Genomic DNA, 64,665 nt, shown 5'->3' on the forward strand with positions numbered 1-64,665 from the left:
CTGTTATACCTCCTACATTAAGGTCCACACTGGAAACATTCACCATACTTCATGGTGATTGACAAAATAATCTGAACATTAAAAAAAAAAAAACTTTTTGTATTCACATGGCTGATTCATACAATATGTGATGTTCAAGGCCTGTTTCAGTGCAGCCTTGGTGAATTTTGGCTGAACCCAGACTTATAGTCAGAGCGAAGCATTTCTGGCGGTGACAGATGGAGAGGGATGGCAGCCACGGCTGCCTCTCAAGGTGAAGCGGAGGGCAGATCTGGGAGAATCAGCGACTCGCTCTCAAAACCAACAGACACGTCATGTTACCGCAGTTAATGCTCCCGGCTCCTCGCACGACCTTAATGCCGCGGACGTGGGACACTACGGTCTGTTCTTCTTCTTCTTCTTCTTCTTTTTTTTTTTTTCTTGCTCTTTCTCCCCTACAAAGAAGACAAGACAGTCCTTTGATGGTGACAATGAAAGATGGGCAATGCTAAAACAAACACTTGGCTATGATTGATCATTTAAAGCACGGCCTTAACAAAAGTGAAAATGGATGATGAATGTACTGGCAAAGCACGCAAGGGTAGGAGGTCTTCAAACCGAAAAAAAAAAAAAAAAACCCCAAAGCTAATGGAGCTTGCAAGTCAATCCTATTTCTTACCTGAATAGCATTTCTCAAACTGCTGCTGAAATTGCACAGGAGAGAGTCCTCCACCAGCATGGAATGAAGCATCCTCAGCAGTCAGTCATGTTCACACAGGCATGGTCTGTCCATGCCCAGACAACACACAAGTATCATTGATATAACGTGTGGCTTCTGATATTCAATGACATTTCTGTAAGGGTAGTGGTAAAAGTATTCACGTTTGTTCAGGATTGCTCAGTGAGCACTCTCACACAGGCAAGAGTCTTTAAATGCGAGTATTTTTGAAAGAGCGTTTCAAATAGGTCTGTTGTTTTTTTTTGGGGGGGGGTTGGTTTTTTTATTAAAGTTTTGCCTGAGGTAAAATGCATCAACAACAGTTATTTTAACAACATGTCATCTTTAAGATTTTTACCATTTAAGATATATAAGATAAGATAAGATATTCTACACATTTACATGTTGAGATACGAGAATTGCCAGACAGTTCCAGCATTTTCTTTATGAGGACGGTTAGCCTCTTCCCCGTCTCCCCCATCACTCCTCGTCCTAACAAATCAGGGCCCGTAAAGTAAAACGTATCAAAGCGCGTTTACGGCGGGGCTGTCTTTAACGGCGCTACCTTTACAGTCCCTGAAGGGGCTGAGGATCTGAGGATGCCGTTCCACGCGGCGGCCGCGTCCTCATTACGACCTGGCCGTGTATCAGACAGCACTTGCACTGGCGTAAAATGCAAAGCAGCATGGCGTTACCTCGAGGGGGGGGGGGGGAGCGCAGCAGATCAAAGGATATTACGGACGATTCCCTAAAAATGAAAATTCTGTTTCAGCGGACCAGATTATATGATTATTGCGTAACGTATCACTACCTGAGAGTAGGAATTTGACATTCTGGATCTCTGTACCATGTTTTAGTAACCTGTGTGACAAGTCTAAAGTGATAAGGTGCTGGGAGGCAGGGCAGGCTGACTAGACTTGATGGCAGTAACAGCGGACTTAGAACTGCAGTATCTTTCTGTCACCTTTCCAGCTCCATTGTCCTGTCAGCCACCCCCCCACCCTCCCCTCCTATTCTAGCCTTCCATCCCTCCCATTATGAAGGCCCTGAGGACAATTAACATCTCCAGGGCCGACAGGAAACAAGGGCTGTGGTGCACAATGCAACCATCTAGACACTTTGACTCCAACTTAATGACGGCACTTAGCAGGTACCACTTCAGACAGCTCTGTACCAGGTCCCGTGCCATCAAACGACACTCCGTCTTACAGGAACTCTCTTCTATTTACCTATCCTCTTCCTTCTCTCCCATGTCACCCTTTTTGATACATTACAGAATTGATGAACACAGCAACATTGGTTTCACTGCCAATTAAAGAGCAAAAAGTTTCAAAGCAATGAGGTTTCCACTTAGTGCACTTTATTTATCTGATTTTCTGAGCATCTATATTCTTAGAGCATCGATATCGGTTGCTATCCAATGGGAATCGTTTAATTTGATTTCTGAAACGGGGATGAGTCACTTTTAAGTCACGTTTCAGCTCTTGGACGTGTTGGTACACAAGGAAACATGGTTTAAATGTTTAATTAAGATCTGGTTGACCAGCCGTCCAGTCAGAATGGCGCGAGCTGAGCCTGGTGTGATAAATTTGGTATGAATCAAGGTGCTGCTTGAGAGAATGAAACATTGCGTTTTAATAGGCCATAAATAAGAATTAGCATCACAGGGGTTATGTTCAGGTCAGGGGGGGGTCTAAGCAGGGCTTTGGAGTTCACTGGGAGACACCCTGGTCAGACAGCCTGACTGGTTTCCCAGCTGTGAGGAGCCCCCGTCATCTGTCCTTGTCTGTCTCAGTATGGCGTCAGCTCCACCTGGTTTACTGTGTTTCATCCTCCTGGTGCCTTGGTACACCTATGTCCACTCACTGTGACTCAGACATTGTCTTCAAGGCAACTTTTAATTAATCTTTTTTTGGAACAGTTCATTCATATAAGCAACACTTGCGGATGAAATTTATTAACAAAATCTGTGTGAGAACGTTTGTACATACAAATTATACGTATTTAATTTCTGTCTTAATCAGTCAATACTCTGGCTGTTCTTGGAAATTCCAAAGTAGTTCTCACTCAGGACAACATATGACAACATAGGATTGGTTATCTTTATTATAGTGTTCCCAGGAATTCACTTCCAGCAAGAGCCCTAAAGCTTATCTCGTTTTGAGGTGCATGAACGAGACTTGGCGTCTCATTCACAAGGGTTCATTTAAAAGTCTACTTTATGTTTACCTATAGCCTATATTCTTAGAATCTAAAAGAAGTGTCATGCAGTTGAGGTAGATAAGGTGTGACACTAAGAGTCTGAACAATTAAGGTCCATGTAATCAAAGCCAAGATTTAACAGTGAAACAGGCTGGACAATGCTGTTCTTGACAGATGAGACAAATACAAGTGAGATAAGGTAAGACATTTTCACAACTGTTAAAAGAAAAAAAAGAAGAAAATTACCTGCATGACTTTCAAAGACAAAAGTCATTGCTCAAGATGAGTCATATTCAATACTGTCCATGGCTACAGGTAATTGCCTAGACTGTGCGGTTGGACAAAAACAGGGACTAATTTTTTTTTTTTTTTTTTCAACTGAACCTGTAACCTCAGGAATGCCTATCTGTTCAGAAGATGGCTAAAGTGTATGCTTAAGCTCTGGCTTTCCAGCGCAGGCCAACCGTGTTTTCTATTAGCAGTGATGGACACACAAAATAAATGAACCTGTGCATTCGGCCTGACATGGGAATGAACCCGAGGAGTATGAGAGGGGAAGATAATGGCTGCTTGAATGAGGGTGAAATGTTGCAAAGCGTGCCTCTCCTCGTTGAGGTAATGGGAGATTTGTGGTGGGACAGAAAGAGGTAACTCTTTCAGCATATGTGTGAGAGAGTAAGAGTGACTGAGAGAGAGAGAGAGAGAGTGTGTGTGTGTGTGTGTGTGTGTGTGTGCGCGTGTACAAGTGTCACGCAGGCATGCTACTCTATATCGCTTCTGCCCTTCCAGTGAACTGGGGCAGTCTTCCTCTCTGACTGCCTCTTTCCAAATCCCACCATGGCAGCTGCTTCAAACTGAAGGTCATGCTATATGGAGAGGCAAATTAAACTTTTTTTTTTCTTCTAACATTCTTTTTTTGGGAAGCTAATCCATTACCCATCCCCACATACCACAACAACTTAACATACCTCTGTCTATGATATTACACAGTTGATGGATTGGGGGAAAACACCACACATCAAATCCAACAGTGAATCTCTGTTTCTTTTATAAGCTCTTTCGGTTATCAAGGAAAATGAATGAGTTGAAAAAAAAAACACTTAGAGGGATGTTATCTACAGCAGCCAGACAAAATCAGGCTTTTCTGAGAAGACACGCAAATAATACACAACCAGATCCACGGTGAACTCTGCAATATTCTCTCTTGTTTACTTAAGTTCAGAGGTTTACGTTGTTCTTCATGCATAAGGAGATAACCTCATAATAAACACTAGGTTAAATGATCTATTTCCAGAAAATGTTGATAAGTCAGGATTCATTGAGAGCAGATGGGTGAGGTGGTGATTTTTGGAGGAAGGAAGAAAGGTGTGGACATGAAACACATTCCATGACTACACATGACTAATTATGTAGTGAGACACACTCATGACCAGGTAACTTGGCATCAAAATTACATTATAAAATGAAGGGAATTTCAGAATTGAGAAATGTACGAATCATTAAACTCTAGTTTGGAAACTACCATGTAAAAAAAAAGCCCTGGTACCATTTCCAGTGGTGTTGGTAGCAGTTCTGATTTTTTTTGACACAATGACTGAGAATCTAGAAATGAAACTCCAAATATTCAGTTCTTTCCAGCCCTGATTTGTTTTCTAAAATTTTGGCCTTATGTATATATGTATGTATGTATGTATGTATTTATGTGTGTGTGTGTGTGTGTGTGTGTGTGTGTGTGTGTGTGTGTGTGTGTGTGTGTGTATGTATGTATGTATTTATGTGTGTGTGTGTGTGTGTGTGTGTGTGTGTGTGCATGTATGTATGTATGTATTTATGTGTGTGTGTGTGTGTGTGTGTGTGTGTGTGTGTGTGTGTGTGTGTATGTATGTATGTATGTATGTATGTACTGAGATAATCACTTGCCCCAGGTTTCTCTCCTTTTTTTTTATTTTTTCTTTATTTTTTTTTGTTATCTTCACCTTTGGATTAAATATCTGGACTATACTGGGCAGCTGCCTGCACTCTTAGCTGTGGGAGAGCTAAGAGGAGAAAGTCCACTGGAGTTCATGTACAGGCCAAATGACACTAACAAGCAGGAGGGACAGGGGGACAGACCAATCAAACCCTAGGACAGGGAACATCAGCATCAGGTTGTCCATTCATTTCTGAATCAATGAAGCCAAGTGTTTCAAATCAATGCTCATCAGGGCAGAATGATGACTTGATAATACAACAGAACAGTTAACATGGCAGGAACATTCTGAATGAGGGGACAAAACATTCTAGAGAGAAAAAGAATGCAAAAAAAAATTAAAAAAAAAACAACAACAATTAACCAATGAAATCATGAATGTATCTCCTACTCAGGGGCAGGCCTAAGAGCAAAAACGATGATCATTTTCCTGAGGCTTGTTCTTAATTCCTCAGATGGGTTGGTTTCAGAGTGCAGGACAGATTGTCATGAACGTGAGCGTGAATACGCCCATTACGGATTGCCACGCGAGGAGAACTGAATGCGCTCCCCCACAGAGAGGAGCGTAAGGAGTGAAGAGAGGCAGGTAGGGCCCGCGGTGGCCAGAGGTGAGCTCTGAGATGTGACAGCGGCTCCTGCGTGATGCAGAGATTACGCTCAACAAAGAGAGAGACAGACTGGAGTCTCTCTCTGTTATCTCCCAGCCCTGGACCCTGGAGACTCTGCTCTCTGTCCTCAAGTGGAGATTCCTCTAATTTAACTCGACTCTCAGGCCGCTGATAAAATCTGATATAATAAAATTCCCATATGTATTCTTTTGTTTCTTTGTTTCTTTGTTTGAATCGTATCAGCGTGATTTACTTTTAAAAAACACCATGCACATGGTCTACAGTGCATTGTAAACCCCTCATCAGACACATCTTATTGTAGTGTTTGGATTCCAGTTCTCCTACAGTGATATCAAATACTTATCGTTCCTTACTTAATTGAATAAGGTAAGTACCAAGCATAAGGAGCCCGCAGTAACCCATTAAGACAAGAACTGACAACCCTGCTGTGTTGGACTTTCAAGAGTTTTTAAATAATCTGACAGGAGATCCTGTATTACAATGAGCCTTGAAATTCGTGTAACCCCGAAACATACACCAACATTTTGCCCCCTTCTTTTCAGCTTATATTAACATTTGAAAATCTTACCGATGCTACATGTAATAATGAGAATTTTGGTCGCTGGATGGGGGTGTAGAAATGTCTTTAAAAAATGCAGATAGCCAAACCTTTCTTGGGTACTGGATAGTTCCTGGTTGAAAGGGCAATCAGCAAGTTATTGTGCCAACAAGTACAATGCTCATCAAAGAGTCACTTCTCAGAAATTAGCGAGGATGTGTCAGTTCCTCCTCCTTGTGGAGCCGCTGAGTCAGCAAAGAAAGGCAAAGAGGCTGCCTGACTTTACGGTCGGGTGAGGGTCTTCACAGGTATAAAACCCACTGAAAAGTGGGTTAACGTGCCTCCTGTGTGGTACTGTTTCAAGTCTAAGGTCTTATCTATCAGGTGTCCTGTTCCGTGCCAGAGATACCGGCTTTGTTTATGATCTGGGTCTAAGTTTGTAATCTCCCGTCAGCTCTATCTGGTTTATCCCTTTTTTACTATCTTGTTTGGTTCTTAACCTATTTTTTTCCCTTTTCCCCTTTTCTTTCTTAACCTGTTTTTAATCTAAACCGGCAAGCGTCGGCCCGGGAGTTCAAATCGGACGTTCTCACAGGGTCCGTCGGGTTATTCCACGCGGGTGCAGTACGTGCCCCAGCCTGGAAACGCTATGACTTTTGCTGTACAATATAATGAGACCTGACAAAGTTCATGGCCATGCTGAACTTTTGAACTTATGTGGTATGTGGCGTTGCACTTTGCAGGCTAAATCAAACGTTTAACAGCATGAACAACATTGTTAACGACGCAATGGTTTACTTGGCTTGGAGAAATATAGAGGGTCTTAAGTTGTCCAACAATTTATCCCACTCCTGTTTTTTTCACAGAGGGACAAGCATGCAATTCTTTCCTTACCCGTGTCTTCGGGTCCTGAAAATGAAAACACAAGTCTGAAATGCTAAATTGGTCATGAGTGTTGAACAGATCAGCTGAACTCCATCTGACCTCATGTCCCAAATACCCTGGGAAATTTTATATCCAAAAAAAAATTGACGAGAGTTTTACTTCTCCCCATTGCAAACCGAGATGGATATGTTCTGAATGTGCGCATGCTGCTCTGTTCAACAGTCGTGTTTAAAAATTCATCTTGCAATAATTTTGCAAGCTTCCTCTTGCAAACTAACTCATTTCAGTTTCTCAGAATATCCAGAGAATCTTTTTAGAGTGAAAATAGAAGTGCATCAGAAACAAGCAAAAGCGAGAACAAGACAAAAGGCTCATTTCATATGACAACTGGCCACAAATTATTATTAGGTCTGGGAATTTTCCAAAGAAATAAAAACATAATATTTCGAAGAACCATTTTCAAACAATCTTAAACAAACAATAGTTAAGTGCGTTGCTCTAGGTCTGGATGGTGAAATTAGATAAAGCATGTGAACACAACCAAGACAATTTTCTGTCAATTTATATTTTTTTCACTGAGAGAAAGACAATGTACATTAAAAGCAGGAGAAAGTTTCTGTCACTAAAATGTAACTTAGGTGTGACTTAAAAAGCACACTATGGAATGGCTGCATCTAGTTTGAAATCCTTCTCATGTGTAGTTAAGCAATGTGGAACAAAACAGACAATAACTAAACTAGTTTGGTTTAGACATTGAAAAGCATGCATTACTGGAACAAAGGTGGCATGCACTTGATTTCTGAAGTGAACTGTAATGTAAGCTACAATGAGACCTTTCCAGTAAATGCTCTATAAATGAAAAGATACCACTGAGTGATTCAAGAGAGATTGAAGGAATAGAACATTTATACAGAAGCCAATACTGGGTTAGAGATTTAGCATTTGTAACAAAGCACTGTGACTAAATCTGACTAAGACCTGAGGAGTGGTTGCTGTTGGCAGCACATACACAATGTCTCCATGGCCCGTAAACAGAGTGGCTACAGTAAGTTCTCTGTTAATTTAAGAGTTCAAGAGGGTTTTCCTTTTATGATAAAAAAAAACCCTACACTTACCTATAATTTCTTAATCAGTTTTAAATATGTATTTTATAAGTGAGCTTTGTCTTTATCCAAATTCCAAGGTTTTGTTTTGTTTTTTGTTAAGAACCATCTCAACTCTCTGTATTTCCTGTCAGCAGTAGTGATAGAAAGAAGTTAGAAAGGAACCTGAGAAAGACGCCAGGAAAAGACCATGTTGTACAGTTTAAACCAAATTAAACTTATTTCACTTGGATGGGGTTATGGTGGACAATAGTAAGGACCAGCAGCGTCAGTATTTAAATGAATTTTCTTGTGATTTGCGTTATAAATTGCTAGACCAATATCATTCATGTAAACCGTAAATAACACTGGAGAAAGAATGAAGCCCTGTTGCAAACTTTTTTAGACAACCATAAAAGATTGCACCTGTCTTTTAACATTAGCGCAGGGACTTTGATTAGTAAGATAACCTGAGAACCAATCAGTGTCTGCTGGATTCAGGTCTATGCCCTTGACTTGAATCCTTTGTCCTTGATGAAAATGTTAGATATGTTAGTGAAGGTGGCAATACAATGCTGTTTATTATCAACAGCGTGAATCATTTCATTTTCCAATAACAGAAGCTACAGTTACAGTGCTGTGATCTGCCCTAAATCCAAAGTGGGCTCCGCTAAGGATGCTGAAAAGTTTCACCGCATCTTACCAGGATGAGAACAAAAGCAGACTCCTAGCCTCAGGGAACAATTTTGGGAACCAGTGACAAATTAAAAATGTGGGTAGGGCATGTTGTTATTCGAGCTGCAAGTTTCAATAGATTGATAGAAGGGCATTAGTGACTGATAAAAATTTTGATTTGATGTAACCCCAGAAATGTGACATCAGGAATAACGTCCATGCTGTCATAATGACAGACATATAAAGCATGCAGATATGCTTATTTATGGAACGTTTCTCTTTAAATAATTAAATGAAGCTTTGATTTGTTTGTTTACATCGTTAAAAACTACAGCAGCAAATTGGACATTCGTGACATTTGCTTGTAAGAACTGTTTTACTGAGCCAATAAACCAGATAAAGATGTAACATCTTCCGTGTTTACACACAAAGGTCTATAGCTGCCTATCAGAGTAAAGTGGAATTTCCTTTTGCCAGGTTTACAGTGGCTCTCCACCCTTGTTGAGTCTCTTCTAAACACATCAGAATCATCTAAACCAACAACGTTACCTGGAGTCAATTTGCACAGCCCTGCCTAAGACCAAACCAAAACATCAGAATCAGCAATATGCAGCCACACCTTAATTTGATCCAATCTACTGATAATATATCTTACTTTCTTGGGAAGAAAACCAAGGTTATTCTGAAGTCAGCAAATGTAGACAGATTATTTAAATGTGTAGCATGCCTAGCGTTATATTTGACATTTCCTGATATTTAAAGTATTAGTTCTTTGAAGGCAATATGGCAAAGCGTTTTGGAATAAGAATATTCTGCATAATCGCTAGAATTAGGCGGTGAAATATGTGCCAGTCGTCTAATGATCTTTTCAGTCGTGTATGGATGTGTGTTTGATGTGTCTTGATGAATTCTGTGAAGTCCAGAATTGGTAGAGGTACCTTTTGATTGTAAGTTGCTCAAGGAAATCCAGTAGTACAACTAGTGGAACAAGCCTTGATCATTTCCAAGTTGGGGGAGACCTAGCAGGGGACCAAGCGCAAGCATCAGTTGTAGAGCTGAAGTTTTACACTTTGAGATAAAAGTGAGAGTGTGGCTCTGTGTAAAAGCTCACCAAACACCACACCAATACTGACCTCTCAGAGCTCTGTACATCTCCAGCCAACAAATAAATACAAGAGTTTTGAGTACTTTTTCATTGCGCTAAATGTTGATCACACAGCAAGAAGAAACCAGAGATCTATGACCGGTAGATTTAGAGTCTTAAGAAGGAAAATCAACTGGTAAATGTTCACAGTAGCAGAAAAATAACCCAGAAAAGGCTTTAATTGGTAGCGAGTTAGCAGATGCTCAGGGCCAGCAGTAGATTAGTAGCAGCAGTCCGTGGCCATAGACAAATAATCCAGGAAAAGCTTTAGCCAGTAGCAGGTAAGCAGACATCTAGGACCAACAGAACAACAGCAGGTTAGCATAGGTACTACATTAGCAACCTCAAACAGGAGGCGGAAGCTAGGAAGACAGCGAACTGCAAGTAAAGCGATTTATATGAATGATCTGGCTTTTGATGCCAGAATAGATGCTTGGTAGATTGTTACAGTACTGCGTGAAACATGACTCTGCCTATGACCAATGTTCACGACCCCTCTGAAAGATATAACAGCCGTGAGTAAGCATAACCACTCACTACGCAAGTTAGTCCACAGAAAAGCGGTTGGGAAGTGGATGGGAAGCCAAGAGACAGTCGGGATTAGTTTTTACCCAGGGTACTGAGGTGAATCATGGGATTTTCTTATGTCCATTAAAATCAGAAATGTATGTCTTATCCAAAAGGTTGAAGTCTTAACAGTCTTAATCGCCCGCTTTCTCTGCATGAACACTCACATGAAGGACAGGGGAGGGATGGTTGGCTCTTTCAGTGGTGAGGTGATTTTCCAAGGAGGTTTACCACACAGATGCGATTTTTATTTTGCTTCATGTTGTTTAGAAGGATCAATGGACTCATGACCTTTCTCTTAGTGTTTTTAACGTTTGGAGATTTTCTCAAATATTCCTCTTTAACATTTTTTTTTCATGTTCATTCATTGCTTTTTCTTGACTGAATAGGTAAAACTGTTTCATGTAGCAAATTCTCTTCAGTAAGAAAGAGGCAAGTGCCTCACAATCACGTGTAACGTATGACAAATGCTGATATTCTAACAAATATAGGATTAGTCTATAAACCTTTGAAGACATAGAAATTGCCTCAGACAGATACATAAGTAGTTAAACTCCAGTCAGAAGAACAGAAAGAATTATTACTCTTAAGTACTAGTATTGTAAAGCACTGGTACTTTGCAATGCCTGTGTGGGCTGATTTTAAAAAGTAATACGCAACACTGATCTTAGATCTAGAGGTTTTGTGGCGTATGATTCTGGAGGGGTTTCATCAGTGCGAGTTGGTGTACTCATTTAAACCAGGTTCACTTAGTGCAAGGCAAATAAAAACAGCAAGCTTCAGTATGAATGACTGGAGGCCATTGTCAGTCATGAACTTTGGAGAATGTTTGAACTTGTCTTTCAGAATTGTGGGAGATGTTACAGTTGGAATGCAGAGTTAGCAGATGTTGTCTGACAAAGCCAGTCATTAACTCTCACCTTGGCAGATCTGACTGTAATTGGTTGTCTTATTCTTCTTCTATATGTTTTGAGATGTTCCGTGCTACCTCGATCTAATTGTTTTTGTTACAGATATAAAGTTTATATGCTATTCATGAAGTGTTTGAAATCAAACTTAGGTTTGTGAGAATAAACACTTAAATCAGGGGTTTTGAGGCTCGAGATACTAATCAAACTTATCAAAGTAAATACTTGTTAAATTCTTCAACTCATCATAATGATATATGTACTCCCCAATGCATTCTCTCTCTCTCTCTCTCTCTCTCTCTCTCTCTCTCTCTCTCTCTCTCTCTCTCTCTCTCTCTCTCTTGCTTTACTATAAAAGTGGCATTTTCATTACTAGAGTAATTCGGGTGATTTCCACAAAGTGAACCCTTCTTCTATCCCTTTAAGGCAAGGTTACACAGCCAGACATGAAGTAAATGCAACTCTTCCGTGGCCAAAAGTGAGAGTCATACAACTGAACTTGTCAACCAACAGGCAAAAGCAATTCATCTTAATCTTCGTCAATGGGCTCCTCGTGTTGCGTTACCCAGTCAAGAATGAGGTTTCTCTTCCAAATGACGGAGGGAATTGGTTTTCACTTGTTGGTTTTATCACTGCCGGCCTCACCTGTTTTTCTAAGCAGCTAATGGGACATGGTTATCGTTCATGCTACTGTTTCACTGAGGAAACCTGACTCGGCTCTGTCTTCACTGGGTTTGAAGAAAGGCACCACTTGAACTGTGTCAGGGTGTGGCCCTTCAGTGTGAAAGAGCATTAGCAGTTTGCTTTCAAGTTTTTAGTGTCCAACATTATATTATATTATATTATATTATATTATATTATATTATATTATATTATATTTGTACAGGAACACATGCTCTCTATGTATGTTTAACATTTAGCCTACTGTCATCAGGCACTTTGGCTTAATAATTTCTTTGCATGGTTAATTAAGTTAATGTCATGACTGTATAATGTTTTCAGTGAGAGTCCTAAACTAACTTACAACAGTTATACCAGCACAGACTTCTTCGCTGTTGATTAAACATAAATGAGGGAATTTTCTAATTGCTATTTACACGCATCTTGTTTCTTTTGTTAGTACCATCGACAGTTGAGCCCTTGAGCCTCGATATAGTCACATATGATGGAGGCATTTAGCATTTAACCGCTACACTGACAACCGCATTGATTTGTGCTTGATTTTAATCTGTGTTTGATTTTAACGCAATGCTTTCAAAGCTTTAATAAGACACACTTCTGACTCAGAAGTTGTATTTCAGTCTCCATATTTGTCTCTGTTACCCTGCCACACAAATGTCTGCTTCAGACGCTCTTTTATCTTTTACATACAGCAGTTGTGTGCACTGAACTACTTTGGACATGTTGTTTTCATTATCAGTTCTTTAACAGCCCTACATATAACCAGCAAACCTCAAATACTTGAGAAATGGACAATTTAATGTCCCTTTGAGGTCATGCCTTTTTTTGTAAATGACTGAACTTTTCCTGACCCGGGGGACCCGTGAAAAGCCCCCTCTTGATTATAAATAATAGCAACGGGCTGCTAATAGGTAATCCGATGGGGAGCTGTAAGGTCTGATATGATTCGGCAGGAGGGCAAGAGTGCAGCAGACATGTAAATGCTGTTAGGAACGTTCTCATTGACTTTCATGGTAATGAAAAACCCATTTTCACTTTAGTGAAGGAGAGGCATATCTCTGCCAATGGGACAGCTCTCTGGTTGTCAGCTCTTTACAATGCCTGTTATATTCAGGAATCACTTTAGCCGAAACTACTTGCGTTTGTGTGGAAACTGCAGTGTGACTTACTCTGCCCTGCTTTGGGACTGTTATTTACGTTTTCTAGAAACACGTTGGTAGAATACTTGCGTTCATTTGAGTAACAGTAGTTTTAGAGTGCGTCGTGTTCTAGTATGGTATATAATTCAGTTTTTATGGGTGACTCAAATCCCAAATATGTATTGAACACTCCCAAGCTCTGCTACGCAACATTTGGATTTGAGAATTTACTAAGGAATGTTTTGACTGAAAAGGTTTAAGATTTTCTAATTTGCTAACTTTTGTTATTGATTTTTATGGTATAATAGAGGTTAGGGAATTTCCCATGCACCAAATGTGAACTTTAGTGGTATTTAAAGTTAATTATTTTGCCTTGGCAGTACATCCTAAAATGCTAGATGGAAAAAACAGGAATTTGTGTATTGTTGTGCCATGATTCCACTTGAGTCCAGTTTTTTCGCTGCACCGGGGGCCAGACAGACCATTTTAAGAAACACTGTGAAGAGAGCTTTTGCCCTTCTTACAATTTCCAATTTACTGTGCTACATAACAAATGGCACAGTGTCTAGAGCAAGTCTCACAACAATGTAGGTCCAGCTGCAATTACATTGATTTACTCAACGCTATGTGCAGCTTTAGGGACTGAATAAAAACAAGGGGGTTTTCAAACCTCTTTCATTTGGCTGCTATAAATTCTGTATATACTCGCAAATTTAGACAAAAAATGGCTAGTCGAATAAAAAGTTTTGTTTTCGCTCCTCGATGTTAAACAATAGGCCGGGCGGACGTTCTTTACAAGGTGATAGGAGGAAAAGTTCAGCTGCATCTATCACTGAGCCTGGACCTGCAGGGATAGGACAGTTGGACATAAAGGTGTCAGCCATGCAGCGGGGTGGGTGTAAATCAGGGCCGTGCAGTACGGGGCAGAGAAATGGCCAAGAGATGCATCTGCCAGCTTCGCACCGCCTCTCTCTCTCTTCTACCTCAGTGTCACACAAGGACAAGTCCTTTCCACGTGACCCCTGTGCGCTGGGATACACATTCGCCCAAGCAGATCCATGCAGCTGGCTCCTTCTTTCTTGGTTTCTAATGCTTTCGACTCTGTTTTTTTCTGGTGGGGGAATTCGTCGGGGCAACCTCACATGTGCGTGGAGTCCTGAGGCCGCTGGATCCTGGATCCTATATAATTGCAGAATGGCACAAATTTCTCATTGTGTGTGGAGGGGTGGAGCCCAAATACATAACTATATCATTAAGTCTTCATCATTCCATTCAGTCCAAGTCATCTGCAGCCAGAGTATTTACTAAGACTTGTTCTTTTGTGCAAACTACCAAATAACAGTGAACTCAGATGAGTTCAACTGGGTTTTTTTTCCCCTCTTCACCCTCTCTGTGAACTTTTCATTCTTCTACAGTGGCCTCTGCCTGTGATGTCATCCAGTCTTGCTTATTATGCTCATGGAAGTCATGTTTATTTGAGTTTCTCCTTTTTGCACATCCATTTATTTTAAGACTTAATGAAGACTGTCAATCAAAGTTTAGGAGATGTCAATCTGGTAGGAGTTCATTGATTTGAGATGGTATGTTTACATTATACTCTCTCCAAACAGTCTGAACTGATGTCTTTAAATGAGGGTTCATTTTCCTAGACGTCTTAGATTTCATTAGTTGTTTTTTCTTACACATTACCTTCTGCCCTCAGAAATGTATGATTTGAGTGACATTTTAGTTATGGGCTGTCATATCACTCATATGAAGTACCAAATCCTGCTTAACTTAATGAGGTGAAGAACTCTTATTGGGTGGTCATTGTACCCTGGTCAGCAGCACAGTTGGTATCATTTTAATGGAAACAAGTGTAAATTCCAAACAATTTTTATTAAATAACCCCATAGAGTGTAATTTAAATAAGCTGCATACAATACAAATAGCTATGTATAACACAACTACATTACAAATATACATTACAGACACCTTACAGAAATATAGAGATCCTCAAAAGAGTAGTGCCCTTTTCTTAAAAAAATATGAATGAATTTATATACACATCTATAGTATAAACAAAATCAAATACAAAATGTCAAATACATGGCAATTCATCTAAAACAATAAAAATATGTCTATGTACAATGCTCATGCTAGCGGTTCATGACTTCTCATGAAGATTAATTGCTGATGTAACTGCTGAATTTTGTGGGGAGATTGTCCACTGGGTACACAGTCGGGCCTGTTTTCATTGTTGGCGGTCCATTTGACAGTGTCCAGTTACACTGCTGGGTAAGTTCTACTAAAAATATCTTAAGGAGCACTTTGGCAAATTCTTTGCCCACACACATCCTGGAACCTCCTCCAAAGGGGATGTAATTAAACCTGGAGGTGTCCTCCAAGCCTTTGGCCATGAATCGCTCTGGATGAAACTCTTCTTTGTTGGGGAAAACATCTGCAACGTCGTGTGTGTCACAAATGCTGTAAATGACATTCCATCCTTTTGGAATCTGGTAACCCTAATGAGTGGAAAAAGGTGGGAAACAAGGTTTTTAAAGACGAATGTACTGTAAGGGCAAATAAACTGAAATACAGTGATAGGTTATAAATGCACAATTTCAATAAGACATCTACTTTTTCATTCAGCATCAGAAATGGATATCCAAAAGTCTAAATATTAAACTTACATTAAGCTCAAAAGTTTTGAGTGCCACTCGAAATCCTCCAGGGACAGGGGGGTTGATTCTGAGGGTCTCTTTTATGACACATCCAGTGTACTTAAGCTGCTCCAATAACTCTATGCTCAGGGTCTTTCCAGGTGAATATACGCCCGATTCAACCTATGTTAAAGAAAACAGTGTTTGTGTAAATTTTGTGCCTTTGTTAGATCATATAGGACCAATTCTGAGAGCTACAGAATTTTAAATCTTACCTTTTCATGTAGCTCTTCCCTAACACGCTGCACCACCTCTGGATTGAGACCCAGAAACATCACAAGAGAGGTAGCAGTGCTGGCGGTTGTCTCGTGACCACCAAACAGAAGCTCGGTAGCCGACTCTTTTATTGCCTAATGAGAAAACGATAACGCTATGAACACTGCAAACATGACCAATAGCAGTTACATTTCGAACCATTATGGGCAACAGACAATTTGTTTACCTGCACATTGAATGGCTCCTCGCTCTTCCTGCTATTTTCAATCAAAAGTTGAAGAGCATCCTTGTGCTTACGCTCACTGTCATGGTTTTGGATTTTCTTCACAATGTTCTCCTCGATCTTAGAATGTATGAAATTGCGTGCTTTCAGACCCTGGAAAGTAATATATGTTATTGTTCATTATGCCTAATTTCAGTTAATTTTGTGGTATGTTATGTAGGCTGTATACTCCCATTAACAAAAGAGGTTTTTAAAACTTACTCGATATAAGCCGCTGAAGGGGACATCAATCGGCAAGGAGAACAAATTCTTAATCATTTCCTCGAAGGCTTCCACTAATTCTTGTTCATCTGTCTTAATTTGTTCAGGCTCGAAACCAAGTAGGATTCGCATTGCGATGCGGAACATGAGTCGTTTCATCTCCGGGTACACCAGCACACACGCGTCTCGCTGCAGCCAGTCTTTCACTGCGCATCTGACCTCCTCCTGAATGACGGGAATGTACTGCTCCAAAGCATCCCGGGAAAATGCTTTGAGAATTGCCTGCAACGCAAATTTCCAAATCAGTGACACGCTACCACAATGGAATCCGTACTTTACCCAGTGTTGTGGAAATATTTGATAAATGGAACCAGAATGGAACAAACGTGTGTTTTCGGTGTGTGCAAAACCATCGAAGTCCTACCTTTTTCCGGTTTTTATGCTGAGTTCCATGCACGTTGGAAAGCGTATCAGAGCCCAGGATGGTTCGCACAGACGCCGGCCACTGAACAGCAACAAGTTTGTGTTCACCAAGCAGAATCTGCCTCACGTTATCGGCACCCATCACCCGCACAGTGGGATTACCAAAGAGGTGAGTTTTGTAGATAAACCCGTATTTTTGTCGCTTCATTCGAAGGAATTTTCTCCTCTGAAACAGTAAACAAACAATGATGCAATGCGATGCGTTTCTCACATGATCTGAGGCTAAAAATGAAACACGCAACTATCGCAATAAACAATACTTATCACTGTTTACACAGCTCATAGTTCCATGTGATGACAGAAATGTACTTCGTTACATTCGTAAAGAAACGTATCGCGTAGATGCATTACCTGAAGGACCAACTGGAGCGTCTCTCCAATGAACGGTAAACCCATGGTACCTGGAGGAAGGGGTCTGCGGCAACTTGGATCAAAACCACGAATCATAAAAACTTCCCACAATTTTACCGCAGCCAAAAAAAGTAAAACGGGTAGGACAATTGTGCAAAGAAAAGTAACTACTAAAGTGTAGAGACCCATATTAAAGCGCGTTATGATCAACACTAATTCTTAACAGAGGCGTTTTGCGCGCAACTGAGAGCTTTGGTGTTTATGCACCCTTATATAGCCATTCCTCAGGTCTCGGCCTCCTGTTACCTTGGTCAGATAAATTAGTTCACACAAAGTTCATCTTTAATTGTGGTGTCATCTCGCCCCGCCCACAGGGCAGAAGCTGTTCTAAACTCTTAACCATTTGTTATAGGCGCATTTTAATACCACCTCCTGTAGAAGCCAGACAATCCAAGGATTTAACTTTGAAAAGGTGTTAATTCCCCTACACAAAAGAAACCATCCAAGCTTCTTTGCTGCAAATATTCTGCAGTTTAGACTCATTACTGAGACCTTAGTACCATCTTAGATGCCAGGGAAGACTTAATTTAGCAGTTTAAACCCTGTAAATCTCAGCTTTTTCAACTCGTTTCATTTCGTGTGTTTTTATACACTATTAGGTAGTTCACTTTATTGACTACAGCATCTTGAAAAAATAAAGTGAAACATGGACTGTACGTAGCCTTATAATATTAATGTGCGTATATTACTATCAATAAAACTCTGTAGAGACTTAGTGCTGGTGAAGACTAACGTGCGTTATTGTCAAACAACCAAACAAAACTCCACTTAATCTTAAATTAGACTTTGACCTGGAACCTCCCCACATTTACTGCGTCTTCAAGTTGGCAACGAAAGCGGATCACAGTGTGGAGTGACGCGGATATTAAAAAAATATGAAAGCTTGCTTGCGGCGGGTTCAAACTTGGGTCAGCTTAAAAAGTGACGGAGCGAAGCAAGGTTAACAGTACATGAAAAGTAAATACGACGAACCACCCACAGCATCCAGAATTACTTTTTTTACGACAGCTATAACGTGGAAAAACAGGCAGGGCTCTCAGCCAACGAAGAGACAGAATGGCTCCAAATTTTACAGCGACGCATTATGGATTTCCCTTTCTCATTCTTTGATGTGTTGTCGCACTTTGCTGCTGGAACGGTTGCCCCGCATTTCACCTTTGATTCTTTGTAGTAGCTATTGCAAATGGTATGGGGGGAATTCATGCATACGATATACATGTTTCGGGGTATTTTAGGCATGTATTTATTTAGGCAGCACATTCATATGTTAAACCATTATGCGACCATTGCAATGTTTGCTTTTTAACATGGCTTAACCTTGCCAAATGCCCAGGGCGAATCTTCAAACTTGGCCTTCTTTGTGAATTTGTGTAATTATGTGCTTCATCTTCTCCCTTAAGAATCGTAACAACGTGTGAAATAGTTAAACTAATATCATACCCTGCCACCTACCCGCGTCACGGATATGCTACCTGAAGTTCAAGTATAGTTCATTCACAAAAAACGAAGAGATCAAATTAAGTAAGTTTTCGTCATTTCGCAATTATAAAATGGCAGTATGATAAATGCACTTAAATACCATAACCCAGCTCAGCCCAAACGACAAGTGAATGTGTATAAACTATCACTTGAGACTCACAGCTCGGAAGCAACAAACAACGAATCAATCTAAATTAATTCTGTGTTATTTTTTGTTGTTGTTTGTTTGTTTGTTTTATGTTTTAAGTATTGCTAGACTGTTTTCACCATGCAATTTTAGCACTGAGTTGAATGTAAGCTGACAAAAATATCAGCCCATATTCCGGCTAAAATGTATTACGGTTCTCTTCAGTCTGTCTTTGAGTTCAGCTACAGAAGACTGATAAGAAAATCCTGTGTTAAATAGGCCATCTAAATTTTGATATAGTGCATAGATGTGTTGCTAGGTGTTGTCATTTTTCAATTTGTTAGTGGCCTTTGCGTGTGATGAGCTTTGTGTTGGGAGCGCATCGTCAGCGATTAACGCTGGAGGGCCCTCGAATCCCCCAACGTTTTCCCCCGTTCCCAAGCGCTGACCCGCTTGTGACCTACAACGCGGACCCTGACATCTCGGTGAACTCTGGCGCAAACCTCGCCAAGTTCACTGTCCGTCAAATAACGAGATACGGGAGCCTGAGCAGCAGTAATTACAGAAGGAAAGCTCCATTATCTGCACTGTGATCTATTCTCTGGCTGTCAATCATAAAAATCGAATAAAGCGCATAATTAAAGCCACTTACAGTAATCTTGTAATTGGGTCAAGAGATGAACAGTCTTTTCACTTGTGTGAAAAAGTTTTAATTGGAACTTTGGATGTGGACTCTTCTTATATTTTTATCACAATATTGTAAACTCACTTGGTTGAGCCTATATTTAGCCAACAGAACTGTTGTTTTAAAATCCTGAATATCATGGAAAGCACGTTAGGCTATCAAACACGCATTAGCCTTTATCAGTTTTTTTTTCTTGATTTGAGATATACATTGTCTTAAATTTCAAACCTTACCTGTCCATTCTATGTCGCAGACTTAGTTGTATAGGACTGCTTGTGCCTCGGACACGTGGCGACATCAAATCCTGAATTTATGGCGAATCATGGCCACAGTGTTGATAAATGAGTTTACATGACATATAGCCCACGAACGCAGTTTGAACTGGAGGCACCACGGGAGGGGGTCAGGGGAGCACAGCAAAACAGTTCACTAAAGGGTCAGCTTGTCGACTGTCTCTGAGGTGTAACCTCGAAAACTCCCCATCAGTCCAGTGTTGACAAAATGCTATTGATGCGGAGTTTTCTCGTGTTTTAATCTCTGTTCTTCGATTTTATTTGAACTGAAATTATTGAATTTGATAAGATAGTCATTGTTATCTGTTGAATTTGCGGCATGCCTAACGGTTTGTTGGCTATAAATGGGTGTAACAATGCAAATGTCGGCTTCGGAATGTGTTTTCACTAAGAGTGTTCTCGAATATCAAATTCGGAGTAGAATAGGCATAAGTCCATTTTGCATTTTTTTGTCCTAGCCTAACATCAGAAATTTTCTTAAAGCTTTCTTAATGTTGTCTTCCTCAATCATCGTAATCTATGTGTGGACACTTAAGTTTGCCCTTCACAGCCTGTGTATAGATTAAGCCTATATAAAACAAGTACGTGTATTAAGTGAAATATTTTGGGAAATAACATTTCTTGATAATTGTACATTCATCATAAGTTTGCTTACAAAAAGAATCTATGTTACAGAAAACACAAATGTCATAAATATTAACACCTTTTAACTTAATCAGAAATAAATCTGGATGAAGCAGCTCCATTTCAAAGTTCACTTTAAGTCAAAACTAAACAGCCACCAAAATATTCCTTTTTCCTAAGTATAAAAGGAATTAAGTACATTAAGTAGAATGATTCATCCACCACACATCGTTGAATTGGACATCTGGGGAACAAAAGACCACAGATCAGACCAAAAAGTAAAGGGTTTGGAGGTGGAAACACAGAGGAACATCCTCATATTACAATTTCAAAGTCCACATTTTATTGATGTACATTGAAGTGGCATTCAGCGGAGTTCCATGTTAAACACATTCACTACATGAAACCTACTGAAAGTATTGAAAGACAAGATTCAATGGCAAAGTCCTGAAAACCGGAATTGTGTGTGTGTGTGTGTTTGTGTGTGTGTGTGTGGGAATTGAGCTCCTGAGTTGGTCATCACATACCGACTCCATGAGAGTGCACCATGAGAGACCCCGGAACTAATGGTCATCTGGTTTCATAGCCAGGGTTTATGCAGAAGTTTGACTAAATAGCAGCCTAGAGGAGAGGTCAGAGATGCCCCTTTGATGTTCCATAGACTCTTAAGTCAAAAAAGAAATGCGTTGTCACTTTAAGCCAAGGACAGGTCAAATATGACATCGGAATTATATTCTTGACATTTTGTGCAAGTATATGTACAGAAAGAACAAATTACATACAGAATGCATGTTCTCGGGAAGCTTTCGTTGCAATTAGATGTTATTATCTTAATAATCAAAAAGTCAGAGTATTACTTATCATATTCATTAAAGTGTAAGAAAATCTGGAGAGTACATTCTATTTCTTGACTAGTTTTGATAACATCACATCCAATGTTCAGACCTTTACAATATATACACTGATAAGTAAAAAGGTAAAAGATCATGATATTGGTTCAAATCTGACATCCACAATTTAACAAAACAAAGAAAAGTTATTATGTACATGAAAAATAAATAGCAAACCACAATAGATGATCTAGATATGGTGGCTTAGAAGCAAGATGTGTATACTTAAGGTCTTCATGTGTGTGTTCTCCTACTTTAAATCGTTCGTGTCTTTTCCTGTCATTCAGTGAGTTTTTTTTTTTGTAAATTGCTTTTGAATTAATTTTGTTAGTAGTAAACAGAAAAGCGCCCTGAGACTAACGATATACACTCATATCAAAATTACCAATTTGAATAGTGAGAAACCACCATGATGGTTTGAAGTGCTTGAATATGCCAACCATTTACATTTGAAATATCAGTGAACCTCTAAGCTAAGTATGTACACAATGCTCCTTTCCCCAAGAGTCTGTGTAATTGAAGTTAACATAGAGTCCACTGGCCGGGTGCACAACTGGCACTGTTTGCATCTTTGGAATGGTTTGTGTGGCAATTCTCCATTCAGTGGTTGCGAGCAATTCAACAGCAAGGGTTTTTATGATAATCTTGGCCAGTTCTTTGCCAATGCAGTTCCTTATGCCACCACCAAATGGAATGTAATTGAAACGACCGGTTTTGCTCTCATCTCTCTTTGCTGCAAAGCGGTCTGGATCAAACGTGCCCGGGCACTGGTAAACTGGAGCCGTCTCATGGGTATCCCGGATGCTGTAAAGCACGCTCCATCCCTTTGGAATCTGACAACCCTTCAAAAAGGAAAGGAAATTGTAGTTAATTGTAGACTTTGATTGTTCAGTGATTGTACTTAGGCCATGTTGTCAGTTTTCACTCACAGTAGTAAATGTGCATGGTTATGAAAACTAGGGGGTGATGTTTTAGATTCGTCTTAATATATATGTTTCAGGATCTGCCTCAAGGAATAGCTAGCAGGTGACTTTAGGATATTATGTATATAGATATAAATGTCTCCCATCGAATGTAAAAGATCAGCTCTTTACAATTTCATCACAGAGAATAATAGAATGACAGTATTTAAGGACTTTGATCCATCTTTAACTCATTCATCTTCCAAATATATCAATTGGACAATTATTTTCTAGTAACTTGTTGAAACTGCAATTCTACATGGTCGGTGATTTTGTGTTTTTCAAAAATTATCGTCTGCAAATTCACCCTTACAGACCGATGAAATCGTGTTCCTCTAATTTATGCAAGAGGCAGTGATTTCCCCGGTTACTTGTTATGATGATGGTTCCTCTTTTAGAAAAAGAGAACTTGATAGAATTCTAAGAATTCTTAGGTACTGACTGAGGATAATGACCGTTAGTTGCAGTAGGACGCACGCTGTGTTGTGTGAGGAGCAATACACACATCTGTAAACATAAAGTGGACAACACGCGCTATTGTCATACGTACGTCTAGCTCAAATGTCTTCAGCACAGTCCTGTAGCCGCCAGATACTGGAGGAAAGTATCTTAGCACCTCCTTCACGACACAGTCGAGGTATCGCATCGCACTAAGCCTCTCTAAAGTTAGATGAGGCAGATGATATTTTGACTCCTCCTCCGTGACATTCTTTGAGTTTCTTGTTTCATGTGTTAATGTCGTGGATTCTGTTATTCTCTCTCCCCCCGTATTTTCACGTAGATCACACTGATTCACAGAGTTACGTCGGGTCCCAGCGTTGTAGAGCTGATCACACCTGGTACCTGAGAGTTCTAAATCCTTAATCTCTACCCTGGCTCTCTGCGCAACGGAAGGATGCAAAAGCAACAGCAGGATGAGTGACGTAGATGCGCTTGCGGTGGTGGAATGCGCAGCAAATATCAGTTCCACAGCAGTTTCCTACAAAATAAGGACAATATTAGCGCTCTGTTTTGGCGCCTCACGATGAAAATATTCAGTAAATGTATTAATTTAGGCCTATTCGTCATTTGCGTACCTTCAACTCTTGAACAGTTAAGTCGTGGTTGTTTTCCTTGGCGCTGCTTAGAATATAATCGAATGCATCGTTAAAACCCTCTGATGGCCTTTGCAACTTCTCCTCGATCATTTTCTCCATGAATGAGTGCAGTATTTCCCTAGCTTTTATTCCCTGGTTTAAAACAAAGTTGAAATTCCTTCCATTTACATACTGACACGGAAATCAGCAGGCTGGGTACATTATGAATCTACATATCATAAAGCTTTAATTATTCCTAATACTCACTTTACGGAGGCCACTGAAGGATACGTCAATGGGTAATGAGAAGAGGTTGTTCATAAGTTGTTCAAATATACTGGCGAGGTAATTGATTTGAGTCTCCTCTATATTAAGCCCCAAAAGCACCTGGACAGCAATGCGAAAAGTGAGTACTTTAGTCGCAGCATAGACATTAGTGGGGCCTGACTCTGAGCACCATTGTCCAACCTCCCTCTTAACCACATCTTGCAGGCGGGGAACATAGGTCTCCAAAGCCTGACGACTGAAAGCCTTAGCCAGGATCTATAGAAACAGACAACAAAGAAACCAGCAAAACAGTGATATTAAATGGAGAAAGCATGACAGCAGGGTCACGTGTAGCTAAATCGATTAAAAGACTCATCGACATGATTTTAGAGAAACGACATCCCCCATGGACGAAACAAGCCAAGTGCATAGTCTGCTGAAACTTTTTATTTTAAAAACAAGATTAATAATATGGTGTTTCTTACTTTACGTTTTTTCTTATGAACGTCCCCGATGGAGTTTGCTAATGTGTTGGGCCCCAAGATAATGCGCGTGCTCTGAGGCCATTGAGTGCACACCAAGTGGTGCTCTCCCAGCAGTATTTTACGGACGTTTTCCGCTCCGGTGACACGGATCACAGGTTTCCCTAGTAGATGAGTTTTGAAAACGTTTCCATACTTCTCTCTCCTGCTGACATGAAAGTTGGGACCCTGCCAAAGACAAAGTATAGCAAAGGAGGTTATTTCTTTGTTTATTTGTTTTTGTTTTTTTTTATATATAGCGTCAACCCGCTTCAGGTCCTAATTTCATGCCTGTTTGTAGCAATGCATCCAAAGGGGTATTCAGCATGATTTTAAACGCTGTATGGTTTAAGGACTATCCTTCTACTTCCGACATCTTCGTCATTCAATTATACCCAAGCTTATCAAGGAATTATCAGGCGGCGTCGGATAGTCTCCACCACCTATATGATAGGTGCGTAATTGCGTTCTTACCTGAAACAGCCAGTGAAATGTTTCCCCAACAAGTGGCCACCCCATGGAGCCTTTTGGGAGGGGTAGGTTGCTTTCCCTATCCCGTGTGATGGTCCACCGAAGGGTCCATAGTTGCCGGGAAACGGCTATTAGCAGTAGAACAGATAACACAGATGTTACCACTGTGACAAGCAAGGAAACAGTTTCCAGCTCCAGAAAGTTCATCATTGGGACCAAGACAGCACCAGCTTCGATTCTTCAAATTCCGTGTTGATTTGTTTGGGCACTTAAGAGGATGCTGTAAGTTGTATGTGTATTTGATGTTTGACGTAAGAGATAATTGCAAGAAATTTAAAGATGTTAAATTTAAAAATGGACACACGTCACTTTGAGGCAGTGATAATAACAATTAAAATAATAATTTATCGCAATAGGCTACCCACGAAATATTGAAATAACTGCAAAAGACGAAGATTACCATGAAATAGACCCAATCCCTTAAATATAATCTATATTATTTTCTCGAGAGCAGAGAGCTCTTTGGTAGATGTTGTTGAAACCCCTTGTTATAAATCTTGGTGAGCTTAATGATCCACCTTCACCGATGACGTATTGCATATAGGTTTGTTGATGGTTTGGGACAGCATTCAAGTTTGTGACTTGCACAGAAACTCCGAGGGGCAAGGACTAACTATACATAGCGACGCTGCACATGCCTACAATAATATGCATGTTGATGTATTAAATAATCAATGGAAAATCGATAATAAGCAGTTCTGGACGTTGTTTACCGAAAACACGAGTAAATGAGCTATATTTTCGGGATAACGGTACAACACAAGATCAGTGACCTATCAAAATAATTTTCAGCACCTTTGTTATCTGGATGATAAATGCACCAAGGCTATATAGATATGAAGCAGCTGGGCGCAGTATAAAATTTTAGACCGCTGTGATGTCAACGCGAATCACTTATCCTTCATTCCACCACTTGGATATCAACAGCATGGCAGACAACAGACGACACTAAGAACTAGTAGACTTAATAGCGGACCGCTCTCTCTTTTGCCCTGTGTGGGAATAGGTACGTTTTAAATTGCTACACCTGCTGCACACTTCGGAGCGCTAGGGGCAGGCGGACGGCAAGTTCAATCGTTATCCCTACGGAATCGTTTTCTATAAAAAATTATTATTAATGTATTTTAAACTAGGCAATGTCAAGTTTCATCTTGTGTCTATCTATCTATGGAATTATTTCACATACTTAACCGTCTCAAACTGTAACAATTGTGTCATGCTGAATAAAGTTTGTATGATCAGCTGAAACGAACAGTGAAGCGTTTTTGTGATCACATTTTATTAAAGCACACAAATAAAAACAAACAGACTTGGGAAAACGTCTCATTTATGGGATTCATTTATGATGTGCATGGCAGGGAGACTACAGCCAACTGCCAGTTCATACTCTTACTCCTTTTTCACATTGGAGTGCCATACGCTGTTAAGTAGTGTTAACCATGAGAGACAATGGGGAAGGAAGAAACGGAAAATGCCCTCACACAGCAGTGCTGAAATGTAATTGCTAAATTTAAATACAGTTTCAAATTCTATACAAATCTTAGGAGATGGAAGGATGCACCAACCCCTGAAGGTGAGCCACAGGAACTTAGTCCTCTGCCTCCCATTTCTTAAATTTAACAAAATAGGTGGTATTTACAAAGACATTTTCATTATACAAGCATATATATTTAAAAAAGGCAAACTTAAATAATTTTCAGTGCAAAATGCCGATTAAAAGTAGCACAAACCAAAAAAAAAAAAAATGTTTAATGACTTCTCATTTTATATGCAACTCTGTTTAAGAGACTGCAACTAAACCAATTATTGCTCATTTTTGTTTTGACTTAGCATGATATTCTAAAGCATTTGAACCCAAAAGCTTTCATTTCACCCTGAGGTAAATAAAATTAAATTAAAATAATATATAATTCTAAATAACATTTTAGATGCACGCAATGACTCTGTAATTCACATCCTCTGAAATGCGAGTGACCATCAACAAAACATTCTTCCATAAAAGCAAAGTGAGCTATTGATTGAGCAGAGGTGTTCACACACAGACCTCTGGCCATCAATCTACGGGGATAAAGAAAAAAAAAAAACTTAAAAGGAATGAAATCATGCAAGCTGATTTTTTTGAAAGATACTCAATTAGAGCCAAATGTGATTCAAGCCAAACCAGTGGGGAAGCGTGATTATGGGTAGTGTTCCATATATCCAAATCTATTTACAGTAAAAATGCCGCACGGCGTAAAGGAGGATTTCATACAGATGTGAACATCAGTCTCGTATCTGGACTTCATGATCCATTCTCAGACGTCTGAGCAATTACATTCCCAAATCTGAACACCCTCCTGTGTAGTGATACAATCATTGCACTTTCACTATGTAAAAACATAATTTTCAGCCATTAAAAATACATAAAAAACAAAAACAAAAACAAAAATAAAGAAAGAAACAAAACCATCTACTGCTTAATTGTCTTTGTGTTCAGTAAACTGTTTTTCTCCCCCATTTCTTCCCTCACGTATTTACAGTATCTACCCAGTCGGATAAAAATGAGAATTGGGACACATTTGGCAAAGAGCATGTGGTGCTGTCACCAAAATACACTGCATTACTTTGATCAGTTACACTATAATACACACTGTTACTATACAAGGAGGGGCCAACGGGGTTTGGAAATAAGAGTGAATCAATTGAAAGAAAGTAATGCAGTCCGTTTCACCACAAACTATACACCATGCATTCATACAGTCGAAGGAAAGCTGGGCGTCTGGACGTGAGCCGTTGGGCACGTCGCGGAAGGTGAAGCGGTCTAGGAGTGTTGAGACATCCCGTTCACCAGGCTCCTCAGCTGCTTCACCACCGTCTCTATGAGCTTCTGCTTGTCCCGGTCGTTCTTGCGGAACTGGGAGAAGATGTTGTTCTTTTTGCTTGTGTCCTTCATTCTGTTGGAGCAAGGTAAGAAAACAGCATCGCTAGATAAATCTCAGCATTCCCCTCCTTCCCTTTGCATTCTTGGAATACTTGATACATTGGCTGCAGTTCTTAACCTTCAGGATCATTGATTTGAAGAGACAGGATAAGTGATATGAAAACTCTAAAACAAACTGAGCTCCTCCTTTAGACTGCAGCTATAGTGAGATATCAGGTGACCAACCACAACTGTCGGTAAAATTAGTAATATGGGACAGTCTGTCTTCCTGCTTGATTGTTTGAGTGAGGCAAATGAGAAAACGGACTGAATGGTGAAATCAGTCACGGACATACAGGCCGTAGGAAACTGTTTTTCAAACATTAAATTGTTTAAAAATGTATAATCTTGCTTTTTTTTGACTGCTTCTGTTTTCTCACAGTGTATTCTGCATTTTTATATATTTCATCATGTTCTTCCTTTTTACTGCATACGAAAGTGTTACCAAGACACAAAAATCAATTGTTTTCCAGAAACTATCACATATTGCTTAAAATATACGACCTAAAAATTGTGCTTTACCATATGTCTACTATCACACATCTGCTTAGCTCAAAATATTTCATAACAGAACTACAGTCTTATAGTGTCTAAATTTGTGGAGGTCCCATTATGGTTGTGTTTAATTCAGAGAAAAAAAATGCAAATTCCATCATATCAGCTCAATTTCAGGATTCCATCTGTGAATCCACAAACACAGAATGCTAATGTCCTTTTATGATTACAGAAATCAAAATTCAGCTACATACCCTCTGTGGACTCTGCCATGTGTTAGCAGTAAAAAGAAAGAGGAAGGAGAAATCATGTTTAGTGCTGATTAATAGAGAGACCAAGAATCATTCCAGTGAAGTTCATTTTAAGCAGTAGGAAATATTCTTTACATATGAAGAGGAAAAAAAAAAAATCAGGGGATTAACACTGACTTTTCCAAAAGTGCTAGCGCTGTAGAGGGGTTGACTCTCAGGTACTTTGACGTTGGCTGGCCATAGTCTGCCAGGTATGTAGACCAGTCCCACACCATAAACAGGTCTAAGAGCTGCAAAAAAAAACAAAAAAACAACACGCTTATCAGAAAATGTGTCACACAGGCTGTTTCTGTCCAAATGTTTATACTGAACCCCCAAATTCGGCCGATTGCGTAGTGTTTTCGGTAAAAAAAAAAAAGAGAACTCGCGACAAAATCAATAACCTTTGAGAAGGACGCGAGTTCATGAAGCTCTTGTTTTTTTGAGAGCGGTATTAAGCATGTTCTATTTTCCACTGAGGCAGCAGTTCTGCACTTAGCTGGGGTATGTGTGAACTGATGAGTGGGGGTTACTCCTGGAGCTCTTGTTGGGGGGACCTGGGAGAAAGCACTTAAAATGCAAAAAGGAGAGAAATCCCACGGTGACCTCTAGGTAACCTGTGTTGGGGATAATCCTGGCTCCACTCTGGCCTGCAGTCACACTGTTACACTGAGTGGCCTCCCTGCCACTTTGCACCTCCAATTCAAAGCAAGGCCAGGCTTCAGACACATTGTACTTAATAAGCTGTAGAGGGGAGAGATCGCTCTCTTCAATGTATGCTAATCAATATCAATCAACGGAGGACAATTGCTGGATGGCTTGTTCATAATGGGGGACTTTGAAAGGGAGGGCTTCTGAGCTAATACCATTTCACACCTGCTATGTGGTCCGTATTGGAAAGGCCTGTTTGCTGGACTGTTATTTAATGCTGTTTGTTGCTCCTGCTGAGTGGTGGTACAACAGCCACTACAGAGTGTCCCACAAAGAGAGTCAATCTCTCCGTCATAGCCATGGTGTAAACAGTGGGCCGTGCTTAGATCAGTGTAGTTTTTTGGGGGTTTTTTTTTGTAGTTTTCCTGATAGCGGGTAAAGACTAAGGCAGACCAAAGTTTCACATTAATGTTACATTTCATTAATGTATTGCAGAATGTGATGAAAAGGTACAATTATCCCCACATCAGAAGATGATTTTGTTCTTAATGTCTAGATGTCATTAAATGTGTTCAAAGGAAAGAGACATAATAACCACAAAACTACAAAAGAAGCAAGTGCTGGGAGCAAGTTATTAAGTCCACACAAAACATGCTTTTTGTGTGTAAATTGTGTGCGTGTGTGTCTGCTGTTTTGAGCCATTGCTGATGGCTCAGAAAAAAGAAAAAGAAAAAAAAACCAACAGTCAGGACGCTGAAGCGTGCTATCAGGTAATATCACAGTTTGCTTCTCTGATTCCTTGCCAACCAGCATTTGAGTTGATACTAATCCCCTCTAGATTGAATTTTTCCCACAGGGCAGAACAGCTTCTGAAAGCCCCTGTCTCAACAACACAGTAGTGGGATCAACAGTTCCCCTGTCATGGCTCACAGAGAATCGGAATCCCCCTCCTGATGCCCCTGCAGTCTACTGTCACTCCTCCAAATGACCTGCCCCAGTCGCGCCTACAAAGACTGTTTTTAACAGGATATTTGGAATTTCCTTATCTTTGATCATATATATATATATATATATATATATATATATATATATATATATATATATATATATACACACACACACACACACATATTTCGTTAAAATGTGTCCCATTAATTCTGACAAGTGAACTGGGGAACAGTGCATGAATGTTCCACAGAGAATAGCAGGCCTCCGAAACAGGCACACACTTGAAAAAGAAAAGACTTGCACAGAATCTCAGGTTTCAGAACAAAATAAAAGTATGGCATAAATTTAAATTGATTTGTTACCTCTCTAATGGAATATCTGATCTATTTATGTGAGAAGTTCAATAAATAATAAAGTATGTCAATTATAAATTATTGTGTTAAAATGATCCATTGCACTGTTATTCCAGATTACATCTGAGCTCTGACCACTGTTCACAGCCAGGATAGCTGCACACAGCTACAACAATCCAAGGTGCATTATAAGACAAGAAGGTCTTAAATTATTAAAATATTGAGACTGCAAAATCCTCTTCCAGGTTCATGGTAAACGTAAGCAAAACAAATTTAATCCGTTTCAAAATAAAAACTACCCAGACCTGCCAGGCTCGTGGTATCGGCTTTCAGGCTACAAAGGTTTCCAAAAATGTCTAAAACGGTACAGAGTAAACAAGAGTCTCCATTAGGGATTATGTGACTGGCAGGGACATTGTGACCTTTCTAAATAGGGTCAGCTCATCCTCAAAGAGGCCAATTCTAGTGGATCCATCTTGTGTGCTGCCTATGGCCCAAAGCATCTCTCCTGCGCCATGCTTACATATGTGCTTTTGCAGTAAGTTACTTTGCTGAGTGGTGTGCGCGGAACGGAGGGTTAACCTTAGCAGGGGGCGGGGCCGGACAGGCCTGACTTGAAGGGATAAAAACCTGACCACTGGCGTTCTCTCTGCCCTTATCTCTGACTGAGTCGATGTGACCCCAACTAGAGTACTCTGTAAAGCTCCCAGTGCCTGAGAGGAAGCTGCGTGTCTCTCTGGAGTGCACTTGAAAAGAGCTGTCATCGTGTCCTGTGTAAAAATCAGTCAGGGATCAAAGGCGAGCTATGAGGGCCGGTGGTGAGGGTGGAGAGAAAGAGAGGGAGGTTCTGAGTAAAACAGGCGCGAGCTGGTCGGGTCTGTGATCACAAAATCCCGTCAGATGAGTGAAAGATGCCGACGCACTGCCATGTGCAGGTTTTTTTTTTCCTTGACGTTTTTTTTTGGTCAAGTACATGTTTATTGATCTACCACAAACGTTGGGGATGACAATATGTGATGAGAGAGACAGAAAGAGCAGATGAGAATTTTTAAAAAAAAAAGAAAGTGCAAAAAAGAGAGGTAAGTTATCTCTAGACAGTTCTGACACAGTGAGAAGGAAGTCAAGATAAAAACTGCTTGATTAAATCTCTCCACTCTGGATCCATCCAGCATCAAAAGTCAAGCTGTGCTGTTGTGCAAACACAGCTTTGCTATCTCCGGTTTCACTCCAAGTGAAACAACATAGGAATGTCTGAGAGACTAAACCATGATCTCAGATGGTCAGTAATGTAGCACTATATTACAAACAACTAAGAGTATTAAGATTCTTACCACTGGAAAGTATTCTCTTGCCTAAAAAGTGTAATTTGGGCCACACTTAATCAATGAATGTTGTGTTGTGAAATGATAATAAAATTCAAATGAAGACACCAGCACTCATTCAGTCCCAGCAGTTCCATGTTTTTTTGTGGGGTTTTTTTCCCCAGAGAGGTGAAGGGATTCATTGACATACTCCACAATAGCATCTGACTCCTGAGATAAAGCATTCAATCACATCGACCCTAATTAAAGCATCTCTATCCTTCACAGACACTGTAAACTTCCAGAGCGTTCCAATTGGCTCACGCTGGCAATACGAAAAAGAGCCAAGCACTGATTACACCAGTTTAATATACTGCATGAGATAAAGCACAACAGGTGTTAAGAGGAATGTCCAATGGGGACAGAGCTGTGTAAACACATGAACAGTTTAGCTTTAGTCCTGTATGAGACATTCCATGGGTGCAGAAGCCTCTCTGTGACCTCGGCCTGAAACCAGAAGCACCTCAGGCCCAGATTAAGAGGCCAAAGTCCTCGCAGCTCAAAAGCACGGAGACAGAGAGAGGAGCCGCTAAGAGCATAATGAAGCCCCACTCAGTGATGTTCCAGGCAGTGTGGCTTCCATTATCCTTTCTCCTGTGCTTAACTTCCCCCCCCCCCAAAAAAAACAAACACTCTCAACTCCAGTTGAGTCACGTTAAAGGAGACGCAAGACACGTACCTGTCGCAGGTCGATGAATGCCAACTGTAGTGTGTCCCCCTGGAAACCTGGCACTGGCTCTGAACTGGCAAACACTGCATATGCAGGAGACACACCCACACAGACACAAACAGAAATGCAAGCTTCTTAGTGAGGATATACTGTGAATTATTCAGATGTTCAAATGGCTCGTGAAAATGGATGATTCAGGAACTTCTGTGAAAATCTGAACTGCACAATTTATTTGGTATGCTTCACTTTCCAACACTTCAAAGTGTTACTCCATCAAGAAATTGCAGACAATTATTGGCTCCGTCAATATTTTTCTTTAGCAGGGCAGCAAAATAAATCTGTTTGAAAAACTCCTAGGATGTTCTCTTTTGACAATTATTTTTAATTGTACATATTGTATTCATTGTTTGCAATAAAGGAGAAACCAAATCATGAGTTCATATCAAGTGACTGAGTGTAGTTTGTCCTGTGGTGTAACCATTAGCCATGTTTACAATAATGTAATATTGTCCATCTTTACAATTCAGCTACGCATGAAGTAATACATCTCCAATTACAGCTATGCTCACAGGGGACTAAAACGAAACAGGTGAAGCGCTTAATCAACACGCACGCTGGAAAAGACTTCAAAACATTATTGTTAAACGGAACAAAAGTCGGTGTGACTGTTTTGACGGGTGGAAGCCGAACCAGCTCAGAGTGACAAGAGCCTCTCCCACTCAATTCATACTAAGCGACCGGGGTCATGAATTCCGTGTCCTTCCTGTATGACTGAACCCAGGTATGAACTCTGCTTTACCCTGTGACACCTGCCTGAGGGTCCTACTGGGTCCTATTAGACAAATACGCACATCTTGCCTTTTCTCTGGCCCTGACAGTGATGCAGCAGAGCAGTCGCTGAATGGCCGTTGAGCGTTAGGTGTGGTTAGGTTATCGCTGAGCGTTCCCACATGAGTTCATTCAGAGACGCGCTCGCGGCTTCGGCATCTCTATTGTGCCTGCTTAACTGGAGAAGGTTCTAGACTTCCCTAGAGAGGTAGAGGAGCCAAAGCCTAACAGTAGATCAGGATCAGCATTGTTCTGTGTTGAGGAAAAGTGGCAACAGCACACCGTGTGCCCCGTGGTCTCACGGAGCGCAAAGCCAGTGCAAGTGTAGCCTTTGCATAAAGCCAGTCTAATCTTACAGAAATGTTAACCAGATTCAAAACCATTGGAATTTTTAAAGTTCAACAACCTCTCATGCCTCTGTTGGAGACATCTCATCATCCTGGAGTCTATAATGAGGCAGAGTATGTCAGAGCGGCCCTTCCTCTGTGAAAGCTAGAGTGCCACAAGAATCAGAGAGGAAGTCTCACACACAGACAGGCATGCAAATAGCTGTCGTCTCTCCCCATGCCAAATGTGCCGCTTCAAGGTCACGTCTGTGAGAAGCGGGGTCTCTTGGCACAATTATGATGTGTGAAAAAGGTCAAGGCAGTTCACAGTCATTAGACCCAACACTGAGATCAACAAGCTAGCTAAAACTACAAAGGCAGGAGATTGTTAAAAAATGCGCTACCCGCCTTCAGATGTGTGTTGGTTTTTATTAGACGGTTTGAAAGCTGCAATTACACTGTCTGGAGCAAATCCACAAATAAAGCACACTGGCTTTTGAAAATGTACAGAGGCTTCATAATAAATGAACAGGTTTTTGGAGGAAGTGGAGTTTTTTTTTTTCTTTTTTGGGCGTAAAAACCACAGCGTTTTTAGAGCGCCAACGTGGATTAACAGGGATTGTGTGTCTATTTAGCTACTTTCCATCCAAGCAGAAATCTCTGTGCCTGCTTTGATACATTTGGTTCAAATTTAAGACATATTCACTGAAGCATAACAACAACAACTTCCTTTTAAAACGGTGTTAGGAAAAATATCAACACGGGCAAGGCAAGAACATGCTATTTCAAAAATCAACCTTGGATCTCTGGATGTTCATGTTTAAAGAAGCGGGTTTTAAAGTCTTTTCCAGATAATCCAAACATTTCATCATCAGCTTTGAGATAAGTGTAGAGTATGACTGGAAGAGCGTTAAAGACTGACATAGTTCTTTGAAAACTGATTATAAGATAAACTCTTCTCAAAACGGGCGGTATTTCTGTGTTTTATGACACGGAAGTCATCTTTCTGCCCCACACCAGTTGTGTAAGGCTGTAAGAACGTTACGTCTGAAATATCGCACAATGCAGTCGGAGAGCAATGAGATGTGTGTTAGTGAGAAAATTCCCATCCAGCTTAAAATCATTAAGACTGGAACAACGACAGCAATATTTTACACAAGCAAGAAGTGCTGCACTAATCTTACTTAAGACTCCAAGCCCGCAAAGCCACGAGCAAATTGAACCAAACCCACTTACGTTCACATTGGATGACATCCAGGTTGAACTGCTGAATGGCACCCATGCTGATCTGCTTGAGTTCTGTGTCCAGCAACATTTGCATCAGTGAGGTGGCCAAGTGCTTACAGGCAGACATACAGGCCGTCTGGGCCACCTTTCCCTGTAGAGCGTGCATGCACGCAAACACACACACACACACACACACCCACACACACACATACACACACACACAAAATGGAGAAGAGTGGTCAGTCTAAACTCACTCCAGCCAGGCTTAAAACAAAGACCACAGATGGGGTCGCTTCCATTTCAATTCTGTTTCTTTTTGTTAGTGGCTTATACCCTCTTAACAGAACATATGTTTCTTTTTAGGACGTGGTGATTCAATTTAAAATTCAAGTTAATTCCAATACTTCACAAACGTGGTTATGTACTGAACCACTAAAATGATCTTTCTGGCAATACAAGTAATGTATCACATTATCAAGCCAAAGTTAAGAGAATTAAAATGGAACTGACCCACAGTCTGGTCAAGCATGACATGAGTTAAGGTAATGACAGTTCAGGACCGCCACTACTGTATGTGTACCTGTGAAAACCTAATATTAATAACACACACATACACATTCACACACACACACACACACACACACACACACACACACACACACACACACACACACACACACACACAGAAGTCACACACAGGTACCAAGTATGCATGCAAGGCATTTGGGCTCTTATACTGGACCACAATGAGCAGGTCTGTGGGACTGTACATAAGAGGACTGCAGAACCACTGCTCCAGCAAAAACACATACGCATGCACTAGCCACTATACTGACACATGCTGATGACCAGCAAATACCCACAAAGATACATGGTTTGGTCAAGAGAACACTGTCTGCCCTCTCAAACCATATATCTGATGTCTTTCCTTAGTATCACCGTCTCCACTGCTATCTCATCAAAGCCTGTCAAAAATACCTTTATGATGCCACACCAAATATAAACATATGCAAAAAAAAAAAATATCTGTACACTAACGACCCCGGCCGCTTTCAGAATGTTCCACTCCTCTTCATTAGACCGATCAACCTATTTTACTAGCCATTTATAAGAGAGAGAGAACTGAATTAACCAACACCACATCTGAAATATCTCAGGTCAGAAGCGAGGTTACCTGAAACTACAGGGGCTAAAGGAACAGGAATGATGCCACAAAGAAAAGGTGACACTGAGAACAGTCCTTTTGATCCTAATGTTGAGGATGACCAATCAAATGATTTTTTTTTCTGAAAACATGCAAAAAAACAATCAAAAACACAAAACCTAGAGGAAAAGCATGCTGGGAATTCAAGATCGGTTTAGAAGGACATGCAGCTAACTGAGACATAATGAGTAAAGGGTAACATTTCAAGTCACACGTCTGAGAGTTACTGGGAAATGACGGTTCATTCACTGGAGCTGAAGTGAGTAGGCCAGTACGCAAAATCATAACCGTGACAAAATCAGGACAAAACTGTATAAGGAGAAGGTGGTGGTGTCGTGTACATCTATGAGGGTCATTACAAGGACGGAGTGAAACTGAGGGTCAAAAACTCAACTCTAGAGGTCATGTACCTCTCAACTGTCTGTTATCTAGAGAAAGCTTTAAAACAAACACGCAGCACTTTCTAATAGGGTGTATCTTGTGCAATGATGTACTGGTGTGTTCTGAAATGCTATGTTAGCTCTTGCCAAAGAGAGCCTTATGGAAAGGCCTGTACATGTTTTGAGCGACAAACAACTTTTCCTGAGGGGGAAAGTGAACTCACAACACCAAATTATTGCAACCGCAATAGCTACATCCACTCATTCCTGGGCTCATTTCCACTGAACATAATAACTGCCATTCCAACACAGGCAGGATCATCAGTCCCTTATAAAACAATTTGGGATCTGAACGGCATTTTCTGAATTTTTAAATCAATTCTAATACAGGGGCAATCTTCTTACAGACAACTTACAAGATGTAATATCTGGCACTCAAGGCAGTGAATGACCTCTTTAACTATACAAACTCCATAAAACTGACTGTTATAAATATATTGTGTGTAAAAAAAAAAAAAATGCAACATTGATGATTTGAACCTTAAGTGAACACTATTAGCTTAAATCAACTCCCGATCTGATGACACTGATATTTGAATCCGCATATAAACTGCACCAACAGGCAAGAAAAACCTCCACGTGGTAAGCGTGTATAGTTTGTTTGTAGGTCTGGATGTTTAGATGTACGTTTGGATGTCTGGAACTCGAGTCATTTAGCTACCACTTTCTACCAGTTAAGATCTAACTAACACTCATATATGTTTACAAATGTCCCAACTCACGCCGACGTCATTTTTCCAGCACTCACATCACAACTGTCACCTGCCAATACCAGAAAACCTTTACCTTCACAATGTCACTACTCTACTGCAGTTACGGTCCTTCTCTCACAGGAATATGGTAGGAGTCCATGTGACACTAACTGTGTTAACACAGGGGCTGACTGAGTTCCTAGAGACCTATTCCTACCTCCAAAAGGAAAAGAAGTTTAATACACGTTATTTACAAAATGCTACCGGCAGCAGTTCACACACACACACACACACACTATGAAAATTTAGGAAACAGTCCACTTCATTTGTCTAAATGAAGTAGTTATATTAGATTATGTCAGTTAATAGGATAAACTTACTCCCATGAGGTGCTCTCATCTTGCGGGAGATTTCACAATGAGTAATGACTGACAGTGCTGTTGATACACGGCTGTTTTCTGACTTGAGATACACAGTGTATCAGGAAGAATTCTCCCATCAAGACATTCATGCACTATTGCTTTTTGGTGGCAATTAGCAAAACCGGTGCTTGTGTATCTAAAGTAAGAATCCACCCTATTGTCAGCAAATGATGGTACCCATTAGTTTGACAGTCTGAGGGGAACAGATCAAGCTAGCATGACGGTTGATCTGATTTGCTTTGGCATTACATGTGGAAAGGAAAGCAACAAGGCTGGAGGCAAGTCCACAGAACTGACATGAGCATGCAGTCCCCCCCCCCCCCACCAGGGTTCAGGAGGCTTACTCACCGACATCGCAGCATGATCATTGTTGTTATTCTGGGCAGAGTCGCCCACAAAAATAAAAACACGGACAGGGAAAGAAAGTATGGCAACAATAAATGGACAGAAAAATGAAAGATCAGAAACCAAAGCACGCCTTGAAGAAAGAAACAGAAGGCTACGCTACAAGGAGGAAAGGACACATTCCTGAAAAATTAAACTCAAAGAAACAGAATGCCAGAGGAGACAGAGTTATTACTTGTAAAGGACAGGGTAGCTGAAGAGAAAAGCAAGCAGGCAGTCCAGTTTGAAAGAAAAGGGGTTTGACAGTTACTTGCTGAGGCAAATCGATCGCTCGGAATAGTTCGGTAAATAGAAATTTATTTCGATGGGTGCAAAGGTCTGAAGGGTGACTTCAGGCATCTTAAAATGAAAGATTCCCTGAGGGACTGTGAGAATTGGGTGAGCCTTGAGAGTGAAAGGCAAGCAAAATAAAATCTTAGCAAAATCATGCTCATGACCCTTTGTCTTATTTCAAATGAGGCATTAGGTCTTTTCCAAGCTGAATCTGAACAGATATTAAAAACAAATATTGTAAACTGATGGTGACCAGCTTCCAAATGTGTTAAATGCAGCCTGATCTGAATAGCTAAGTGATGTGTAAAACTGCTGAGCTGAGTAGTATATTGTTTGGGTGCCGTTAGCTGTCCTGTATCCTGACCTCCCAACACAAATATCAAATTACAAATACCCCTGCATGCAACATCAGACACTTCATACATACAATACCACCACATACAGACAGAGTCACCTCGATGAGAACATTGAAAACTGCACCACAAACAATACGAGTGCGGGAAAATGACCACGTTACGACGCCAAAGACTTCCAATGACTGTCTGCGTGCTCGCGCTCGGGGTGGACGGTGGAACTCACGGGAAGGTGCGTGAAGACTTGGAAAGTGCTCCGTAGGAAGTTGATGAGATCCATGAGGTATCCGCTGGCACGCCCATCCGACTCGGCCATGCTCCATTCGTAATCGGCCAGCTGGATAAACTCATCGATCTTCTGGTTGAGTTTGGTGTAGATCTCTCCCTCGGCGGCGTGTCTAGCGTCCTGACGTGAGAGACCACCAATTAAAGGACCGGCCAACAGTTCGAAAGTTCAACCAAAACGAAGTGAATTCAAATCTTATTTTCATTACACCAGAAGCGTGCACTAGCTCCTATGACACGTGATCACTGATGTAAGTGAGAAGACTTCTGTCCTTGAGGAGCTAATGCATTAACAATTCGCATTTTGCCTCCAGTTCAAAAGGCGGCCGTTCGAAAAAGCAAACACTACCTTATTCAACCGCTCAGAGATTTCTTAAACAAATTTCAGTAACTGTTTTTCCTTTTGAAACACTGACATTTTGGGGGAAAACCCATAATTAGCACAGAGAGTATCCTGATGCTTATGAACTCAGGGGCAGCATCTGCTCTGTAATGTTCATGACAGCTAAAAGACTAATAGCTGTTGCATGACCGTGTCAGTCCAGATGGCATCTCTTTATCAGTGGCACGGACCCAGTGCGCCCCCCCCCCCCTCCCCCCCAAAAAAACCCAAAAAGAAAACAAAACAAACAAACAAGAAAATAAGAAAAAGGTTGTTATAAAGGAGATCTCACCTTGAAGGTAGACAGCCCGTAGAGCCTTGTTGTGTGAACAGTTTCTGGGGAGACGTTTGTGATGTTTGTGATAAAATCTTCCAGGTATTTACAGGCTTGTTCTAGGTGGGTTGTATTTATGATAATTTGAACTAGCTGCAAAACAAAATTAAAGATGAAATCTTTATCAATCCAAAGCACACGTAAAGGCACTCCACAACTACAACCCATGGACGGTACAGCATATTTTGAGTCTCGTCGCTTTTACCTCAGTGAGTCCTATATGTGGCTTTTTGATAAGGTTCTGTAAGCAACTGCTTAGTGTTCTTGTCAGCAGCAGGTTGGTGGATTTACGAAGCATATCGTCGATCTCTGTTGAACTGCAAACAAGGGTTCCATCAACGATTAAGGACGAAAACATTTTACCATTTCACCCAATGCCACCAAGTAACAGATTGATGTGCCATGTTCAGGATTAACCTATGTTCAAAATTCTTGTTTTTTTTAGCACGCAGCATAACAAGCTCAGAAGAACTCAGACTTTGTGTCAACACCAACTCATCAGAAGCACTATACTCATTAAGATAGTGTTCACCCTAATTAACTTCAGCAACAGAAACAGTGTGATTACGCAAAGAGGTGTCAGTTTTTGCAGGCCGGGGCTGGTGCTTGTTGATTTAGCTGATAGGGGACTGTGTATCACTGTGACAAGTGTTGATTGGGAGGGAGGGGTCAGGTAAGTAAACGCTCTCTGGAGAGGGCCAGAAACCACTCATTACCAGTTGCTTAACATGACAAAGAAACAATTAGAGAGGAGTGTGAATCGACTGGTCATTTGCATTGATTAACAGGGACAAGAGAAGGGGGGAAAAAGTGTGTGTTAAATCAATCCTGAAACACTGTTCCAGCCTGTCAAAATTCCTAAATATAAGTCCACTCTAATAAACCACAAAAGTTTCCACTGCGCTCAGATCAGTCCAGAATGGATGTTTTGAGAAGATGGTACAGGAGGCTCAGGAGTGGTACAGTTAAGGATTAAAGGGCTTCTCACTCTGAGTGGAACAGATACGACCACAGAGCTTCTGATCCAAGGTCAGGCTCAGGGAACCTCAATCCTATTTTTCTGTCGTGTCGCCACAACTGACACATGATGCTCATGGGAACGTTCTGGAAGGTCCAGTGTGGTGTGGAAACGTGTGTCGCGTGGGTGGAAATATCCATCTCCCGCTGCAGGTTTTTTGCTGGAGGGAAAGGCCTAGCCTGTGCTCAGCCGTAGCAGTTTTTCCAGTAAGCCTGGCGGGTGAATGGGAGCTTGGCCCTCTGGGAAAGGATTTGGGGTGCCAGTGACTAGCACAACACAGACCCCTCACAACGCCACGCAGAATGCCACGGAGCTTAAAAAGAACAAATATTGGCAGAAGGGATGGAGACGGAGGGGAAAATAAAGCTAACCCCGTGTGTTAATGGTTGAGAGACAGACCAAGCAGCGGGTTGGGTTTGGGGAGGGAGGCGGGGGGGGGGGGGTCTTTAGCCTGCCTTCCCATAGAGAGACTGTTTTCTGTTTTAGGGTCTGCTCACTCACTCTCCCTTCTCCTTTCTCAAATAACAGCTCCATTGGTCAATACTGACAAGTGCTGAGTGAAAGGAATGACAACAAATTCTGGTCTCAGGACAGCTGAATATCTAGTGATAACATTTGCTTGCCCTTTCTTATCTGACACACTTTACTTAGCCCTCTATCGCTGCCTCTCGATTAGTTCAGCAAGAATGATTATTGGCTGAGAGGTGTTTTTAGGACACTGTAACTCTCTCCTCAACATTTCTGGCTTGGTTTTTCAAAACACTGGTGTTGATTTAATATGTCTAAGTATTCATTAGAGGTGAGGATTTTTAAACAATCAGGCCTGTGGTCATTTCAGTATGGAAAAGAGGAGCGTTTTAACTCACCTGCGATGGAGGGACTCTGAGAACTTTAGGCTGGCGTAAATGAACTCCTTCACCTGAATGTAGATTTGAGGCACCGACTGGGACATGGGAAGCTTCTTTGGAAATGGTTGCTGTTGAACAAAGCACACGATGCAACAGATGAAACAAGAACAAAATTCCGATGCAAGGGCTCTTGTGAATACTTAACAGGATACAATTCCAAAAACATTTCAGCATAATTATTTGGTAATAATAACATTTTTCCTTTTCGCTGGTGAAAGACGCTGATTCAGCTTAACAACCATCTAACGAAGAGAGAATCAGGCATTACAGAAATGATGTGTATAACTCTTAAATATTAAATTAGGCAAAAATGTGTTTCACATACCTTTTCAATCTCTGCATCATGGAAGGGGAATCTACCAGTGACCGATTTGTACTCTTCCTCATTTTCCACAGGGATGGGGCTATAGTTATCCTGCTCAAATATCTCTCTGTTTCAATGAAGATGAGAAAAGAGCACATTTGTATAACAAGCTGAACACAAAAGTTAACAGACTCCAACACCAATTAAACACACTATGACCACAAAAGAAACAGATGAGACTTGGGCAATGGTTTTGACATGAAAATTACTTTGGAAAGGTTTGCAATTCACATGACCGTTCAGAAGTCGAGTGCATGGAACCCCCACACGTTTGCGAGACAGGTGGTGTGGTTTTTGTACTGTAAATATATGGGTAACAATATTGTGATTCATGAGGGAAGAGAGAGTCTAACGTCTGGTTTCCATAAAAAGACTCAGTCCAGCACCTGTGTGTTGTGTGTTCTCTTCAAACTGTGATCTGCGGGACCATCACCGAGCCATATAGGCTCTGGCCGTGAGACTGGTTTTATGTCTCTGGTTCTGTGTGTCAGCTCACCTGAATACTAGAGCCCATTTCTTCAGCAGTGTTTCATTGTACTGATCCCTAATCTCAAACAGAAGGTCAAAAAGTCTGTTCACTGTGAACCCATAGCCCTACAGGGGGAAAAAAAAGATACAGCAAAGAGATGTGAGTACTAAAGATCAAACAAATGAAGCATTTACGACATACAGTTCAAAGTTAATGAATTAAAATTAGAACTACAAAGGAGGTGGTTGAAATATCATAACGGTAAGCCAACTATGATGTGTCCGCCCCAAAAGTGCAATGTTTTACCTGTAAAGTGTCAGCGAATATGACAATCAGGTTCTTCAGCTCTAGGACCAGATCTGGGTCATTGCAGTAAGACTGCAGAAAAAAGGAAAGGGAAACATCAGCTTCTAAACATTTGAATATAGTGCTGTGTGTGTGTGTGTGTGTGTGTGTGTGTCTTGTATATAGACATACACATACTGATGAGAGGAAACTTTTCAAAAGAGCATGGGGGCCATTTAAGCCCTTACTTTGACTTTAGCAACAGTTTTACCTTTTCGTCAGATAGTTATCAAAAGTTTAGGTTTTGGACAAATACTGATAAAACTTTTTCCATTCAAGCATTATGAAATGCCACATTAAACCTTCATAAGCCACTCATGACCTCATTTTTTATTGGGGAGTGATGTACACAGACATCTGAAATAAAACGTTACCAAATTACTTTAAAGTCAACTGCAATGGGCAGCAGGTTGCTTACTCATCACATACACTGGTGTATTAATGAGTCTTTAAGTACATTAGCATCTAAATGAGCAGATCACCCTTCCCCCCTCCTGAGATTCCAGAGGCGAAGTGGGGAGATGGAGCCTGCCTCGTAGGGGAGGTCTGTCCAGGAGGTTACAGAGGGGAGTGCAGTGTTTGACCCAGTCAGGAAAGTGATGACTGACAGGATTAGTGAATGCCTGTGTGCACGCGCGCGCACACACACACACACACACACACAGCCTTTTTCTCCGACCTGCCCACCCACCATATCAGCAAAAATCAGCACTCCACCACAGAGATTGCCTCTAATGCTCTTTTAATGTGATGGCAGTGTATTAGATGCCTCAGAGAAACTCAGGTACTCTGTGTGTCTGCAGGCGAAATCTGCAAGCTAAATAGATATATATGACCAGATGTTAAACTATTTTACATCAGGGCATAAGAGCAGCTGCTTGTAAGGCCAGTATTTAAAGTAATCAGCAACTACAACCCTGACACAGACTACAGTGATCTGCAGTGATTGTAGTATAAAGGACAAGCAAATGGAGAGTAGTTGTCTGTACAACAAATGTAACCCCACAGAAAGCCAGTTTTCAGTAAGTTTTCTGACAGACATGATGTGGGCTGCCACTGACAGAACCAGTGCAGCGAGCGTTCTCACCATTCCAGACGTAGCCCTTCTCCTGTCAGACTTGACTTTGTCAATCTGAGAGGGACACTCTGTAAACTGGTATGTTAGTGGCAAATGGAGATCCTCCCTGTGCGGGAGCTGGAGGTTTGATTTACGGCCCCCCTCACTAACGTGGCTCTCTCGTTAAACATTTACATAGGGAGCAGTGGCCTGCCTCTCAGACGCAGGGAGTGAGTGCGTAAATCAAGCAGCTAAATGAGCGCTAGTCGGGCTCTGACACAGAGCGTCACTCCAGGCCTCAGGCAGCATCGCTCAGAGTGACTTACACACACACACACATACACACACACACACAGAGTAAAACAACAATAAACGGTAAAACAACAGAGCAACCAAATTCAATTACTTTAACTTTCAACAAGTTTTTTTTGTTTTTTGGGGGTTTTTTTTCCACAAACCACTGCACTGCCCCACATCTCTTCAAAAGCAGTTTTACAAATTAAAGCAAAACAGTTTCCAAATGTAAATTTAACCACTTTTTGGAGCTGTGATCTACTTTAGCATTCAGCAGCAAAACTCTTCAGTTTTTTTTCCCCTTGGATAATTCATCCCTTCCTTTTAGAGAAGTAGAGCAGCACCTCAGTAAGGAGAGTTTTAGTCGCCCCTGTTTTTTTGGGAGGTTTATTTTCAAAACAAGGCATTTGGAATGATAATTGGAAGCATTTCCTGGTGAGCCCTTTCAGTAGCGATCTATTCAATCTGATCTAATGGAGAGGTCAGTTGGGCCTAATGAGGACAGATTGCAACAATAACAGCAGATTAACTGTGAATATTCTAAACTGCCAGGCTAAGAGTGTGTTTGGAGGGCCCAGTCAGTTGTAAATCAGTGAGGGATTATGCAAATACCCTGCGGCTGAGGCTCACAGCCTGGGTCCTGCGGGCCAAACAAAGAGGTCAAGCCGGCCCACTCCCACCACTAGCTAACTTTCAATCACAAAAAGACCGGGGCCAGGCCGCCAAGGACAGGATGATCTGTAATCCTCACCAGAAACCACTCTCAGTCTCTCCTGTTCTACAGTCCCCACATTAATGTGTGTGTGTGTGTGTGGGGGTGTGTGTGTGTGTGATGGTTACTTACAGAGTGTGTGCGAAGAACGGCAATAATTTTGGACAGGGCCATGTTCCACAGCTCATCTGTGAAGGCTCTGGTCACCAGTCCCTGTGTGGCATGCAAAATGTGGTCCTCCACCACAAAAAACCTGCAGTGAACACACAGAGGTCAGGGTCGGGCAGTGGCCCTGGATTGGCCTTATCTCACTCAAAACTGTATATGATGGCAGAGTTAGGCAGTATCATGTTTGTTATCTGCAGACAAAATCTGAAGATACAGCAATGCGACAGTGGCCACGTTGCTCAGAGATATCAAATCGTACATTACTCACCCAACAATCTGATTAAAGTACTTTCTGTAGCCCTCTACCGTTTCATGCTGGGAAAAACAGAAACACAAACCATATATATATATTTGAGGCAAGAGATAAGATCAAAGGGCAAATTATGACATGGAGAGAGGGTATAATACATTTTGAACTAATTCATCTAGTGCTCACCATATTTGACTGGGGCTGCAGTACCAATCTTGCTTGTTTTTTCCTTTGTTTCCTGTAGTAATTTTCAAATGTCTCTCTGTCTCCCTGCGAAAGATACAAGAACGGCAACATCAATGACAAACACTGAACATGAAAGCAAAAGAGAAAAACATTTGCAGTCAATGAAACCCTCCTGATTTAGACACCTCAGGATTCAAAAATGTACCTCACTCCACAAAAAAAAAGCCCCGGAGCTGCAGCAGCACCGCATTTCCTAGATTCTTCCCTCATAAACAGTGCACAAAGATGCCAAATGTTATTTGTTCAATACTAGTAAATGAGGCATTTGATATAAAAGGGGGGGGGGGGGGGTGGGTGGGACTCCAACAACTGAGAAAAACAAAGTACAGTTGAGACAACAGGTAAAAGGCTTTCAAACGTCTGGCAGCCTGAGTTAAGCCTCAGGTATACAAAAGTTCGTCTAGATGCAAATGTGCCAAATGATTAGATCAGTGAGCGTAAATCAGACAATGACTTGGCACCTAGGAATTAAAAATGTGTAGATTGTGTGCGAGACAGACTTGTTTTTGCACGACCCAACCCTTAAATCATTTTTTTTTTCGCCGTGCCGTGAGAGGTTACAGCTGTGGCAAATGAGGACATCTGTACTGCTGAGCGCATGAAGGTGTGGAGTACAAAGTTTGTGTTAGGTGGTAGTTGCTTTATCTAGTGCGGAGTCCACAGACTGTGTTTAGGTTCATGTGACACATTATAAGATTATGTTAAGCCCCGGCAGAAGACGTACGCTGCATAAATCAAGACAGCTGGGAGGTGTAGTGTTTTTCCACAGGCAACCTGCGTGGTGAAAGTAGACAACAGTCATGGTGTGATAGGCTGTGATAGGTTACGGTAGGCCTGACACGGAGAGTGAAGTAACAGCCAAAAAAAAAAAGATTCTCTATCTACCAACTGCTTCTCACTCTCTACTACATCACAGCTCCATCCTTCATATGTTATCAGTTGAACACTGGGACAGTATTCCTTAAGTACAACCTCTGTGCTTCAATTTCCTGGATTATCCTCACCAATATCAAGGAGTCTCTGTACTCCCAAATGATGTTAGTGATCTCTGTGCTACAGGTTGAAGGGATTTCAAAATGACCCAATCTAAGCCCCGTTTCACTTAAAAAAAAAAAAAAAAAAAGTTTCATAATCAAACACTGCTGCATGATCTATGTGTCGGTGATTATGACAGCATGGATATTACTCCAGATGTCACACAGCCTGGGGCTACGTCAAATCAAATTTTTTATCAGTCATTGGGCCCTTAAGGTATGAAAAATGAGAAAAAATCTCATTTATTTCATAAGAGAAATTCTGCCTGGACGAAAGCTTAACAAACTGATTCCTGTGTTGGAATCACTTCAGATGCCTGTATAATAAATTCACTTTGGAAATGTAAATCAAAATTTTATGAAAAGAAAAAAAATAGCATTCAACACAAACCTTCTCCTTTTTACTGATAACATTTTCTCTCTCATTCATTATGGATGTCCAATCACTGACAAGATTTTAACAACCAATTCAGATGCTGGAATTTTTTAAAATAACCTCACTAAATGTGGGAGCTTATAAATATGCACAACGTGATTCAATCACTCCGTACTGTGACATTAAGCCCAAAATTTATTCTTAAATGAATGAAACAAGCTCCCACTTTTAAATTACCTGGTGCATGTTGTCTTTTATCCCTGTATGACTAATTCCATCTTTCTAACACTGCATTTTGGGCCAGGTCCCCTTAACAAAAAGAGATCTTGATCTCAATAGGTCTTTTTTTCCCCCTGGACAAAGAAGTAAATAAGTAAATATCAATAATAAATGACAATCTTCCTCCAGAGCCTTGATTAATTACTTACTTGATTAAACACTTAATTGTCACTATGTCTCTTTCTCTCCTGCCGTCCCCCTCTTTTCTCTTATGATCTCCGTGTGCAGGCTAACAGTGGCTCTCGCCCCCTGCCAGCAGCCTGGGAGTGCTGGGGGAGCGCGGCGGTCGAAAGCCCCCGTGTTCTCATTAACTGAGCCATTCAGGGGAAACCGCGTGCCATTGACTCATCCTCCGCCCAGTGAATGCGCGGCAGTTCGTGCGCAACATGAATGCCCAAGCTTAGCCCTTTTCTCTGTTTTGTTTTTACGGCGAAAGGGGGTTACTGCTCGGTCAATCCTATTAGACGCTGGAGTCTTTATTTCTACCCCCCCCTTTCTTGCTGTGTTTAAGGACACAAGATTAGTTCTCACCAGATGAGAGAAGTTAGGGCGCAGCAAAGCGCTAACAAATTCGTTCCCAATCCCCGATAGTTTTCTTTTTAGCGAAACCGAAAAATAATAGCGATGGCACGCCAATAAAAACGCTGGAAATCCCAATGCTTACATAAGCCATTAATGTTTGCTGAACCACTTGGGAGAGAAGCGTTTTACTGATAACACACTGTCAACTCAAAAAAGGGAAAGAACGAGTAGAGCCATCCATAGGAATGTCTGTGGACCAGAAAACAAGCAGTGATATTCAGAATTTGATTGAGCGTGCCTTTGGAGCTGTTGTCATGGGCAGTGTTGCTATGTTAGGTTCACTGAGTGTTCATTCGGGTTTGTTATGGTCCAATCAGTGTGACCTTTCTGAGAACTGACTTACCAAAACAGTGTAGATGTGGAGACAGCGGTAAACAGGGGAAAAATCCACTAGATCTTGAGCCGTTAAAATCTTTAAATGGAGAATATCAAAAACACGAGATTCAGTTAGATAAACATATTGCCTGAGCTCTCCAGAGGCAGTTGATTTTATCAAAACAACGAACATGCCGGTGACAAGCTTCATATGTTTGTCTGGGATTCATTCAGATTTCATTTTGAACACAGTTGAGATAATGGCATTTAGTGCACATGTGCTGTACACTCGTTCAGCTACAAACAGTGGCGGCGCTGTATGAGATAAACAGCTTGAAAGACATGCCTCTTCATCTGCCTCCTCTTCCTCTGTGCCATCGTCCGGAGCCCTGCCGTTGAGCTGAAGAGGACCGCGTCCGTTCAGGCTATAAAGAGGCTTAGCACAGCCCAGACTGGCCTGCCTCTGCAGCGCACTGTTAAACGTCCGGTGCTGCTGGGCCTGCAATCACACGAGAGCAAAGTTAAAACGAGAATGGTTTCGACGCCTCTCCTTGCCTGCTGACTAATGACCATTTATTGCACATGCAAACTTACCTGTCTCATGGCTGTTTCCCCTATCTTATCGGAGTGCTTTCGGATACTCTCGAGGAAATCTTTCAGGTCAGACATGGAGATGTCTTTGATTTCTTCTCTGAGTTTAGGAAGCGTCTCTGCCATGATCTGACAGAAACGGTATTGGCTCACGCGAGGAATATAAATGTTTTCAAGTTGCTCCATTGTTTTCAGAGCCGCGTAGTATCTGGAAAGGAGGAGGGGAAAAAAAAAACCCTATATGATCAGCTACTTCAGCTGCATCAGACTAACACATAACAGAAAGTTGCCACAACTGACATGGTGGAAAATTGAATCACTCTGAATCCCATTTCAATCCAACATTCAGGAGTGCCACCAAAGGCCCTTTTCATTCCTTAGCAGAAGTGAAAAGTAATAAAGATCTGTCTTTGTGACTCGAGACAGGCCGTGCCCCCGTAACACCATACAAAGCCGTGTGTGCTGAGCCAGAATCAATCCCAGAGTGGAGAGATTAGCCTTTACGTGTCATATTTCAGATCTCACTTGCCTAATAGAAAATCTGGGCGAGATGACATGAGCAGGTCACTCTTCACTCTAATCTATATGACTGTAATCCCATCTCAGGAGAACTCTTAACTAACTACGGCCCTATCTACACAGGAGTATCAGACCAACAGCTAAAACAGGTCAATTGGTTTTTAATTTTAGCAGTGAGAGTAACAGGTGGTTTGAAGCACAATGACTATTTTACCAGTCGGGTACCGGACATTCATTTTTTTCCAGACTGTAGCTAATGCCTATCATATATACAAAACGTATAAATCAACAGGAACGCAGGAGTACCTTTAACATTACCCTTACAGAGTCAGTCAGCGGCTTAAGAGCACCAGCTTTTAATAGAAGATATAATGGTCATTTGACCCTTTTTCAGTTGTCCTGTGCCTTACATAGTTCACAAGGCTTTAGTGATACATCCTTGTTTTTGCAGGACTTCATTTGATTTCTCTGTTCTATTCCTCTTCAGCCGCTTCTGAGCAGCTGTTTACAGCCACATTCATCCCAATATCACATGGTGCGTACTTCTAACCCAAGCTCACCCCTGTGTGGTTCATGTGAGACCCTGCGGAGTGGCCATGGCGCCCTTCCCAGCGAGGGTTACATGTGAACTGTGAAAGAATCCCTGCCTGATTAGAAACTGTCCCGGCCCCGTCATTAGCGAGCAGTGGCGACACACAGATTAATGGAGAAACGCATTGCGCTAATTGCCTCAATTTGGATGAGGCCTGTGATGGGCGCGCTGGTGAGGGCCAGTGCTGTGAAGAAGGGCACACACAAGGTCAATTGTCTTTGCGTTTGAATAGTTTACTCATTCATAATGTGTTATGATTGACTACGTAGACATTAATGGACAATGAAGGGGCATTATTTTCAGGTTCAGAGTGACCTCTCATCAACCCCCTGCCTAGTCAGCAAGGGAGCAAATCAGTTATTTTTTCACGAACGAGCTCAGAAATATTTCACAATCTGACTAAAATGGTGTGATATATGTGTTCAGTCATGTATATGTGTTCATTTGCTGCAATAGCTAAAAGGAGAGAAAGTTACCTTTTAGATTCAAGCTGCTCCTTCAATTTGCTGTACATTTCTAAAACTGTGAGAAAATACAGAAATAAAAATTAAAATAAATGCACTCTAAATACATAAGCACAAGTCAAACTCTCCCTAAATATTAGCAACAGTAATTATTTTCTTTCAGAGACAGTACATGGAGATGAGCTTCAAAATTAAAAAGAGATTAAAAAAAGACACACCATTTCAACCCAATCAAGTCAAATTTCCTTTTAGTAACAGCACAAATCTAATTTGTTTTTAATCAATCAGAATTTTCACAGTACTGAAAGCCGTTTAGATCGGATCCTACTGAACTATCTGCGCGGGTGGAAACAAGTGTTAACGGCGAGCGCTTTAATGAAGGAGAGCGTGGATGTGTTTATATGTGTGTTTTCGTCTCTGTGTGGGGATTTGACACGACATGTCTCACCAGGGATACAGAGCTGAAGCTTCTCCACAGTAGTGGCCATGTTCCTCTGCTGAACCCTGCAGCGAATGACCTCTTCTGTTTGGGCTGTCACCTTACATAAGGAAAGGTCAAAGAGTGTAGAGCCCTCACAATTAACGAGACGGTTCATTTTGTGGCTATTGTTCATAGCTACATTCTTTTCTTTTCCATTCTTAACAGCAGACATCCTGACAACTCAAATGTACCATACCTCTCGTCCGGCGTCTTGAAGTCTTCGATTGGTGTCGGTAACTTGGACCTTAAAACATAATATCACTTTTGTTAGACAAATAAGCACACAATTCCCTGTTGTAACTGCTCACCCTTGTAATCAGATCATACTTCATGAGGAGTCAAGAACAAAGGGATGCAAATTCAAATTAAATGTGCAGCGGGAACTTGAACTTTTGGTCGGGGGAAAGCTTTTATGCGCCGTAATCGCTTGTGACAGCCCTTTCTAACAGATTCTGTGACAAACTTCTCAATTTTACTTGGGATTTTTGAACTTTACTTGTTCCTCTGGGTCTGTCAAACAATTCAAATCAATGACCCAATTGACCACTGGTCCCTTCTTGATAACCTCAATGAGCTCTATGTGCCATTCATTGTCTGCGCTAAAATGCCGATAGCATTTTCTGGTAATTAAACATTCATTTTTTGCTGAATACAAACACTGGGTGGTTGATTAACATCAAATGTGGAGAGCTCCACAGCACTGTACCAGTGCGGCACTGCAGGTGCAGGGACCGCACGACCGCAGACTTTCCCACATACTACGTCTCATTAGGTCATCGTAATAAGGAAAGCGCATTTTGGTTTATTAAAACTCTCATTAATTCTCAGACAAAGAGTGTCCAGTGACCTCATTGATGCCGTATCTGCTCTCTTGTTATCTGAATATGGTTTATATAATGTGTGTCTAATTACAACCCTTGGTGAACCACTCCTGCATCATTTGGTGCACATATTTCACTCTCGGAAGTGTAAAGGGAGCTAAAGAGAATTGGCCAATGATTCCATTCCGACGTCTGTTAAAACCCCGCAGATTTTCCATGAATGGCAGACATTAATAGATCTTGTGGGTATCTCTACACTTTTCAAAGCAGTATAAGCTTATTTATCAACCTGTACAAATCATAATAATGCAGCTAGTTGTAAACCTTGTCATATTTGGATATCCCATTTCTCTCCTCGTTTAAAAATAGAAAACATAAATAAAGGCTACAGAAACACAACGATGCAGAAATGGCGGGATACAGTACAATGTCCACTCCTGCAACATTGTTTATATCTAACATTTACGCTACATTTATCGACTTATGTCTCCAAAAATGTTCATCCGGAGCTGGGAGGTATAATTGATAGCACAGAGAGAGAAACTGAAGGAAAACCCCAAAAGAGTGCTTTAGTTTCAGCCCTTCAGTTTCTGGTTCTAGACCTGCAAAAGGGGACTGACCCACACAAACCCCAATATATATTCATCCCCACTGGACAATATTAGATCAAGCACCCACATTAATACTAGCCATGTAATGAAGAGCACTCTCTTTATCTAGTTCACTCTATGCGAAGCCTAAACTGGCAATTAATACTATAATGTTTTAAGTATGCGTTTCATAAACTATGCCTTTTCCCTGATTACTCAATGAGATTTTTCCTCTTTGTTCATTAAGTTGGGATGAATGTGCTCTCCTGGTGCATTTTTTTTTTTCAAAAAGAACATTTTTTTTATCAACAAATACATTCTTTCAGGCATAATGTACTTGTTCCGGTTAAAAATAAACAAAAACAAACAAACAAAAAACAGTGTTGAGTTATTATGAAGAACACTGAATGCAACATCACTCAGGACACATTCTGCGAGTTCATAACAACCACTCCACTTACCATCAGTTTCTCAGCATCTGCGCGCACTTTGAGCAGTTCAGTGATGGCATCCACGAAGCCCTGATGGTGGAAGTTGCACATTTTTTCAATCTCTCTGTCATGATTCCGTATTCTAGCGTCCAGCTTTTCCATAAATCTCTTGTGTGCATTGGGCTGGTCATCGTACACAGACCTGAAAAACAAACAACATATTCAAAGACTATTCAAAGCCTGGAGAGCGAGTCAGTACAGAATTCTCTTAATTATCTCTCTCAGGCATAGCACGGCACTTATCACAGGGACTGATCTGACAACTTGAAATCAAAAGATCTTTGGAGTTACGTAACAAGTCATGAAATAAATAATATCAACAGACATCCTTTTTCCTTTCTGATCTGAAAGAACGCTACCTTTTGCACCTCACAGCCAATATCTTCCTCTGTAATCTTTCGGTGGAATTCCAGATGGTGGTTTATCAATCTCGAGCAACATTTATCAGTGCCTGGGTTATCTATTGTTACCCTCAGAGCTAGCAGAAAGCACAGCTAGCTGGCTGTGAGGAGGGAACAGGTGTTCCTTGTTTTGCAGTATGTTGCAAGATCACTGGGAGGCATTAATCCCTCCTGCTCTCCATAACTCTGGCCCTCGCTCAACACCTCCAGATGGTGAGCCGTGAAGAACAGAAGCAATCTCGGCGAGGAGAGAGAGAGAGAGTCACTGATATCATTCTCCTCTTCATTCAGAAACTGAGCAAGACGTGTCATGCTGCAGTAGGAATGAGTACAGACAGCCATGGTGATTACACACAGCTAGTCCATTACAGGAATGGAGTAGGTTAGCTATGTGCTTTCAGTGCATGTCCTGTTTGTCTAAGATTCATTGTTCAAAACATCCCATTTAATCTGCACAAGGCTGAGAATATTAAATAGGCAACTTTGCATCTAAGATCAGGTGATTCATATGCCCATCTCCTCTAATGAGATAATAAAACATAATGCTGAGCCTTTTTATTCAACGTATATGTACCTGTCAGTTACATTTCTAGACTGTTGAAAACAAGCGTTTTTCATAATTCAGTATCAGTGACACTTTTTTTAAGCGCTAAAATTTGATAGTGAAGGAGAGATCTTTGTATTTCATTCCTAAAGAATAAACATTGTTCTATGAGGAGGCCTACACACACACACAGAGTAATAGAATAAAGCGAGGCATCAAAGTACTCTTCATTAAGCACTGTTCATTTCACAGCAACATTTTTTGTAAATCATACAAAGAACAAATGAGATCAAATCTACAGAACAAAGACATTTTTTCAATATTCAGAGGTCCCTTCTAGAGCCTTAGAGAAAGCCTCAGAGAAACAGGCTGTGTTGTGGCTGGAGTCACCATGATGATCAGTCTAAAATCTTTAATACTCAGCCTGCACAGAGTGTAGACTAAAGAAGAGAGAGCGGGGCGAAGCGTTTTTAAAAAGTGTTCAAAGTGCACCACCTAGTGGAGATAAACCTACATGAACCAAGCACTAGGAAATACGGGATACTTCCAAGTTATTCGGTTGCTAGGCATATTACAGATGTATTACCATTACCACACATACGTCAGGCTTTCATCCTAATGATTACAGCCTGCTAAGTCTACGGTACTGTATATTCAATACAAAATTATGAGCAGCAATGTAACACATTGATTTCTGTTGTGTTTGCGACACTGAGCCAACAGCATAAACCTGGCACTGTGGGGAGGTCATAAGCTCTAACAGAACTGTAAATATGATAACTGTGCTAATACAAGGAGATAAAGACTGTGATATTCTACTGACGTGTAAGGCTGTGTTCACACGAAGCTTCGCTGAGCCTGTAGTTTCCTTTTATGGTCTGAGACTGCATACAGAGAAGCTCAGTCAATACAATGATAACACGATAGCATCTTCTCGACCAAAATCATGCAAGAACGTGTGAAATTTCAATTTCGACAACCCCTTACTTCCATCTTCACCGAAGCCTCATAGGGAGGCCCGCTTTTTAAAACAAAACCGACAGGCCCACGCGAAGAGGCTAAATACGGCCGCACGGTCTGAGGTTTTTGGTCAGACGTTCCTGTGAGCCAGCACAACTGACAGCGATAAAGTTGAACGCAAAATTTCAGACAAGTCTCTATAACGTTCCCTTTGACAAGAGAAAGCAGAGGAGCTGCTGAGCAGTCAAAACAGCCTGTCAGTCCGAGCTTTTCAATCTGACACTGCTCTGCAGTAAACCATACTGTTAACAGAATTAATATAGGATCCCTCACAGAGAATTACTCTAAGTGTCATCCATTAATCTAATCCCAGTTTTGTGATGACAGTCATGATGGCACACGTTATTGAAATTATGGTTATTTCATGTGAAATATTCTCAGTTTGGATAGAACAGAGATTAAGAGAGAGACACAGTACTGCTCAGCAAGTACTCTATTCTGCTTTCAACTTTCCATAAGATTAGACATTTCGCTGTAAAATATGATTACTTGTACAATCACAGCATGTAAGCACATCCAAAAAGTATGAGTAAACACATCTCTTGGACATTCTTTCCCTCATTCGGAGCGTGGGGAAAGAGGCCGACGTTGCCACGAGTAACCGTGCTTGCAGTGATATAATGTCACTTCACAATGAATGGTTGATAATCTTTGTTTCACTGCATGATCTGCTGTCAGTATGGCTAATTCCTGAAATGCTTTCAGTTACCTTACGCCTGGCAATCTCAGCTTATGCATACTTATTCATAAATGCTTCAAATGGGAGGTTTAAGCCAGTAAAAATGCTAGTGAATCCCGCGTCTGATAGCGGGGTTCGTCGCCCATGATGCGTTGGCTTTTCCACTAATAAACGCTCTTCATTTCCTCCCTACCTGCCACCACTACTTCCTGGCCTTTTCAAACCCAATCCTGCAGTCGCCTTGTTATCTGACGTCTGCCTAGGCTGGGGGAAAAAAGGTGACAATGCCCTTTAAAAGCTGGCACTCTCAACACGTAGCTTCCTGCTGCTACGAACACAAATACACAACCTTCACACTGCTTTAAGATGAAATCATACAATGATGAATTCTGCACATCACATCCAGCACATTCATGCTATAGAAAACACACACACACACACACACACACAGTGATAGGAGCCCCACGCTTACAATAAGTTTCCTTTTTCCTGTTATTCTGGCCCAAAAACCATAAGGTTGTGTCTTCCTGCCTGGCCCCTAACTACTGTCAGGAGAGATAATAGAGAAGAGGAAGCCAAGAGGAAGCCTGCTCACCAGTATAGAAACACTGCTCACTCACAACTCATCTGACTCAAATGGACTTTGATATTCAGGATTATAACTCTGTCAGATACAATCAGGGAGTTATCTCCTGATATAGGCTACGCATTGGCAAGCTTAACTGGCACCTGTCTGCCACACATTACATGCCATTTTCAAATCTGAGGGAAGTCAACCAGTTCTCTAAATACTGAAAAGATCTGTCTAAGATCTGTGACAACTGACACAAACAGTCTAATACTTATTCTGGGTTTGTAACACCTTGAGGGTATGATGCACTTTTCAGGGACACACGTAGAACAAGGAAACAAAACGGACTGGGTTTGTGAGAGTTAAAGAATGACAGAGCTGAATCTGTAGCCTGGGGGCACACGTGAAATGCTAAATAGAAGCTTTAAGGCACGTTTGTGGCAGGACTTTTGTAAAGTGTCTGTTTATACATCTTTTCCCATCTCATCCACTGCTGGCTACAACAGATTTTCAATTCAAAGTAGGCAAATGTAAAGGCAAGTCAAAACTTGCCAAAATGTAAAGCCAAGTACAGTGTTCTAAGAGAGAGAACTTATCATTTTTATTCTTTATTTTTAGTGTTTTTATTTTGGTGTTAAATGTCTCTACAAGTTCTCTACAACTGAGATAAACAATAGCCGTTTCGTCTTTTGAGGATGTAATGAATGGAAATGGGTTAGTGAATCTATTCATTGTTGTATTCGTTTTAAAACGGAAGCTCCCTTCAGCATACGCACAAAACAAACAAGCTTGTGACCTTTGGAATGACATCTCGCTCACATGAGTTTAACGATGATTTAGTTTATTATTTGAATGAACTAAATCCGCCACATAAGAACATACTTACTTGTTCATATCAGTGACCTGTGATTAGTGCAAATGGTCATAGACGGTTCTAAAACTGTGACAATTACACATTAGTACTACCTCTGTCATGCTGCACATAGGAGGCGGTAGTACTAGCTCTCTCACAATGCACATATGAAAACGACATTCAACGAGTTGTCAATTAAATCATTGTATATAACCTCAATTAACGGGGTCTACGTCTGCAGCTCATTGTTATAGTGTGGATGACACACTATAACAAACTAACCAGCTATCTGTAACAATAACGCCGTGGCAGATAATCCGAAGCTACGCTACCAACTTTTGAATTGAGCGGACAATACTACTCCTAACAGAACCCTGCTAGTGGTTTAAGGAAATAAACCTGCAGGGGGCAAATTCTATTAACCTACCAGAACCAGAAAAAAAACAACACGAGACTGACGCATTCATATTTCATCTTGAAAACAGAGATATTCAGGCTAACCGTGAAGCTGGTATGGTAGAGATGGTATAACTACAACCACAAGCTCCAACTGGCTAGCTTTGCAATATTAGCTACTAGCCAACTTACAACCACACCCACTAGGTTGCCTAAATTTCGGTCAGTTTTGCAATGGACCACAAACACTTCTACAAAAAAACGACTTCTCATGAAAGCAGATAATATAGCCTAATGTCACGATTAACTGTCAATATTAGTGCACACACATGTTTTCATGAGGACAGTCTCTTGGCTAACGTTAGTTAACTTTAGCCGGCTGTCACAGGAAAATGGGGGTTTTGTTGCTGGTGGCACAGCGATAGGCCCTGGCTGTCCGTCACACAGCGGTAACTAAACGAGGTTAGTCATACATTTCCCAAGTTATGTTTATGTTATGTCATTTTTTTTTCAGTCAGCACACACAGATCTCGCCTTTTGGCCATATGGACAGTCAGCAAATGTGAGGGCATCACTAACGTCCGTTATGTGACGTAACTAGCTAAATCTAGCCATAACAGCCATGGTGATAAACAACCAACTCAGTAACTACTTCTGAAATACGTACCACTATCAGTTCAATACAACTAAAACATTTGCTAACGAAACTGGCTGTTGTAGACATCTGGTTGAGGTTGACAATGCTGTTATAGCAAGATAGGGTAGCTAGGTTAACGGTCACTGACTTAGCGACAAAATCAATGATGATGGCAACATCTACACTGCTTCCTTGAGCACAAACACACGAAGAGCTGTGTCGACTTCCTGCTTTTGTACGTCTGCACTAAGACAGACACTAAAAAAAATCAAATTTGGGCAAAGGACATTCAGCCATGAAGGTTACTGATTTCCTTTATAGTACTCCTGGGTAATATGTGCTTGCTATCAAGTAGGTTAGGCTGGCTAATCTACCTAGCAAACAAAGGCCTGACACCATCCATCATTACCAATGGACGACAAATAGCAAACGAATGAAGGAGACTCCGAAATAAGCCACGTTCACCTACCGAAGTGTTGGTCCAACACAGGCTGTATCAGTGCTTTCAATTTCTTGTAATATTCGTTCATGTTCCGTGATACTCTCCAAGGTTTCATTCTCCGCCATGTTAGCTAGTTATATTCATCTCACTGAGGCAATTTGTGACAATGCGGTTCAAGAGATCATTGCCATGTTCCACCAATAGGGGGAGATGTGAGACAAGGTGACTAGTGGGTAAAACCATGTACTGTGTAGCCTCGTATTTCGGTCATGCGTGTTCTTTGAGCGCACTTTGAAAATAAATATTTATAGCGCAGGTATAAGTAAAGTATGCATCCTTTTCTGTAACCTTGTACTGGTTTGCATTATTCGGAATTTAAATTAGTCTTGAGGATTGACTGTAGTATTTTATTAAAAAAAAAAAACAATAATAACGACACAAAGCATAGTTAGGATAAACAGAAAATAAATTCCTTTAAATTAGGATTTTCTCAACATTATAAAATAAACAGCATCCATCCACCCATCTATCATCAGCATCATCAGCAATATAGATCATTAACCAATCGTTCCTCAGACGGAGTTGAAGATTACTTTCCTCCACCCCCTTTGCTATGGAATTTAGTGTTCTGCCTGATTCACACTATTCGTCCTCATTGATGTCAGCCGATGTACCTGAGCAATTCAAAACATTGTTAATGACTGTATATGTGAGTGCCATTACACTACCTTAAGGTTGTCCCCAGTGGCAAGTCTACTGATTCAAGTTCAGCAAAAACATTTCCATAGACTTTCTCTTCTCTGCCATCTTCTTCAGGTGGATTTGGGAGCGTTCTCATTTTGTAGCTGTCCATTTGTGAATATATGAAACTCCCTGTGAACCAGCTAGCTGGGTCTAGATAACACCCTTGCTGAGGTCAGCAAAATACAGCCTAAGGGAAATGGCAGCCTTGTGATCCCTGGAACTTTGAATCCAACAAAACAGACTTGATTGCCCATTTGTTAAACATTTCCTTGATCATACTGTCATTTTGCATATTTGTAAACTGAATTTTGAAAAGTATGCACCTCAACATTTCCTCAGAAATCACTGTATCAGATCACCTTGTGTGTGTGTGTGTGTGTGTGTGTATTTTTTTTTTTTTTTACTTGATTTGTGTAGATACATTTTTTTTAGACTACAAGTTCAACAAACATCCACTCCATCATTGTCATCATTAATATTGGTAACTACTTCTTGTTAGTATTTAAATCTCTGTTTTTCATATTATTTTATAATGAAAACATATAATACATCACTTGGACAAGTATGAACACCTGTATGCTGACAGTGCATTTCCTTGTTGCTGCATAAAAACAAGGCTGCCCATGACCCCACTTACCCACACTGGAAATGATTGCCGTGTCCGGGAAAGCTGGGCGATGAACTTGGTCTCAAAAGCTGCTCCGTTTTGCTGATTCAATTCTAAAGCTGCCTCTCACTTTAGTTATGGTGAATTTATCCGTTTTGCACATTGTCTTGAATACTGACATACTTTATCCTTTGCACCCCAGAGAAAAGGTAAACCTCATTGTATGTAAATCCATATAGACTTTGTATAACACACACAAAAAAGAATGACAGCATACTGTTCAGCATACCTTATTTTCAGAGCTCTGCTATGTATGTATAGTCTTGCTATATAGTCTTGCATGGTTTATCAGTGCATTGTGCTGGCATTATATTTCTAACATGACCTGGCTAATGCATCTTTTTTCAGTGCTGTTCAGTCAATCTGAGGCTGACTGGGACTCAGACATGGAGGAGTTGAAATCTTTTGAAGTACAAACTTTGAAATTTTTTTGTTAAGCCTTTAGGAATAGCCCCAGGAGCAGGTGTTTAGATACACCCACAATAAACATGTTTGTTTATGGTCGTATAGCTCATTTACCAGAAAGAGAAATATACACATAGTTGTGACATACACCTGTTGGGGTGTATTCTCCGGTTACCTTATGAGGTAACCATAGCCTGCGGCCAGGAACAGATGTCATCAGGTGGTACCCAACCTTCCTTGAGTGTTTCGACCCTTAACCACGACACTTTCCAGTTGGTGGGCCTGCAGCGATGGCCAAATCACTGCCCATCTGCTCCTGGCTTCCAGCCTCCCTCCTCTAGCCTACTCCATATCCAGCAAGAGGCTCATTTTGCTTCTTCCCCGTCCTACAAACTGCTTGTTTCTTGCTCCTTTCGTCCTGGCCCAGAGCTGACAACAAGTTGTCAGAGTTGATTTGGCTGGGAAACCTCTACAGCCAATCTCCGCGGGGAACAACCATGCCTGCCGTCCCCTGTCCTTGCACCCCTGATCTAAGGGTTGGTACCTCAAGGCCTTTCTCTCGTGGGCCGCTTCGCATCCCTCCTCCCACGGCACCGTCAGTTCAACCAGAATTATTTTCTGGTCTTCAGTGGACCACCATACAGTGTCTGGACAGAGGGTTGTGTGAACCACGTCCTGGAACTTCAGCCTCCTTCCCACGTCGACCTGCCGGTTTGCAGCACATTGGGCTTCGGTCTTTTGGTTGAGAAAGGCCTGGCTCTCTCTTTGATGAAGGCGACGGCCTTCTTCAAGTCCGTGTCGGCTGGCCTTTTCTTGCATCTCTCCCGCTCTAGTGTGTCAGCAAGAGACAAAAGCACCTTATCATGGCACTACCCTATACCGTCCTTGGGTTCGAGATGTTTTATACCCAGACAGTATGTGATCTCTGTGTCCCCTTTTGACCACAGAGCTTGCAGTATATTGCATATATTTGTTTTTTTCCAGTGTCTCTCACATCATATTCTTTATGATCAAATTCAATGTAATGTAATTATTGCTACAGAAATGTTCCCAAAGATCACTTTAGAAAACTCTAAATTTGTTTACATTTCGTTTTTATCACTGTGTGATCACTTCTGATGTTTCAGTGGTTAGGACCAGCCCTTCCTCTTATCTATAATCAAGGAAATAAAGAAAGAAAACTCCGTTTTTGTCAATATTTGTCCTAAAGCAGCTGCATAAATAGAGAGTGAATAAAAGTGAGCTGATGTTGCTAGTTAATGGGGAAGTTTAATGGGAAAAGCATTAGTGCTATTAAGGTTCTGGAGAACACAATACTGTGAAACGGAAGTGATAGTGGCTTAGTGTGTTAGTGAAGTGTTAGTGACTCAATAAGCAGTTGGGGAACTGAGTATGCTCTGCACATTCAGAGGATGACGTTACGTCCTTCCTGATAATGATCTGATTGAACACAGGATGTTTTAATGATTTATTCATCTTTGACACACACACACTGTTTATTTGACTAGTTTAGCATTTTTTGGTTAAGACTTAAAACAGTGGCTTGGAGTTGCAAGAAGACAGCTGATGTACTAAAGCAATGATATATGTTTTGCCGGTACAAAAGGCCCAAAGGATGAGAATGAATGAGTCTCAGAGACAACCCCAGCTACATATTACAGAAGTAATTACCAAACTAAAGGGGAAATATGAGTAAGTGAGGTATACAAAGTAGGTCTATTTTGAAAGGAAGGGTTTTCACACAGGTGTGACTGCAGAGTGTGTCATTAATATCCTATCATGTTTTGTGGCATTTAGGACTGTGCTAAACAGGCTTAGTCAGCAACTTTATCAGCAACCACAGGAAGATGAGGAGATCCCGATGACTTTGAAAGAGGGGTGATTTGGGGGATATATTTGACATGTGTGGGAATGGGGAAGACTGATTCTCTCATCCACAAGGCACAAGTGATTAGATGGGCACGAGTGGTTAGATGGGCATGAAAGTAATGTAAACCAACATGCCACAGCCGCCCTTGTCACCAAAATCTCAAACCCAGGTAAAATTCTGAGATGGTGTTTTCCACCACCTTCAACAAACAGAATGATGGATTTTCCCTTTGAAAACGGTGTCGCAGGCCTCCAGTAAAATTGAAGGGACTCGTGTAAACTATACCAAGACACACTGAAACAGTTCTGAAGTAGTTTACTGAAGTGACTCATGACAGAACATTGCCATATTTGGGCAGTAATGTTAGTGTTTGTCTGAGTTTTGCAGTTATCTGTGGCTCCTACTTCCTACAGCAGTCCCTCTCCACACACAGTATGTATCGTGATCTTGATTCTTTAATTTAATAGTTTGCCAAACTACAACTCTGTCAACTACACGTACTATTCCCTAGTTGCACCATATGTGAAACCATATCATCATCCATATATGCAGTATGAATTCCTTAGGCAAAAGTGAATAAGAATTTTTTTCATAATGATGATTTTGTGTATTCCACAAAATGTTATGCTGCCTTCTTTATAACAAACGAATTTTGACTTGTCTCCTATAAATAAAGGTGGGTTTTTTTTGTTGTTGTTGTTTTTTTTACAACAATTGATGGAAAAGAATAACAATTAAATCCCACATGACTTCCAACCATACGTTATCTAGTCATTGTGCAATGAATCATTTGAGAAATTCATAAGAATGCTGAACAATCTTTGTTCAAGTTCTACTGAGTAAGCATACTTTTTACTCTCGATAGAAGTTAACATTTATCATTAAATACTGTGGAAAGGAGCAGCCTAGATTTTTTTCAGCAGCTCAGAAAACTAGCACAGACAAAAAAATGTTTATAATCCTAATCATTTAATGCATGTTCTCACCTTTACTCACTGAAGTCACAAGTTTTATCATTTTGTTTTTTATCAGATTTAACGTGAATCAGTGTGAATCATCAAGGTTGTAAAGATAAATTGCTCCTATTTTCTCTCTCTGATTCATGTTCGTTATACCTGTGGAACTTATCCTTTGCTTTGTTGAAAATAATGGGAGGCCATTTATTAAAAGTCAGGTCGGGAGCAGACCCATCCAGACCTGTTTTCTTTGTAACACAAATACTGTTTTCAAGGGCGTGGGTCCTTCCCAAAGACAGTCACACAAACTGCTGCCCTAGAGATACTTTCCTGGAAACTCTTGAGGAGCCATGAGCAGATGTGAACATGCCCTCTTGGCACCGTACTGTATGCTCTCAGCCACTACAGTGGAGCAGAGCTAGTGTTTTATGAACAACTTAAGATTTTGTTTTGGATGGGTGGTCCCATCCCTCCACCAAACAGAGTATCTGTTGTGTTTTAGGAGGTATATCCTGTGAGCATGGTGTGAGTGATCTTGAAAGTATGTTTAGACTGCTGAGAGTCATTTAATCAAACTGAAGCTATCGTGTTATGTTTGTTTTTCAAATGCTGATCTAAATAAAAAAAAAAAAAAAAATTACTCCCTGAAGAAATACCTCTAACTCAGATCTAACGTACTGATGTCAAAGTCTTTGGTAAAATTCTACACTGTACGTCAAAGACAGAGGGATATCCAGAAATAGAGAAAATGTGTACAATTCAGTTACTGATTGGTCAACAATAAATTTGCCCTCGATTGCTTCATGAGAAACTATGTTAAAGTATTCAGCCAAACCTTTCTCAAACAAATGATTCACCTTAGACTTTAAATCTAATGTAACATGTAACCAAAGTTAACACAGTGACGGTAAACTAATAAAACTCCTGTTATCACAAATACTCTTATGTTATTGATCTCATTCTGATTATATTGTTGTATCAACTTGAAATTTTGTTTACATCTTGAATTATCTCATGATTCATGAGATGAATTATGAGAAATGCGAGCAGACAGTATGCAGTCTTAGACAGAGGAGTTTCCTCCAGGCTTAGACAGAAGGGTTATACTGTGAAAAAAAAAGCCACCTAAAATATCCAAAAGGTATCTTCTCTCAATATACAGTTTAATGAGCTGACCTTAACTGACCTAAAAGGCGGTTGGTTAAGTGGCTTGTGCAGGAACTGATACAAAGAATTACTCAACAGACCTTGTTGTGTAGCTGAAAATGTAAGTGGTACATTTGTGACGCAATGTGTTGATCACATGCAACAGATGTTTTCCTGAGAAACATGTTGAAATGTTCAGCTACTCTTGGGTTGTTTAGGCAGAGTAAATAAAATGTATTGCATCAAACATGAGCAAATCACATTAGAGGAACAAAAAGGAATATTTTGCCTTTTGTTGTTTCATGTAAAATCCTATGCAAATGTTACAATCCCATAACATAAAGTGTGCAGCAATTAAATGAAAATGTTAAAGTCTCCTCATTATTAATGGGTTAGTTCACCTTTGTTGACATATGGTTCTATTCTGATATAGTATTTCAGTAATTGGACATTTCATTGGTTGGGCGAAAAGAAAATCATTCTACATCTTGTCTTTAAGACCAATAGTTTAAGATGCTTTTTTTCTAGCATCTTGTGTGAGAATGACTGAAAACAGTACCATTAACACTATAAAAATCTTTACTGACAGGAAATAGTTCTTAA

General features: G+C 40.8%; 3 protein-coding genes across 3 annotated transcripts; all 3 read right to left on the reverse strand.

Moving 5' to 3' along the window:
* Positions 1 to 15,281: 15,281 nt before the first annotated feature.
* On the reverse strand, positions 15,282 to 17,541 carry cyp26a1 (cytochrome P450, family 26, subfamily A, polypeptide 1). The gene is made up of 7 exons (XM_030775559.1): positions 17,353 to 17,541; positions 16,943 to 17,167; positions 16,519 to 16,800; positions 16,261 to 16,410; positions 16,034 to 16,168; positions 15,789 to 15,941; positions 15,282 to 15,620 (listed from the first exon to the last, which is right to left on the reverse strand). Exons 1-7 carry the CDS (start codon positions 17,539 to 17,541, stop codon positions 15,282 to 15,284), a joined length of 1,473 nt encoding a protein of 490 aa, XP_030631419.1.
* Positions 17,542 to 21,983: 4,442 nt separating this feature from the next.
* On the reverse strand, positions 21,984 to 25,017 carry LOC115812602 (cytochrome P450 26B1-like). The gene is made up of 6 exons (XM_030775087.1): positions 24,811 to 25,017; positions 24,301 to 24,525; positions 23,816 to 24,091; positions 23,549 to 23,701; positions 23,023 to 23,451; positions 21,984 to 22,352 (listed from the first exon to the last, which is right to left on the reverse strand). Exons 1-6 carry the CDS (start codon positions 25,015 to 25,017, stop codon positions 21,984 to 21,986), a joined length of 1,659 nt encoding a protein of 552 aa, XP_030630947.1.
* Positions 25,018 to 27,350: 2,333 nt separating this feature from the next.
* Positions 27,351 to 58,413, reverse strand: exoc6 (exocyst complex component 6). Its single transcript, XM_030773572.1, has 22 exons — positions 58,302 to 58,413; positions 52,702 to 52,873; positions 51,026 to 51,073; positions 50,797 to 50,887; positions 50,361 to 50,406; positions 48,777 to 48,981; positions 48,529 to 48,681; positions 48,211 to 48,279; positions 45,537 to 45,620; positions 45,369 to 45,415; positions 45,065 to 45,185; positions 42,831 to 42,902; positions 42,552 to 42,649; positions 42,017 to 42,122; positions 41,650 to 41,759; positions 39,971 to 40,082; positions 39,724 to 39,858; positions 38,991 to 39,170; positions 34,985 to 35,126; positions 32,604 to 32,677; positions 28,750 to 28,862; positions 27,351 to 27,800 (listed from the first exon to the last, which is right to left on the reverse strand). Exons 1-22 carry the CDS (start codon positions 58,397 to 58,399, stop codon positions 27,668 to 27,670), a joined length of 2,409 nt encoding a protein of 802 aa, XP_030629432.1. The 5' UTR covers positions 58,400 to 58,413; the 3' UTR covers positions 27,351 to 27,667.
* Between the last annotated feature and the right edge of the window lie 6,252 nt (positions 58,414 to 64,665).

Source organism: Chanos chanos, chromosome 5 (assembly GCF_902362185.1).
Source record: "Chanos chanos chromosome 5, fChaCha1.1, whole genome shotgun sequence".
NCBI lineage: Eukaryota > Metazoa > Chordata > Actinopteri > Gonorynchiformes > Chanidae > Chanos > Chanos chanos.

Bases quoted from the DNA above. Each gene is read 5' to 3' on its own strand.
- cyp26a1 (XM_030775559.1), bottom strand. From the start codon at position 17,541: ATGGGTCTCTACACTTTAGTAGTTACTTTTCTTTGCACAATTGTCCTA. The intron at 17,168-17,352 runs GTAATGCATCTA...TTACTGTTTCAG, and splicing joins CGCTCCAGTTGGTCCTTCAG to AGGAGAAAATTCCTTCGAAT. The intron at 15,621-15,788 runs GTAAGTTTAATA...TCCACTCATTAG, and splicing joins TCAAAACTTTTGAGCTTAAT to GGTTACCAGATTCCAAAAGG.
- LOC115812602 (XM_030775087.1), bottom strand. From the start codon at position 25,017: ATGATGAACTTTCTGGAGCTGGAAACTGTTTCCTTGCTTGTCACAGTG. The intron at 23,702-23,815 runs GTGAGTATTAGG...GTTTTAAACCAG, and splicing joins CCTTCAGTGGCCTCCGTAAA to GGAATAAAAGCTAGGGAAAT. The intron at 23,452-23,548 runs GTACGCAAATGA...CTTATTTTGTAG, and splicing joins TAACTGTTCAAGAGTTGAAG to GAAACTGCTGTGGAACTGAT.
- exoc6 (XM_030773572.1), bottom strand. From the start codon at position 58,399: ATGGCGGAGAATGAAACCTTGGAGAGTATCACGGAACATGAACGAATA. The intron at 42,123-42,551 runs GTGAGCTGACAC...TCATTGAAACAG, and splicing joins AAATGGGCTCTAGTATTCAG to AGAGATATTTGAGCAGGATA. The intron at 41,760-42,016 runs GTATGTGAAACA...TTTGTTCAACAG, and splicing joins ATGATGCAGAGATTGAAAAG to CAACCATTTCCAAAGAAGCT.